Source organism: Sturnira hondurensis, unplaced genomic scaffold, assembly GCF_014824575.4.
Source record: "Sturnira hondurensis isolate 20B ecotype Veracruz unplaced genomic scaffold, ASM1482457v3 Scaffold0020119, whole genome shotgun sequence".
Classification (NCBI taxonomy): Eukaryota; Metazoa; Chordata; class Mammalia; order Chiroptera; family Phyllostomidae; genus Sturnira; species Sturnira hondurensis.
The window spans coordinates 3,686,007-3,740,125 of record NW_028092750.1 but is presented as its reverse complement, the minus strand read 5'-3'; the positions used below and the strand labels follow the sequence as shown (position 1 = coordinate 3,740,125).

The 54,119-nt window shown below is 43.9% G+C and overlaps 1 protein-coding gene across 1 annotated transcript; it reads left to right on the top strand.

The window, feature by feature from the left end:
• Positions 1-15,950: 15,950 nt before the first annotated feature.
• Positions 15,951-39,339, top strand: ATP6V1B2 (ATPase H+ transporting V1 subunit B2). Its single transcript, XM_037028680.1, has 14 exons — positions 15,951-16,126; positions 22,276-22,331; positions 26,845-26,943; positions 27,644-27,737; positions 27,864-27,941; positions 28,464-28,603; positions 28,937-29,038; positions 29,378-29,475; positions 30,107-30,230; positions 31,781-31,931; positions 33,885-33,967; positions 35,322-35,426; positions 36,251-36,380; positions 38,074-39,339. Exons 1-14 carry the CDS (start codon positions 15,991-15,993, stop codon positions 38,211-38,213), a joined length of 1,536 nt encoding a protein of 511 aa, XP_036884575.1. The 5' UTR covers positions 15,951-15,990; the 3' UTR covers positions 38,214-39,339.
• Positions 39,340-54,119: the final 14,780 nt, after the last annotated feature.

Here is a 54,119-nt window from a genome sequence, read left to right as displayed (position 1 = left end):
CGCTCGGTTCCCAGAGGGCCTGCCCGGGAGCAGCGGGCGCAGTTTCTCACACTGGAATTCTGCTTCGCAGGTCGTGCAGATTGTGGAGCCCACCGAGCTCCGTGTCTACCATGTCAGACACTTGCCTGTCACCTCAATGGTTACATCCCATCTGAGGACTACTTACGCTATTGTTTACTCAATTTTTTCCTCTAAATCCACTTAAAAAAAACTGAAATACTTGTTTTAAAAAAGAACGTCATGTGCCAGGCCAAAACCAAGTTATGGTCTATGCCTGTGTGTCACACAAACTATTCCAGGTGCCGCGAGTGTGACGTGTGCCATCCACGGAGAAGCCCCGCGTAGACCAGCCCCTTCATCTCAGACGGGAAATCTGAGGCAACCTCAGGGTGGCCTGAGGTCACACAACTGGCGCCCACCTGGATGAAATCCCAAGCTTCTTAACTTACAGGATGGTACCCTGCCATCTCCTCTGGCTCTGAGGTACTGGAAACACTCTTAGCCTTTTGTTTAAGCCATCACACCTGCTCAGAAAGGTGTGCTACTATGTGTAAATAAAACAATTCACTTTCACCATTAGTTTTCTATTTAGGATTTCAGGTCATTAGTCACCATTAGTCAGGGTATTTTGCTAAACTTCAGGTGATAATAGAGTCCGGGAAAGTAGGTACAGAGAACGTTTTGAGGGTTGCCAGGTGGGAGGGGGGCTGGGTGGGTGAAAAAATGACGGGGTTGGGAGTGCACATGGGTTGTCACAGAATCGTCACAGGGATGCCAAGCACAGCACAGGGGACATAGTCAGCAATACTCTAGTAGCTACGGATGGTGCTGGGTGGGCGTGAGTGCGTCGGGATAACCACGAAACGAGTTGTATGATGTCTGATCCCTGGAATGCACACCTGAAACTAATGAAATAATGTGCATCAACTATAATAGAAAAAATTGATTTAAAAACGAGAAAAATTTTCATTTTCTTTTACATGGCTTCTGTTCCGGTATCAACAATACCGAGTGTGTAAATTTTAAAGCAGATCACCGCCAGGAAATGCATCAGGCTCTAAAGGTCACAGACCCTCAGGCAGGGAAACTGCTCCTCAGGACGTCCCCGCAGGGAGCGGTCGGAAGTGCGGTCCTTGGTTCAGGGTTGAAATGACGAATTGCTGCATTATTTACGTAAGTGAAACACTAAACAGCTCTTAAAATCATGTCTTCAGACAATTTCAATGACTTAGAAAATACTTTTAACATGAAGTTAAGTTTAAAAAAGGACATTAAACTGTATTTACAGCTTGACCCCAATGACATAAAAATTTATTGGCACCTTTTAAAAAGGCTAGAAGGGTGCATACCCAAATGTCAGCTGTTACGATCAATACTTAAATTATCTTCTGTGTCCTTTTCTGTAATTTCTGAATGTCTTATTGTTAACAATTTTCATAATACAAGAAGTCAATAATGCCCCATGTGTATCACTGGGGTTCAGCAGTCAGCCTCCAGTACCGGGCTCCTCTGCTCTGTTCTACGACGGGGCTTCGAGGGGAGCCTCACCTCCTACACAACAGTTCTGAATGACTGAGAGGTCCCCTCCGAGCCAAATCCCCAGACAAATCTCCAGGCAAGTTTTAGCCAGAAAATGCGTGCGATCATTTAAGACCCTGTATAAATAATGAATTTCTAAATGCAAATTTAGTCAGAATACACAGAGAAGGTAATAAAGAGACTAAAAGGAAAGCAAAAGAAAACCAAAAGATGTAAAATGGCTTAAAAGAGGCACTCTAAGACTAGACCAAATAAATACAACGAACAAACCCAGCGAACAAACCCAGCAAACAAACCAGACCAAACCAGGAATTTGCTAACTAATCAGTAGTGAACTTTACTTTAGAATCAGTATTTTCTGCTGAGAGACAGAAATCACAAGGAAGACTGGGTTTGTCCAGAGAGAGGAACTTCTCACCTCAGAGCCCGTCCTGTGTGGGGTGCTCCGGGAGACGAGGCAGCTGCGCGCAGTTCAGCAGGGACCCTGGTCTCTGAGCGTGGACGTGCTGCTGGATTTATTGCTGCCTGTTATCTGAGGAGGCCGTGTGTTCCCTTTGTCCACAAAAAATTTAATTGGAACTTCCCACAGGTTCCATTCAGGCCCTGGGTCCCTGCGTCAGAGGCAGGAAAGCAGGACTGGAGACGATAGAGAGAGGAGAAATTTTCCTAAGCAAAGAAGCACTGGGCTGCACTGCTTCTCATCTGTGCTTATCTACCATCGAGCAATTTAACTCTTGCCTGGATCTGAATACAAGCTGGAGGGCAAAATGGAACCAGATTTCAGTTTCTGTCCGTCGCTACAATACTTAGTCCAAGAGGCTCCACATAGTCTGATTGCTTTTTGGAAAGAAACAAATCTTACAACGCCTATCAGACCAAATGTGTGTGTGTGTGTGTGTGTGTGTGTGTATAAAATCTATGCATGTTGTCTCAAGACATGAAAATCCAACATCTATGGCCTCTGTGAAGTCACTGATTATGCACTAGCTTCCCAATGCTAGCCTAGTGTCTGGCCCACAGTAGCATTTCTCGGAAGGATGACTAGATGGATGGCTACACGAGAGAGAATGATTCACTGTGGATCTCAGAAATGCACGATAGGTCTATATTTTCCTGATATTATGAGTCATTGGGGCATCCATGATTGGTGTGACTCAGTTGGTGGGACGTCGTCCCACAAATCGAAAAGTCACCGGTTTGATTCCCGGTCAGGACATCTGTCTCGGTTGCGGGTTCGGTCCCTGATGGAGGTGCATATGGGAAGCAACTGACGGGTGTTTCTCTCTCCCATTGATGTTTCTCTTCCTCTCTTGGTCCCTCCCTCTCTTCCCCTCTCTCTCAAAAAAGCAAAGTCAGTGGGGTAAAGACCATAGACAATTTGCCAAAGAGCAAATACCATTAAAGAGCAAGAGTAGCAACAGAGGTTTCCTGCTGTGGAGTTGGTGGGACCCTCTTAATTGTACGAATTAACTTGGAAACTTTCACTTCAGGGCTAACAAAGAAAGAAAGGCAGCCTGGCAAGAGAAGTATGGGGAGGAGGCAAGGACGTGAGGGGAGTGTATGAGTTTCTTATGGCTGTGACAACAATTACCACAAAATTAATGGCTTAAAAAACACACACAGACTTATTATCTCAGAGTTCCGCAGGTCAGAGGTCCAAAATAGGTTTTACTGGCCTAAACATCGAGGTGTCGGCAGAGCTGCAACCCCTCTGGAGACTTTAGGACAGACTCGGTTTCCTTGCCTTTTCCAGCTGCTGGAGGTGCCTGCGTGTCTTGGCTGGCAGCTCCTTTCCACCTTCAAAGTCATCAGTGTTGCATTAACTCTCTCCCATTAAATGCTTTCTCTCTCTAACCTGTTGTCTCTCTCCTTCACTGATATAATTACACTGGGCCCATTCAGATATTACAAGAAAATATTCCCATCTCAAGATCCTGAACTCAATCAGATCTGCAAGGAAGTTAACATATTCGGCTCCAAGATTAGAATGTGAGCATCTCTAGCAGGGGTGGGGGCGGCGGGTGTTGTTCTGTCTACTGTAGGGGGATGGAATACCAGCTCTTTCACATACCTGGTGGCCTGAGTCCCGTATGGGGGGGATTAGGGCCAAAAGATGGAGGGCTGTATTTAAAGAGTTACAAGACTCTGGGCATAAGGCAGTGGCCTGTTTGGAGTCCAGGGGACACTTCTGCCACCATGCACTCTGTCCTAAGTGCAGTTTTGTTACTCTGAGGGCTTAGGGCGGCCACCAGCAAAGCAAAACTATGTCTAATAGAGAACACCGGCAGCCGAGGGGTTGGGTAGGGCACCTCCACAGGGAAGAAAAAGCCCTTCTGAGATATTACCAAACCAGGGAGGCCCCAAATGATTGGGGGACCATGGTTTGGGGGAGCTGAGGGTCTGAGAGCTGGTACAGGATGAGAACCATCAGAGTTTGGGAATTAACAGAAACAACAGCAATAATAATAATGGCCATCATTTATTGAGCACCTACTACATGTCAGACATGTTTTTAATATACGAGGTCTGTCCAGACAGTATCCATCCATGCACAATGAAAAATAGAGACATTTATTGAAGAAGCTACAAGATATAAGAAACAATGTACATAGGACAGTGACACTTTAGTCCTTTCTAAGGAGGCACCTTGGGACCTCACACAGTTATGCCAATGCCATCAGCTGTCCCAAAGTATTTTCCTGAATCTCATCGATGGTCTGAAATCTCTTTCTTTTCAGAGGTGATTTTAATTTTGAGAAAAGTCAAAAGTCGCAGGGCACCAAATCTTGGCTGTAGGGGGGCTGAGTCACCTGGGTGATTTTTTTGTGTGTGTGAAAAAACTCTGCAGAGACGTGATGCATGAGCAGGAGTGTTGTTGTGGTGAAGCTGCCAGTCACCAGTTGCCCATAGCTGTGGGTTTCTGAATGGAAATTTGTATACACTATGAGTAGCTATGCAAGTAGATACACTTTTAGAAAGCAGTTTGGCTTTCTATCTTTTGCATTTTAAATCATAGAACATTTATACTTTTTACTCAGTGATTTCACTTCTTAGGTATCTATTCTTTTAAAAAAGCTAAAATATGTGCCCTGGCTGGTGTAGCTCAGTGGATTGAGCACGGGCCTGTGAACTAAAGGATCGTGGTTCGATTCCCAGTCCGGGCACATGCCTGGGTTGCGGGCCGGTTCCCAGCAGGGAAGGCACGAGAGGCAACCACACATTGATATTTCTCTCCCTCTCTCCTTCCCTTCCCCTGTAAAGACAAATAAATAAAATCTTTAAAAATAATAAAAAAATAAAAAAGCTAAAATATGGGAGGAATATCGGAAGCACAAAATTATTATCACAGTAATTAGGAAAAATTGGAAACATCTTAAATAGCCAATTGTAGAAAATATTTAATATATGGGCTTGAAGAACTGTCCCATAACTATTGAAACAAAGGAAAAAATATCATCATGAAGACTATACATCAACCTAGAAAAAATTGTGTATATATATATATATATATATATATATATATATATGTTACAACATCAAGTGAGAAGGTAGGATATAAAACTTTCTGTACATTTGTAGCAGCATTATGCACAATAGTCAAAGGCGGAAGCAGCTTCACCGATATGTTCATCACACAGATGGAGGGGTAAACAAGTGTGGTATATGCCAGTCGTAGAATTTACTCAGCTTTGACAAGGAAGGAAATTCCGACACACGCCGCCACATGGACACGGACAGTCTTGAGGACATGATGCTAAGTGAAATAAGCCAGCATTAAAAAGACGAATACAGCATGCTTTCACTTAAATGAGGTATCTAGAGTAATCGAATTCACAGAAACAGAAAGTAGAATGGCGGTCTCCAGGGCCCGGGGAGAGGAGGGAACGAAGAGTTGCTGTTTCATGGGTTTAGAGTTTCCGTTACACAAGCTGAAAACCTTCTGCATGTTGGCTGATTGCGCAACCATGTGAATATACTTAGTGCTACTGAACCTTACACTTAAAATGGTTACAATAATGGATTTCGTGTTACATATGTTTTACCACAATTAAAAATGTTTTGAAAACTTTATGTACATTATAATTATATACTCATAAAAACTCCGTGGACATTGAACAAATACACCTAAATTATACTAGTGGTTATGCTAAATGGCAACATTATGGGAGATTTTAGAGTTTATTATCCAAATTATAGTGAAAACTTTTTAAAATGTATTTATTTATTTATTTTTACAGAGAGGGGAAGGTGGGGAGAAACAGAGGGAGAGAGACATCGATGCCAGAGAGAGACACAAATTGGTTGCCTCTGGTGTGCCCCCTGGGGACCACACCTCGGCGTGCACCTCGATTGGAACTAGAACTGGTGACCCTTCGCTTTGTGAGACAACGCACAGCCCACTGAGTCACACTGGTTGGAGCAATAGTGGCAAAGACCTTTTAAATAAAAACTCACCAGTAAAGCTACTTATTCTGTGTGTGTATTAACTAGTCGACTCTTAGTGATTCCTAGCCAGAGCAGGAGGTTGAGAGCAGTCGGAACTGCAGTGGAAGTCTGAGGCTCTCCGACTGTGGCTGTTACTGCTCCAGTGGAAGAGGCTGGCACGCAGCACTATCAGACAGCTCTTTCTGCAGACCAGATAGCGTGTATAACCTAGTTACACTTACCTTTGGCTGTGGCTTGCCGGAATAGATGGCGCTGTGACTCTGACCTGGAGGGTGCTTTCACTTCTAATTGCTTCCTGTTCCTCTCATTGCTCAAATACTTAACCATCAGTTCAGACTTCCTCTTATATCGAGCATATGCCTGTGTTCCAGCCTCGGACTGGAGAGGTTTGTTGCTGTCACAGGCTTCTGAAAAGAAGGCCAGGAAGGTGTTACTCTGTGGCTACGATCCACATGGCATTGTGCACCATGGTGGGTGAAACTGTGTCCAAAAAGGTAGGGAATTGCTGGCTATGCTAAAGTGAGGGAAGAGTTTGTTTCAGATCGAGGGAAACAATGTGCTTTGAAAACCCAGCTCAAAATAAGCTGGAACCTTATTGAATGATTGCTTTGTAGGGACACAGAGAGCAAACTCAGCAATAAATCAGTAGGACTAGGGATTAGGAAAATTCAGCCCTCCTCTACCAACCAGCATCCCTTTACCCCCAATGTTCTTGAGGAGATAGCCCTGCCTATGGAGACAAAAGACTCAGAAATGTTTAAAGTCAAAGCAGATATTATAGAGTCTGCCCCTGTGGAACCGGGAGGCAGGTTCCTTCAAATTCGGTGTGGATTTCCTCCTGCTGGTGCTACCAGAGGGAACCTACAGCTGTTCCATTCTCATGCAGAACCTGGCAGTAGGTCGTCCTGGTAGGACTTGCCCTTAGGGGACTCTTCTGTCTGTCACTTCTCACCTGCTACTCAATTATTACCTTTGTGTCCTCAGCACCAACCTAAGTCCCTGTGCACACTCCTTGCTTGTCTTGTCCTTTCTCCCTGCTTTCGGCTTCCTTCATCTCTGCTGCCCTGGTGAGGTCCCGCCATTCTTGCTAGCTCTTTCCTGCTTCTTAGCATGCCTTTTCAAAAATCCTTTCCTACTGTCAAGTTCAGCCTGGTCACCGTCCTCTGATTACTAGGGTGGACCTTCTCTGCTTGGTGTGACTCGAGTCTGGTCCACTCAAGAAAGGCAGCCCCAGCTCCATCCACTAGTCAGTGCCCCCACCTCCTCCCCATCAGTACCACCTCAGAGCTTCCCAGGAGTTGGTCAAGAACAAGACTGACCGGTTCCACAGAGGCAGAGATGTAACTCTGTGGCTTTATGACACTGTGACGTTTCCCCTCGAATTACAGTTATCTGCCTCTAGACTGGAAGCTACCTTTAAAGGCAGGGTTTTACCTACTCATCTTTGTATTCCACGCAGCACCTGGCATCTTGCCCACACTCGGTAACTATTGGATGATGATGGTGATGAACATTCTTGCTTCTGAAGCATCACTGGCTATGGCATTAGAAGCCCTGAAGGAGACTTGTGCTCTCCTGAAGCCTCCTCGCTTAAGAATAGGGGTAAGTGAATTCCATCCTCCATTTGGAATTCAGATCCTTAATCCATTCATCTTTCAGTGTGTGAGCAGAATTCCACAAGCGGAGCTGAGGGTTTTGAAATCCACCGCTGACCCTCGGGATCTTAGGCTCAGCCATAGCTCTTTACTACGCTAAATTCATGGACCGGAGGTGGAAGAGCTGCCATCCCACCAACCGTTGCACTGAGTCAGTGCCGGGGGAGAGCGCCGTGGCTCCCAGTGCGGTGTGGAAGACCAGCGGTGCAGTCCCTGAGGACCAAAGGCCATGTTTGTTTGTTTGTTTTAATAAATATCTTTCTGTGAATACCAGGGGATGGAAAAGAAGCCCCTGAATTAGCAGGGTTTGGGTCCGGTTCCGCCTTTCACTGGTTGAGAGAATTTAGACAACTACTTGATTTCTTGTGAGAATTCAGTGAGTAAGCTAACAATGAGAACCTAGAAGAGGGCATATAGGAGGCGCATAATATTGGATTTCACGCATGTATTTATCAGAAAAAGAGTAAAACATGGACTTTGTCCTGACTGAACTCCTCCATTCACTGGGGGAATTTCCAGACACTGAGTTCCTTAAAATAAATGCTTCTCCTAAGCACAGCACCCCCCTCCCCCATGCACTGCTTCAGAGCTATTGCTTCTCACTGATGATGAGAATTGACCGCCTTGCTCAAGACTCATTTGGACGACCAACGTTGTTCCCCTGACCCACCTACCCCAAACTCTGTCTAACTAAACAGATCCACCTTCCCATGGGGGGAAGCTGACCCCAGCCAATCTTAACTGACCTTTCTCTTACCAGTTAGACAAGCCAGGATGTTAGTCTATGCTATTTTTCACATTCTCTCTGTCAAATTAATCTTGTCTCCACAATATAGCCTTTAGCTTCTTAGTAACGTCACCTTTGCTTTAAAGATGTGGCACAGGCTCAGAGAAACTGTCCGCCTGAGGGCACAGCTCAGTTCCATTCGCTTCTCCCGAGGGCAGAAGGAAAGACGTCTCAAGTTCTCCCAAGGCTTTTCAGTGCCAACCACCATGTTGAGTTCATCACCGGTGTTCACGCAACAGAAAATGCCATTCATGCTTTCACCGCACTCTCTAGTGAGGATAGGACAGGTCAGCCAGAAAACGAGGCCCTCTCTGGCAATGGTCAGCGTCAGACATCCAGACAGAGCAGGCTCATCGCTGTGACAACCAGTGGGAAAGTGCAGATGTCCAAATTAGAATATGCCCCTACAATTTTTCCTGAAAGTCTCAGTCAGATTTCTGGGTCCAGCTTGTGTTGCCTTCGACACCAGAGCAGGGACTTCAGGCAGACACCAGGTCAGAGCCCACACCCTGGGCTCTTGTTTCGGAGGCTCCAAAGCCCCTGCCTGCCTTAGCATTGCCGTGTTTTGTCACGTGCAAGGCGCTCCTGTGTATAGTGCGCACCCACGTTTTTGGCCCAAAATTTCAGGAAAAAAGTCTTTCATTTTAATTGTTTAATTCAATTATTTATTTATATTTAGAAACAAAACCAATGATTGTATTCCAGGGTATTATTTTGCATATGGATACCATGATTGCTCTCTAGAGTTACATTTTTATAGCATAAGCCTACATAGAATAATTTAAAAATATAGATATGGAATTAGTAGTACCCATGTATAATGCACATTCTTATTTTTCCCTCAAAAATTTGGGCAAAAAATTACGCAAAATGCACAGCAAAATATGGCAGTTTGTTCTTCCAAAGTTTCCCTGGATGGAAATAGACCAGGTGATCTATAGTCATGCTGCATCTGAAGAAACCTCCCCGACTTGTTTTGTACACAGGCCACGAGCCAGAACTGGCAGCTGCGGAGAAAACCACCGCCACAACGTGGTTTCAGGTCCAGATGGGTCAGGTCATCTTCCCAGCCCTGATACTATTTTGCTTCTGGGACCTGAGGGACTCACTTTACTTCTCTGAGCTTCAGTTTGTTCATCTGTGAATTGAGAGTTAGGTCTACTTGATCCCTAAGGTCTAGTCCAGGTCTAATAATCACAGACCAGTCCTAGAGGCAAAGCGATGAGTTCTCATCGAATGCTGGCCCTGTGTCATCCGTCATTACTCTCTCTGACCCAGACCCCTCCCAGGCCTCTGCAATACAGAACGTTTCATTTGCCTGATGACACGTCTATTTGACCACTAGTTTAACTCACTGCCTGTTAAAATAAAAACTACACCGTCTTAAATAGAAGCACCTTAATAGTCTTAATTTTATGTCTGATTAAAAATGTGATGGATGATCATGCAAAATAATTCTTGACAAATATAAAGAATACAAAACATCCTGTGAGTCAGAGGTAGTCACGGTTAACATCTGTCTATCGTTCTGTCCAATGTTTTCTCTGCGGGCACGTGTGCACACACCGACAGCAGAAATTCTACTGGGCATGCCATTCCACGCAGGAATTTTTACTTCATACTGCACGCATTGTGAAATTTTCCCCATGCTTAAAATATGGCTCTGTCTCAGTGTCTGAGTAACTTTCCACCAAACAGAGGCATTAACATTTACACAAATGATTCCATTTTGTTTGGGACCTTCGGAATGAGAAAGGGCCGTCTTGATCTGGCAACAAAAGGGAGTCGTTGACAAAGGGCCCCTGGAGTCTCCAGGCCCCTCTTTTCCATGTGGCACCGTGAGACATGGATGCAGCCGGCGCCTGCGATGGGAATGTCCAGCCATGAGCCTCTTCTTGAGTTCCCAGGTTTAAACGTTGTCAAGGCTTGCTCTTAAGTAGCCACTGTCCTGCTCATAGGGGGCCCTCTGCTGTTCCCTTTCTTTCCACAACCCATCAGTGACCCTAGTGACGAAGCAAGTAACATGGAATAGAACAAGAGACCTCAGCTTTCGGGAGGTCAAAGTACATTTTCCAGCCTGTGAAACTCACTCGGAATTAGAAAATAGCCAACACAACAACAAAAAGAGAAATTCATAGATATATATATCCTCTCCTATTTGATGCTGATATTTTATATTGATTATATCATACTGGTTTATGCCTTGTCATGTGGAAATGTAAAGGCCTATTTATTCAATCTGCCATGGTTTGTCTTCACTATGTTTTCCTTGATCAGGATGTTCCAGCAAATGAAGGGAAATGCACATTGCACGGGGAAAATTAGTTCACTGGCACGAGCTTTTCCTCCCCTTCCCTTCTCAATTTCCTTCCGCATTAATCATTTGTAATAAAAGAATGTGGTTGCATTTCTGTCTGAGATGTTGATTTCTGGAAGCCTTCTTTTAAATCCTTGAGAACTATGACCTAAAGTCTCCCCAGCTGACAAGTGAAGACTCAGAGACAGAAGGAAGTGAGGACTGGCCCAAGGTCACAGAGGCTGGTGACTCTGAGTCTCATGTTCTGACCACATTCCCTGCTGTCGGGGCCAGTCTTGCATTCCACGGGGGTAAAGTAAAGACAGGATTTTAACAAATAATAGGAGGACAATAACCAGAATACTATCTGAGTAGAGTGAGTTTTCCTCAGGAAAAAACCCTCTGTATAAATAAGATTGGTGGAGGACTGTTCACCCTTAAGAAAGGAGCAACACATTTTCATTCATCTAATAGGTATTTATCAAGTACTATGTGCAGACTACCTTGCTGGATATTATAGGCAGACATAAGAAAGTTATAAGGTATAGTCACTGCTTAATACAAACTAGTCAGGAAGATGTGTCATTTATAAAAGCTCTTAGAAAAGAGCCTGACACATAATAATTAACGTGTAAATGTTTGATCAAGCAATCAATCAGTCAAAATATATAATAATAATAATGATAGTTGAAATGTATTTAGCCCTCGATATGCCAAAAACCTTGCATTAATCTTTAAATACTTACAAGTTAATGGAGAAGGTACTACTACGATCCTTAGTTGGCAAATGAGACTTAAAGAGAATTTTTTTCTCTCTAACAGACATATTTTTGTTCAAGGGTAACTGAAAATATTGGGACTTAAATTAACTGTCTGGCTCCAGAGTCTCTTAACCATAGTATGATTACACCTGCTGTTCCCTAGTCAATGTTCTCTGTGTGAGTGAATGTGACTTTGGATAGTTAATGTTCACTTTAGAAGGAAAGAAGAGACCCCTCCAAAGAAAACTGCACTCTCAATTACTTATATCACAGCACAGTGTCTTTTGATTTTTATCAGTGTGTAAAAGTGCTTTATATGATTGCAATTGGTCTATGTAAGTTTAGCTCTTTCCACTCAGTATTATTATTTTGTATAAATAACTCCATATACTTAAATTCTACTAGCCATCTATCATGTGCATGCCAGCATCCATTAAATATAGAACCTTATCCAGTTTATTATTGTGAGATATTTCACTGTGATGAGCAATAATATTGCCACAACAAGCTATGATCATATTCCTTTGGCTAACAGTCCATCCCACTTTGAGATCACCAAGTCACACTGTTGGATCAGACGTGATGAACAATGTTGTGGTCCCTACGCCATGCCAGGTTGCTCTCTAGAAGTGGCCAGTTTACACAACCAGGAGGAATGTATGGGCACAGCTCGTGGTCCCTAACTCTGCCCGCACTTCAAAAAGAATCACTTGGTTAGTTTTGCCGACTCCACAGATACAGTAGAACCTCAAGGTTGTTTCCATTTGAATTTCTCTATTATTAGGAAGACTATCATTTTCTACAATTTCCTGCCTGCATTTTTGTGTGTAAAATATTTGTTTTATCCTGTCTTTCTTATATATTATGAAAATACCCTTTGAAAAACTCGAGGAAAAGTGTTTAACTATTAATGCTTTAAATATCTCTGAGAAACTTCCGCACTCAATTTTACTTGACTAATATTTTGTGCTAGCTGCACTCTACACAGATACCATTAGAAGACCCTCAGAAATTATAAAATAAAAACAATTGTATTCGACTAAGAAGTTGAAGATGGTGTCAAGTAATACAACTGTGAGTATCTGACACTACTAGATAGAAATATAATTAACACACATTTCTATAAACAAAGATACCATTTTTCCAATTACTGAATGCTGCTTAGCTATTTTGTTTTCTTTAAGAGTTTCAGGCTCTTTTGAGAATCTGATAGAAATCTATGGGTTATCTCCATGGAAAATGCCCATATGCATACATTTTTCATAAGGCTTTAGATTTCCATGTGTCCCCAGTGCAAGACCCTTGTTTTATAGCAAGCTTGGCTTTATTGCTATCATTTATTTTTTCAAAATACCTCTCCCAGTTGCACGCTTCTCTACATTCCTATGCCAATCCCTTGATTCTATACCAGGTTATAGATAGGGCAGTGGAGGAGAAAACCATGAAAGGACAGTTGCCAGCGCTGTCACGACAGTGATGAGCTCTGCCACAGAGGACAGAGGCGTGGCCAGCATGCTCTGCAGGTGGGCTATAGGAGCACCGTTGTTCCAGCTGGAGCCCTCCCTGCTCACTTACACAGTTCCTAATTGCTCTCTCAAAGTCTCTTTTGCCTTCCGCCCCAGTTCATGATTTGCCCAATAAACAAAATGTCTTTTTAAAGCCTAATCAGGTCACATTATCCTTTTATAAAACTCTCTGATCATACTAAGAATAAAATTCAAACCCCTATTCAGAGCTCCCAAGGCCCTACTGACTTGGACCAGCCCTCTCTTCTACTGTTCTCTACTTAGCTTAATCCTTTCTAGCCACTGCTTTCCTTCTGACTCAGGACTTTTCCACTTACTTTTCTACCTTGATCGCACATCTCCTGGAACTTCCCATGACTCTCTTTCTCTCTGCACTTTAGGTCTCAGATGGCTGAGAGGGGCATTCCCTGACCATACCATCTAAAATCTTCTATCCTGATCACTCTTAGCCTTCATCCTGTTTATGATTTTTTATTACACTTGTCTGTACCAGGCGTTTAATTAATGTTGTTTTCTGACTTTTCCCCTCTTTTAAGTGTTGTGAGGACAGGGACTTTGTATAGCTCCAGTACACGTAATTAGTTGTTCAAATATTTGTTCAATAAATGTTAGGGTTAATACTTTGCATATGCACTACAGACTAGAACTAATTACTTCTCACAGAGTAAAAAGTTAAAGAAAAAATTTTAAAAAGTAAACATCTTGAGCCCTGTCCAGGTAGCTCAGTTGGTTAGTGCCTCGTCCTGATAGGCCAAGGTTGCGGGTTTGATCCCTGGTCAGGGAACATACAAGAATCAGAGAGTGCATAATTAAGTGGAATAAAACGATGTTTCTTTCTCTCAAATCAATAAAGAAAAATTTAAAAAGTAAACTTTTTGAATTACTTCTAAAATTAAAAGATAAAAGGTATAATGAGAGCTAACAGTCTGATATTATCTGAAATTTACCTATCAGGGTGAAAAATTAGCAAGAGAAGAGCAGATTTACAATTTTTATACAAAAAATGTCATGCATTGTATTTGGAAAAAAATCAGTAAAAACATGTTAAAAGTTTAAAAAACAAACGTTATTAAATTCAAAGTAGAAATATTTGTCATATACACTCATATACCATATAGAATTTTTCTAAGGATAGGTTAACAATGAAATAGTTCAGTCTGATACCACCAAATTGCTCTTCTAGACAGCATACCAATTATACTTTTAGCAATAATATGTGAAAATTCTTGTTTCCTTAATCTCTTGCCAACTTTGGACATCGGTTAAAAATTGTAGTCAGTCTCATGGATCAAAACAAAATGGTTTTGACTTATCTTCCTTTTCTTTGATTATAAGATATACTAAATGATGCTCAATCTCACTCAAAATTGAGGAATACTTGCATCAGTGGTGTGGTTCAAGAGGATGAGCTGCACCTAAAGCAGACTTTATGCAACTGAGTAATTCTCACTTCATCTGTAACATATAGCCATGGCATACATTTCAAACCCTAATATTTTCACCCACGCAAAAATCTTATTGGTCTTCATTAAGCATCTATCTTCCCATTGAACATAATGGCCTTTTAATGGCCAAGCAAAATGGATACTTGGAGTGCTCCTGGTACTTGCCTTCCCTTTGGTTTTCATCATTATACAATAACCCCTCAATATTTTCTCTTCTTTTTGCTTCTAGGATGTGTGGTCTGGGTTCTTGATAACTCTAGTATCAGTCCAAGTTTGATTGCAGTATACTCTTCTTTTGTTCATATCCTAATCTTAGTCATTCCTCAAAAATTGATCTTTCACATTTTCCCACAACACACACACACTCTCTTTTTTAATCTCTTTTATTTCCATGTCACCAACATGACGACAAATTTTGATCTCAGTTCAGCCCAGATATCATCTCCTGAGATATTTACCTATAGAGTCCAGTATAAATCTCACTTTGAGTATTCCACAGGAAACTTAACAGACCCCCAAATAATTAGTTTTTCTCTTTTCCTCCTCCACCACCAGCAAAGTTCACAACTTCCTTCACCATAATCCCTTTAGTCACTCAGCCCCCAAGCCTGAGTTGTCACTGCACACAGCCAGATGTTTATTCTAGCTAGTTCTGTCTCTTAGTTTTCAAATACACTCCATTTTGTTCTTCACACTGCTACCACCACCCTAAAACAGTCCAATATATAGTTTTTGAATGACAGATGAGTGAATTAATTGAACAGGAAGATAATAAAAGAAATGATGGCACATAGCACCCTATTTTAATGATCACCAGAATAGGTTTTATTAAAACATTTTAAAAATATATATTTTATTGATTATGCTCTTACAGTTGTCCCAATTTTTGTGCCTTTGCACTCCCCTCCATCCAGCACGCCCCACTCTCTCAGGCAATCCTTATACCATTGTTCATGTCCATGGGTCATGTGTATAAGTTCTTTGGCTTCTCCAATTCCTATACTGTAATTTACATCCCCATGGCTATTCTGTAACTACCTATTTGTACTTCCTCATTGTTTTTGTTTTTCAAAGCGTGTTTTTAGACTTTGAGTTCATTCAGTGTCTTGAAGTGCCCTTATAAAGTGGACATCACTGACCTTTTCTTGTGCGCGCTCACCTCCCTCCTCCTCCGTCCCATTTCCCTCCCTCCCTTACGTACTTCCCTTTTTCCTCACTTCCTCTCTTTCTTCCTCAAATGTGTTGCTTTTCTCTCTGGATCCCTCTTTCTCCTCAGCTCCCCAGACCGCAGCCACGATCCCTCCCTCCCTGCCTCCCTCCCAGCACTCTGGTCAGCTCCTTGCAGCTGGTGCGCAGGCTCAGTCCCGCCCACGCGGACGCCGAGTCACGAGGAAGCCAGCGGGGAGCCGCGAAGGGGGCGGGGCGAGGTCTGGGCACCGCGGCGCGCAGGGGCGGAGCCGGGTGAGCGGGCTGCCCGAGCTATATCTACGCCTGCGCGGCGCTGTTGCGGGGCCAGTCGGGACCGAGGAGACAAGATGGCGCTGCGGGCGATGCGGGGGATCGTGAATGGGGCCGCACCCGAGCTACCCGTGCCCACCAGTGGGCCAGTGGTGGGATCTCGGGAGCAGGCGCTGGCAGTGAGCCGGAACTACCTCTCCCAGCCTCGCCTCAGTGAGTATCAGAGGGCGGGATGGATTCTGTCTTGGCTCTTTAGCCCAGCCCCTTGCTCCCACTCACCTGCTTAGCCAGCGGCCTGGGGGGTGGGGGATGAATTATTTATTTTTGCCTTTCGTGTCCTCCTGTACCCTCACCTGCAGGCCTCTCACTAGAAGGAGGTAAGAGCGTACCTTATATTTCCGTGAGGGAAAGAGCACCAGCGGCGACTTTGCCTGGGATTGGTGGGCTCCTTCCCTTTCCAACTTCCCTCGGCCTGAGCATTCTCAGGCACTAGCTTCCTGTCCCTTCCTCGGGAAGGCCGCTTCTTGTCATTCCAGTCTTCATCTTCGCCTGACCTCATTTGGATATTTAGTGGTGGTGGGAACGGCCCCTCCCTATCTGCTCTCACTAGCTTGGACCTCAGGGCAGCTCTTGCCGCGGGCGAAGGTGTAAGTGCCGTCGCTGACGTGGTGGGGCCTTTCGGGGATGGAGGTCGGCCCGTAGGCAGAGGGGGATGTGGGGCGGAGGGGCTGTTCGTTCCACCGCAGGACAACTAGATATCACGGAACGCTAGAGCTGAAAAGTACCCCACCGGTTATCTAGTCTAATCCTCTCATTTTACAGTGAGGAGCCTAAGGTTCCTGGAGGGACAGCACTTGCCAGGCTCTAGACACCTCCTTATTGGCAAGCAGGAACTAAAATTCCAGGTCTCTTAATTCTTGCCGGGCCTTTTTCTCCCATTGCCTGTTCATTTACTGACCAGTTAACATAGCATGGTTTATACAAAGCATATACATAGGCATATTTATTGTAATTATAAAAAGGCCTTAAAAAGCAGACTTAAGTGAACTGCTCAAGAAATGGCTCTTTATTACGAAACAGTACAGTTGTGTAGCATCAGACCTCTTCACAGCTTTCTTAGGAACTGGGGATGAGCCCTGGAAGTAGACTCAAAACTTGGGAAAGCACCAGATGTTTCTTTCCCCAGGTGGCAGGACTATATTTGCACTGGTTAATTGCCAGAATGCCTCGTTGTGGGTGGCTCATTGGTTAAAAAGAATTTCAGATGAAGGGTTTCTCTCCTGCCTGACTAATCCCATCCTGATCTGTTACTGGGTCATGTGACAGCACTGCAGGGTGAGGAGAGGAAAACACACTTGATTCTATGGTTTGTTGAGACGTGCTTTTTACACTGGGAACTACCCGAATTACAGAATGCCTATTGGGGGTTTTTGTAAGCTGATAGAAATGTTCCAGGAAATTGACAGATGTTGCATTTTATGTTGACTTTAACAATAAATTTATGCCTAACAAGTACAAATTCATCTTGTGAATTGCACTTGCGTGTTTTGCTTTGGGTAGAACAGATAGATCTTAGTGGTGTTTCTCAGAAAAGATTATAAGGGTGCAGTAGTTAGTTTTCAGTGATTATTCATTCATTGTCAATTCAGAGAGTATCAACTGAAATAACATTTTTTAGAGAATTCTCCAGGATTGAGGTTGTAAACCCTAAGGGAGGTGAGTATGGTATCTCTGTGTGCCTAGCCAGTGACTAAAGAACGTCCTTAGATGAGATTCCTTCTGACAGAATCGTTGCAATGTAATGCTTAAAACTGAACCTTTAGAGGTCAGGAGTCCTTTCTGTATGCTCAGCACCTCCCACATTGCTTGACACACAGAAGTACTGTGTCTTATAATTTGTTGTATAACTTGCATTTAAACCCGTTGTTCTAATAGTTTAGTGGATAGATTCTGAATGTGAATGGAATCAGAGTAGGGGGTTGGGATACTTGAGTCAGTTGAGTTCACCTTTGTTGAGTTACTCTGAAAGGCATAAGTGATGTCATACTTAGGCTAACAGCTAACTGCATTTGCGGAATATCATTTTCCCCCCTTCGTTGCCAAATTCTTGATTCTAGTTAACAGTATTAATTGCTTGTGAATAAATATTGGTTAACCTCTTAATTTTTCTAATTAAAGATTGATGATACCATCTTAGGCAGTAATGTTACAGTTATTTAATGTGTGCTGTTTGATGAAGGAACGGAGTAGTATCGGCAGTTCACTATACAGATTGGATCCTGTTTTAAAACAACTTCAGGATTATGGGGCTGTTAAGAACTGGAAAGTGGGATGTGTGGGCTTAATGTAATCTTGAGCACTTTAATTGAATTCCTAAAGTCACAAGGAAAGGAAACTTGATTTTTTTTTAAACTTTGAGCAAGGTTCAGTAATATACATAGAGCTTTGGACGCTATGCATTTTGAGTTAGATAATCTCCATTGTTCTTGAGACCCTAGGTTAAGTAACCTTATGTTTCTTTCTTACATCGTAAAGCAGAGCTAGCCCCAGAAAAGTCAGACGAAGGGGTCGTTGGTTGGCCTGCTTTTCCTAGAGCCTCTCCCTCCGTGTCCCCCCACTCAGGGTGTGGGTATCTACTCTTCTTGCACAACAGAAGATGATTGCTCTGGCTTTTTGTTTTGCTAATGAGGCGGAGGTTGAAGGATTAGATCTCTTGTGCAATGGCTGCCAAATTTTCTCTAAAAATTTCACAATCAAGTGGTGTTAGTAGTATTGAACAATCTTATATCCTGGAGGAGGAAGAGGATGTCATCTGACAAGATACAGGCTTCTTAAAAACTTTTGTAGATTTTGGTTTTAAATGTTACTCCATAAATATGTATTGTCTGCTTGGTAGTTCAGAATCAAAGATGTGCCTTGTTGGTTGTAGAATGTGTTTGGCATATAATGTAAATGCACGTTTGCTGTGTTGCCACAAGTTCTAATCATCCCCTGCAGATCCAAGTTCTCCTTCATTTGCAACCTTTCCAGAGAGGAATGGTCGTTATTTTTGTAAATAGAATTGTTCATATAATCTGTGAATGGTTTTTTAGTTAGGCAGCCTTACTCTCTAAACCTTTTTTATCTTTGCTTTGGGCTATTCGAGGTAATGGTGAGGAAGGCTGGCTAAATATCCTGAGAGATAAAAGGTGGTGTTTGATAACATTTCCTCTGTTAGTTTTTTCTTTGCAAGTAGTTTTATTATTATGGAAAGAGCTATAGTTTGTATGTATACTGTTGTTCGTATATATTCATAGTCGCAAGTGCTCGGAACTGTGTCATCCCTATATTTCTTTAATTATACTGGAAACTGGGTTCAGAAATATTATAGGGTCATAGGGTACCAACTTGAGAATTAGGGGAAAACAACCCAAAAAACAAAACCACTTCCCATACTGGCTTTCCTGCTTAGTAACTTTTCTCAGAGCCTTGGAGCCTTAGTTTAAGTGCAGAATGGGTATATCAGCCTTGCCTGCCTACCAGCATCACGGGGAACTGACATAAAATAACCTCTGTAAGGATGCTCTGCGGAAGTGTGGTACACTCACCAAATGTATGTTTGGTGACTTTTTAAATTCAGTTTGGGTTACAACACTTAATAGGTTAGTTTGTGTATGTCAGTTTAATTTAAACCAAGCATGTTGCTTAACCCTGATTTGTATCTAAAGCAGTCTCCTCCTGTTTTTCATGTTTTCCAATGAGGCAAAACTGCTGAAGCATCTCCATTAGCATCTTTCCTCTATTTAAAAACTCCAGTTGCTATACTCCATTGAAGAGAGGTAGTTTTGCAGTAATGACAAAATGTGGGCACAAAGGGAATCACTGTTCTGTGCATTAAATAGTCAAAATACCTTACTTTTTGTAGCTACACATGCAGACTCATGACATTATTTCGAGTGGCGTAGCTGTGGACAGACTCGAGTGTGCCAGACTGCAACGTGACCAGTGCAGTGCTAGTTTGAGCTGCGGTGCAGGTGTGGAGAACAAGCGGCCTTGGAGCCTGACTCTTGGCCAGAGCGGGTCCTCAGGCACAGTACTGAGTTTCTGAGAACCGGTTTTCTCTTCTAAAACTTGGGGTGATATTCGTTAACTCACAGACCTGTTACGGATATGAAATAAGGATTTCTGACAAGTGCTTAGGAAATGTGTGTTGATAGTGTTGATATTAATGAATTCAGACGGTTACTTATTGGCTTTTTCGAAGGCGACCTAGGATGTACCCTACAGCATAGGGAATAATCAGTAATATTGTGCCAGGTTGGTACTGGAGATGTGGGGGTCACTTGGCAAGGTACATGATTGTCTGTTGTCTAACCACTGTGCTGTACACCTGAGACTAACAAAAAATAATGTTGAATGTAAACTGTAATTGAAAAATAAAATTTACATTAGAATTTTTTTAAGGCTGCATATGTTATTGCAAACATAGAGACTGCTTTTGATGCAGTAGAACCTTGTCTTGTGTAGAAGTCAGCTGTATTCACTGTTTCCGGGAAAAGCAATGACTAGCGTTCCTTTTTCTTGGTCATGCTTTTGCTCGTGACTGGCAAAACTTTGTAATTTTGAATGTGTTGGATTTAAGCATGAGATTCTGAGACGTCTTTGTAGAGGTTAGACGTTTAGAGGAGGTGCAAATGTTTTCTAAAAAGTAAGGAGGCTTTCAGAACCTGAAGGATTGCGTTGCTGTTGCTTTGCCCATAATCCGTCCCTCCTTCCATTTCCAACTGTTGAGGTAAAAGTTTTGAAAAGGTTCTTGTTTCTGTATTTTTAAGCACAGGGTTCTAAGAAAACTTGTTTCTAATGTAGCTCATTTTGCATTTCCACATAGCAATTTTAGAAAGTCATTGTTAGAATGTTTGGACTTTTAAAATGAGAACAATGAATCATTTTTAGGGGTAGGAATTATTTTTAAGAATATTAGGTTATTTTCAAACAGTGGGGTGGATTTTCATAAAAGCTGCAGAAAATAGGACAATTGGGGTCTTTCTAATAATTTTCGAGGAGTGGCTCATTCTTTACTATCCATTCAAGTAACTTAACTTTTTAAATTTGTGACTTGCTCTTTGTTTGTAGTTATAAACAAAAGTCAGTGGGGGGCCTCTGGTGAGATAGTTAAAATTACAGAGGTCTTGCAGCGCACGTGTGGTGTCAGGATTTAAATGTGCGGAAGCCCTGTCAGTGCTTGCCCGCTCTGTCCCCGTGTTCCTACCAGGGCGTTGCTTTGGGGTTGGGGAAATTGTGTCTTTGGGTTCTGGAGCCCCTGGGGTGGAAGGGCCGGTCTCTAAATGGTTTCCTCATTCTTGGGACTCTGCGTCTGTGCCAGCAGTCTCTGCCCGAGACTCCGTGAGAAGTCAAGCAAGTGGGAAGTTGCCAGTGGTTGACAGCTTCTTAGAAATTATTTTAGGCCTGTAGTAAGCTTTCTTTATACACTCATTTTATTTTTTTAACTATTCTGATTATGAAGTTTAGTTAATTCCAATACCACAATTACTCTCTGGAGTGTTCTGTTTTATACCTAGTCACCATTGTACTTGACAGGTGGTGTGCCGTGTGACGTGGTGAAGGCTAGCCACCAAGGGGTGGGGGGGTGGTTAGCTGCCTTACTGACCAGCAGTCACTCCCAGGCCCTAATTTTCAGGGGGAAGTAGAAGTCTCTAAGCTCACAGTAACATTTGACTTTTTTTTTCCTCAAAGAATACTTACCTCATTTAACCCTCTGGCCTTTCATTTCTTTGCCTACTCCCTCCTTCATAAAGCAGTTTTCCCGGTTTTTAAGATGTCATGTAATGATAGCCTTTGCCTTCACAGACTACATTTTGTCAGATTTCCTTTGTGAGTGTTGTCAGTTCTGCTTAAGTTAAGTATTCCCTTCCCTTTCCTTACCTGCCTTGGTAAGTGCCACTTCCTCTAAAGCTTTCCTGTCCCCTTCAAGGTGAGGAGGACTGCTAGGTTGTACCTTGGCTCCCACGCCCTCCACCCATCTGGTAGAGCCCCAACCACCCCGTCTCCGAGTGAAACTGAGCTCTGAGGGAGATCTCTTCCTCTGCGCCTTCCTTATTTTGTCATCGTATCCTGGGTCCTTAAAACATCGTGACTTACTTAAAACATCATAGTATTCGGATGGTTTTGGCTGCGTGTGGGCAGATTATGAAAGGCTGTCCAGGCACAGCCATATTAGTACATTCAACAAAAAGTGTGGTAACTGTTCGAGTGCTCCGTATTGTAATAGGTGACGAAGTGGAGAGGGGTTTTGTGTGACCCCAGGGAGATGTTTGAGGCTCTTGTCCTGTTTGACTAAAGCTGACTCTTCTGTTTTTTTCCAGCGTACAAGACAGTATCTGGAGTCAATGGTCCACTCGTGATCTTAGATCATGTTAAGGTAATACACCACCATTGTTGTTTAGCTGTTTATGAAGTTAAAAACGGGGCATTGAGCCCTCTTTGCATATACTTGAAATTTTACGTCAGGACTTTTCAGCCGTCTCTTGGTCTGGATGTCAGTGCTCTGCAGGAGACAAGTGTTAGATCGAAAGTCATAAGACTGAATTCTGGTACTGGATCTGCTGTGGATTCTGTTAGTGACCTAGGGTCCCTTGTCTGCAGAATTAAAAAAAAATTGTCACTCCTACCTCACATGTCTGTTAGAGGAAAAAAACCATAATATTTATGAGTATATTTTATAACCTGTAGAATGTTGTATAGATATGTGGTATCGTGCATGTTATATGATACATGACTCTTACCGATACAGATATATGGCTCTTTTCACAGACTGCCATGCATTATAATTACTTGTTAAATTTTTTTGTCTTCTCAACTGAAATTTTAAGGTCTATAAATGAATAAACAATGCTACTTTTTATCTTTGAGGGCTTTACACTAGTATTCAAATATTGAATAAATTAAACACAGATCATCTCAGTAGAAACTAAACTTGTAAAGCAAAGTATAGTTTTTACCTTTTCAGTTTGTTTTACTTTACATGTTGTTGCTGTAGCCACATATGTATATGAAAATTATAAGCACATTAGTGTTACCTTAGAAAAAGAGGCATAGAATATAGTGTGTGATTGAGTACCCTGGGCACAGTCTGCTGGAGTTCTGTGATAAATATCTCTAGAGAAAACAATTTCTCTAATATGCTCTCCAGAACAGTAATTCTGCGTCGGTGGTTGTGGTGGATTAGGGCGAAAGGCACACAGTTACTTGTTTGTGAGGAAAGTAACGGTAGAAGAGTGTTGGCATGTGACCTCTCCGGACGCAGAAAATAAATGGAAAAACAACTCTTGAAAGAAAGGGCAAAGTACATGGTCTCTTCAGCCTTGTATTATCTCACTGAAGTAATGTTCTGTGCACAACAAGGTACCTGCACAGATGAATCTCGAGGTTCACAGCTGGTGTACCTCCCAGCCACAGTCTCGTGCTGGTCTGCAGTGTGAGTCACAGCGCGGTGTGGCATCCCAGTTGGGCAGGGCTCGGCAGATGCCCTGCAGTGCTTTGTGGAGGAGCCGTCACGCCTATTTTTTTGAGGACATATAGGAAGCTTTATTTGTGTCTTTCTCTTTCTCTTCTATATTCTTGAATAGATAAGATTTTGGGCTCATTTTTAAAATGCGAAACTTTTAGTAAATATATTGTTGAAAAGTTAAAAAGTATTCATTCATGCTTCCACTATGTCAAGTGCTGAACTCAGCCCAGAAAATATGACGTGAACAGTGGGCATGGCCTCCCCCCCGTGAGCACAGCGCAGTGGGGAAGCAGGTATAACACAGGCACAGAAATGTCTCGTTATTTAGTGCTGTCACAGGTAAGAGCAGGGTACTGTAAGAGCTGAGAGTGGGAAGGACTTAGGAAATGTCTTTGCGGAAGTAATTTTAAGAGAGCAGAGAAAGTCTCATTGAGTGTTCGGGGTATGTAGCTCCAGCTGAGGAAGAGCATACATTTTATGTAGTTTTGAAAATGGCTTTATGCCACCAGATTGAGAGTGATTGTTTTCTTTTCAGTTCTTGGCTTTTGTTTTTAACTTAAAGCATACACATAGGATGAAGGAAAACAGATACCTTTACACAAATTGCATCAGAATGGAGGAAAACGGAGACTGCCACCCAGCGCATCTCAGTGAAGTGAGCACGCCTTTGGTTCCCACACTAGACAAAGGGCAGTACAGGAAAAGAAAATGGTAGCTATTTCCACTTAGAAACAGAGGTTCCAAAATTCTTCTTTTTAAAAAAAATATTTTATTTATTTTTAGAGAGAGGGGATGGGAAGGAGAAAGAGTGGGAGAGAAACATCAGTGTGTGGTTGCCTCTCATGTATCCCCTACTGGAGACCTGGCCTGCGACCCAGGCATGTGCCCTGACTGGGAATTGAACCAGTGACCCTTTGCTTCGCAGGCCCGCTCTCAATCCACTGAGCCACACCAGCCAGGGCAGAAAATTCTTAATAAAATATACTCATGTATTGGTTATTAGCAAAAATAACTATGCAAAAAATAAACACAATTATGACAAATTAGAGTTTATCCCAGTAATACAAAGTATTTCTTAATACTTGATGTTAGAAAACATATCAGTGTAATTCAGCTCATTCATGGATTAAACTAGAAAAAGCTTATATGCTTTTCTCAATAAATACAGAAAAAGTAGCTGGTAAAATTACTTATTTAAAAAAATCGTGGAAATTAAAAAAAATTGGAAATAAGGACTTGATCAAATTTTTAACCTCTTAAGGGACATCTACCACAGCCTCCAGCAAACCGTGCACTTAAGGAGAGACTTGAAACATTTCCATTTACATCAGGAGCAAGGCAAGGAGTCCTGTTGTCCCCACCACTGTCTATCCTTGTGCTCAGAATCCAGCTGACCTGGGGGAAAAGAAATTAGGGAGTCAAGGGATCAGAAAGAAAGAGGCACAGCTAGTCATCATTTCTTGGTGATGTTAACCAAACAGAAAACCCACATCAGGCAGTGGACAAACTATTAGAAACAGGTGTAAAGCAGAGTTGCTGGATGCAAGATCAGTCTGCAGAAATCAGTAGTATTCTGGGTGCCAGCTAACTAATTAGAATAATTAGTACCTATTTATAGAAAACCATAAAACTTTGTTTAAAGACATAAAACTTAAAATAAGTATAGATTCTGTGTTCATGAACGACAGACTAGGAAGGTGTTGGTTCTCCCCAGGTAACAACCTCTGAGGTAGAGTGATGAGGAGTGAAGATTTGGGGAAGGGGTAATCAGGGGTGTCAGTGCTGAAAACGAAGAACGCCCCTCACACGTGGGAATTGGGTTTGGTGCCTGGTAAAGGCTGCCCTGCAAGTCTGTGGGGAGCGTTTTGTGCTACTCAGTAAATATTGGGCATTTGGCTTCCTGTATTAAAAAGAATTGGAATGAGAAAAGTGAAATTACTTACAAAAGTAAATCCAGATGGATTAAACACCTAAACATAAAAAACCTATTTTAGAAGATAGTACAAAATACCACTTTAATGACTTGAGTTTGGAAAGTTTTTCTCAACAGGACGCAAAAGGCACAAATCATAAAGGACAACAAGTTATTTTATTACATAAAAAGTTTCAAAACTTTAAGTGATAAGATCTCATAAACAAATTTTAAAGACAAGAAACAGACTGGAAGCAGATATTTGCAAAAAAATTAGTATCCAGAATCTACAAAACTCCTAAAAATAAAAAGCAGATTCCGTTGAAAAGTGAAGAGAAGCTATTAATGAGCCAGTCGTGGGAGATGAAGTCTGAGTTGCCAGTGAGCGTGAAAAGATGCCCAGTGTTAGTAGAATTGAAAGTACAAAGTGGAAAGATGCTATTTTTTACTTTATCAAATAGTAAAAATTAATGCTTAATAATAGTTATATAAGCTGGCAGAGATGTAGTAAAAAGGTCCTTTTGTATACTGCTTGGGAGCCTGTAAATTAATAGTTTGTTTGGAGAGGAGTTTGGCAGGAAATGGGCACAACCTGCGGGGGGCACATGTGGAAGCGTGGTTGCAGCAGGTTTGCTGCGGTGCAGATTTGGGACGGCCTTGAACTCCATATGTTTTCACTGTAGTCTGTTCCAACATTAATTTTAAGGTGCCCATATATTCACATGTTAGGATGTCCAAAATCAAGTTACAATCAGTAGTCTGTCATAGCTTAATTGGCAGGTGCTTGCCTTCACATCACACAAAATAGCGGTGCATCTTCTAATAGATTATGTTGATAAAATAAGGTAAATATTACATGACCAATCCAAAACATAAGGTTAAATTAAATAAAAAGTTGCAGAGTGCTATTTTTAGTGTGTTACCTTTATATAAGTAAAACCACACTATATTTTTGGAAATGTGCATTTGAAATGTTAAGAATGGATTAAAGAAGTACATATCTGGTTAGGAGATTTATTTAGACTGGGGGGGTGTTTGTTTATTGTAATAGTCATTTTATTATCTAGTTGCATTCTGTCTCTTGTCCCCAAAACAACACAGGCAATCACACACACAGCCCTGGTCGGTCACACACACAGCAGACTGTAGTTCTGAGTAGGGGGAATACGGTGGTTTCTGAATTCTGTACCTTTCTGTAGTCTCAAAACTTTATACACAGAAATAAAAATTTTAATTACTGCATCGTCATGGATTTAAGACCCTTCTCTCTGTGCCTTATGCTGGTTTGCCAGTGTATGTACCAGTGATGAGCATTCGAAGGACTTGAACTACTTCAGGGTGGCGTAGACTCTAAGGTGTCCCTTTGTGTGTGAGGAAAGCGGTGGGGTCACATACGGATGCACACTGTGATCGCGTTGGAGCGCGTGGAGTGTTTGGGGAAGTTTTTAACCCTAAATCCTGACTTTAACCTCTAACCCTATAGTTAGTTACTGATTTTTTATTTTTTCCTAGTTTCCCAGATATGCTGAGATTGTTCACTTGACATTACCAGATGGCACAAAGAGAAGTGGGCAGGTTCTAGAAGTTAGTGGTTCCAAAGCAGTGGTTCAGGTAAGTGTCATTTTCAAAACCTGGGCAGCTGTACTTTTTCCCAGCACAGAAATATAAGGAACATCGTGTGTTTCTTCTCATCATCATTGAATAAGTGTATCTTTAGAGATTGATTACTGGTTGTGGGGGGAGAATTATTTTTGCATCTTTTCATGCCGAATGGCAGCCACTTACCTGCTTTGTAGCCCAATAGCTCCACCGGTAAGGTGGCTTTATTTTTTTAAATGGTTAAAATGAAGCAGATAATCATGTAGAAGGAGAGATGAAAAGAAGAATTTACAGCTTAAGGGATGAAACCACAATGAGATCTGAGTCAGCTTCTCTAAATTATGTCCTGTAATGCCTAACTTTTAATGTTACCACTTGTGGGAAATGCCAATTTTCTCAAATAGTATGTTCCCCCCTAAAAAGTAATCTAGAGCAAGTGTCAGCAACATGTCTGTAAAGGGCTTTGTGGAGTCACCTAAGGTCTCTGATGCATATTTTTTTCTTTAAAAAAATTCTTTAAAAATATAAAAAACCTTTTAGCTTGCTTGTAGAATTTGATGTCCTACAGGCACGATCCTTGTCAAGAGGTGTGTCCGTGATATTAAAAATGGTGTACATTTATGTATAATACTTGACTTTATAAGGGTGACAAAATTGAAATGCTTATGATTTAAATTTCTTTACCCTTCCGATTACTTCTCTCTCTTGGTAGGTATTTGAAGGAACGTCAGGTATTGATGCCAAGAAAACATCCTGTGAGTTTACTGGGGATATTCTCCGAACACCAGTGTCCGAGGATATGCTTGGTAAATGAATGTGTTACTCATTCTGGGCAGAGATCTGTTTCCTTTCAACAGGTTTCCGTAAAGTCCTTTCAGAAATGATGAATATTGGTGCCCTGGTCCACTTGGTACTGCCTCACTGTTTTACAGGCCGGGTGTTCAATGGATCAGGGAAACCCATCGACAGAGGTCCGGCTGTCCTGGCTGAAGACTTCCTCGACATCATGGGTGAGGACCGTCAGTGGATCTTTGTTGGGGGAGGTGGCCTGCATCCGTCTAGCTCACATCTCTGCCACATACAGAGTGATTTTTGTGATACTTTAATTGTGGAACATGCGGCTATAACCAACATGTTCCATAATTAATTATTTATTATTTAATACCTTTATCTTTCCTAGAGATCATCTTAAAATTTTATATAAAATATTTTAAGATACTCTGGTTTCTCTTCAGATTGTATAAATCTTTCGCCTGTTGAAATATTTTAAGATACCACTAGGATATTCTTGAAATGTAGATAGTAAAGCCATGGCTTTGAAATGAGGACTGCTCTCTTTATTTACCACACCTTTATCCACTTCAGGAACTTGAGTTCCGCTACCATGTATGTCTTGGGTCTATGCAAGACTAGTGGAAAAATTATTTAACCACTTTCAGAAATAGCTATTTTAAGAGTAGACAGAAATGCTTTATATGGTTTAATCTTCATGTACAGACATGCGAAAATTTTCCCTTTGTGAACTGCATCAGGCCAGCCAATCAATCCTCAGTGTCGAATCTACCCGGAGGAGATGATTCAGACGGGCATTTCGGCCATCGATGGCATGAACAGCATTGCTCGGGGGCAGAAAATCCCCATCTTCTCTGCCGCTGGCCTGCCGCACAATGAGGTGAGAGCGGGCCTGTGTGGTGCACAGTTTAATGAGGAAGAATTTCTACATGCTTCCCATTAGTGGGAAACCAGAGAGTTTTCAGCGCCGATCCCCACTGGTACTGTTTGTACAGTCTGTTACGTCGAACCTTTATCCACGCACAATTGCCGTCTTCTTGGTTACTCTTAGGAATCTTTGCAAAAAGTAGAAAATAGTTTTGTTGGGTGAAGTCCTTTAAAACTTCCCAATTTCATCTGTAAGTATGATTTCAAAAAGTTCAGGATGAAAGTTATTTTGTTGTTAGATTTGTTATTTTAGATTTCAACCCGGTGCTTTTGTACTCCTCGTCAGATTGCAGCTCAGATCTGTCGCCAGGCTGGTTTGGTAAAGAAATCCAAAGATGTAGTGGACTACAGTGAGGAAAATTTTGCGATTGTATTTGCTGCTATGGGTGTAAGTAAAATTATTTTCTGGCTTAATATCAAATATAAAATTAATTGCTTATGTTATTAAAACAGTGTAGAAAATTACTTGTGTATCATTGAATTTATCTCTCCATAGAGAAGTTGCAACTTGGCATTTTGGATAAACTAAGGCACTTGACTATAAAATGTAAGAATAATTCTCTTTGTGCCCAAAGCAGGCTGTTTACACTCTTGGCTTCTGTGGAAATTTTTTGAGTACTTGAAACTTTAAACAAAAGAACAGTGGAGACCTGTAGCTTGGCCTTCATCAGAAACACATGTTGAGGATTTTTCTTCTGCTACTACTGATGAAGTCATTACTATTTAGGTAAACATGGAAACCGCCCGGTTCTTCAAATCTGACTTTGAAGAAAATGGCTCCATGGACAATGTCTGCCTCTTTCTGAACTTGGCTAATGACCCTACGTAAGTAAAGAGAGCTATTTCTTTCTGTTCACCCAGGCTTGAGGTCAAGAATGTGACTAGGAGTAGGGAGTAAAATGTTACAATAGTGACAGCAACATGGGTTTAAGAATGAGATAACTCTTTAAATTCCAGTTCTACTTCTTGGTAGTTATTTGGCTTTGAGCAGATCACTTAAGCTCTGAAGCTCAGTTTTCTCTTCCAGAAAAAGTGACAAATAGCACTTGATCACAGGCTTTTGTGCTTGTTAACTGAGATTCTGCATCTAAGTTACCGTCTGTGTGTACGCACCGTCTGTGCTGCATCGTGTGCACCATCTGTACTCAGTGGTCCTTGCCTCTTACCTGAGAAGTTGGGCCCTGTTCCTCTTTGTTTTTCTCTTCTCTGTTTCGAGAGCTGTGTAGTTCTGAGAGGTCCTTTATAAAATAATTTAACTTTGTAGAAGTAAGTTTTATTATGTAAGTACCTAAAATAACTCTGCCTATTTAAGAACTTTTAGAGTAATCATTGCTTTACCCTCCTCAGTTTACTTAAAGCTTTTAGAGGGAGACTGTACTATTATTTCCGGAATCTCATTTTCTTTTGTTTTTGGCTTGTTTGCTTGAGTAACTTAGGACTTGATGTTCCGTTTCAGTATTGAACGAATTATCACTCCTCGCTTGGCTCTCACCACAGCTGAATTTCTGGCCTATCAGTGTGAGAAGCATGTATTGGTTATCCTAACAGACATGAGTTCTTATGCTGAAGCGCTTCGAGAGGTAACTTTTCTCTTCATTGAAATGGCTTAATTTTCAGGGTAATCTTGTCTCTTTGTATGTTTTTACTTGCTTTAATCATATTTTTAGAACTTCATTGTTCATATATTAGTACAATACCTTCATTAATCAGAAAGGAAAATCCAGCTGGTTTTCTGTCACTTTAGTTGACATGATTAGAAGAGATTTAAGCTGTTGGCCTGTTCGTACTGTCTCCATGGAGTAAGACTTGACTAAAATAGAGTGAATGATAACTGTTGCAGGCTACTTACTCAGTTACTCTCACAGAAAGTTCTGTCTGTCCAGACTGTCAGTGTTTAACCCTTTACCGAATTTTGTTTTTAGTGATGTCAGTAAAAATAGAGGCCATATTCTGGCAGCGTCCTTCCCAGCACCTTTTCCTTCGGAAAATTCAGTGTTTACGTAGGAACAATACTAACATTGTAGAGTCATCACCCAGAAGTTTAGGGTGGTGATTTTTTCTAATGCAAGTTACTGAAATTTTGAGTAAGTTACTCTTTTAAGCATATAATAAGGAAAAAGACTTCTGAAGAGACAGGCTGTGCAGCTTCTTAAACCCCGCTGCCATGCTGGTCAGTGGAGGACACCCCTCTCCCTGCCCCGGTCTCAGTCCAGTACTTTTCTAAAATCAGCAAAAATGAGTTACTGGGAAAGTGAAATAAAAAATACGTAACCTACAAGCCTAGATTTTCTTTATTAGCCTGAACAGATGGGAAATTGTTAAGTTGCCATTAAAGTTTTCTAAGTGCAGCTCTCGTTTTCTGTATTTCCGCACTGCACGTTGATAAAGCTACTGTGCAGAACGTGCTTCGAGTGCCACCGCGGTCGCTCACTTGTGGGGAGGTGCCCAGGTAGCACGCACGCCTGGCCGTCATGCTTTGGGTTTTTAGTGGTTGTAGATTGATAGGTACGCCTGTGTTCTAGTCTGCATGTCTCCGAGAGAAAGACTGTTACTATTCATATTTTGTGCAACGAATAGACTCCTGGCTCTGTGATTTCGAGAAGTTACTTACTTGACCTTTGCTTATAATTAGGATATTGGCATCAACAACATTACCTTCCTCACAGGGTTGTTGTGAGGGTTAAGTAATGAATGTAAAATACGTCAGGTGCCTCCTGGTATGGATTTCCTTCCCTTTGACATTTTCAGGTTTAGCTTGCATAAACATGGCGAGATCCATGGCATGAAATAAATCTTGTGAACTAAGAAGTTCTCGTAGTTTTAAAATTAACTTCCTTTGATTTATAAAATTGGAAGCACATTTTCTTCTAGCGAGCTATTTGAAGATTTGCATTATGGCAACATGATTTTAGCAAAAGAGGGGGAAAAAACCAAACTTCCATTCCCCATTGTCAGCATTTTCGTTGCAGGGTAATTTGATTTTGTGTTGCTAGATTTTTGTAAATGAAGTCTTAAAGACAATATTTAAATGAAAAAGATAATATTCCAAGTTTGTAATTTGGCGTGTTCAAACAAAGCTTTCCTTTCCATGTTCTGGTGTGTGATCTTTCCCTCCTGGGCTTACTGTCAGGTTTCAGCTGCCAGGGAGGAGGTTCCTGGTCGACGAGGGTTCCCAGGTTACATGTACACAGATTTAGCCACAATATACGAACGCGCTGGTCGAGTGGAAGGTAGAAACGGCTCTATTACTCAAATCCCTATTCTCACCATGCCCAATGATGGTAAGTGTTTGTTTTTGGATGATGGCAGCCCTACTTCTTGTAGGGACTTTGATTCCAAGAGAGAAGACTGTCTACCTTTATGAGTTGAACTCTTATGAGAGTTTATCCTTCAAGAGTTCACATTAACTAGTGAAATGTACCCAAGTAAAAGTTTTCATTGAAAACTGCTCATAATTATCATTATCCTTTTGTGGAAGAAAAAAACCTAATTTTCTTTATAATTTACTTGTTACTGTTGAGTGCCTGTTGTTTGCAGGACGCTGGTCTAGATAATGAGAAATTAAAAAAAAAAGTATGGTTTCTACCTAACATAAGTTTTTCAGTCTAATTGGATATTTTTTATGTATGTGCACAAAAAATATAAAGTAGCATAACTGTTGAATGAAAATCACAAACATTAAGTGCCATAAGACAATAGAGATAGTCCTGGCTGGTGTGGCTCAGTGGATTGAGCGCTGGCCCACCAACCAAAGCGTCGCTGGTTCGATTCCAATTCCCAGTCAGGGCACATGCCTGGGTTGCTGCCAAAGTCCCCAGTAGGGGGCGCATGAGAGGCAACCACACATTGATGTTTCTCTTCCTCTCTTTCTCCCTCCCTTCCCCTCTGTCTAAAAATAAATCAAATCTTAGAAAAAATTAGGCTTTGGAGACAGATGATCACCAATGGCTGGTTAAAGATGGCTGTCTTTGACTATGTTCACAGAAGCCCACAGCACAATGCCTGTCTGCGTGTGTGCTGAGCATGGCTCCGGGAGCAAAGCCCTTGGCCTTATAGTCCTTATCTCGGATTTTATAAAGCACTTTTACGAGATATTTTCCAGAAACAGTAATAACTCACTCTATTTGAGGACTGTTCTGAGTGCTTTATAAATATTGACTCATTTGATTCCCGTAGTGACTTTGAGACAGTGTTGCTAACCTGAGGCACAGGGAGGTAAGTATCTATCTGTCAAGGTCAGGAAGTGAGAGCTTTAGAACACAGGCTGAGTTCATCATTCACACCACCTGGTACACTCACTGTACTGCCTCTGACGTGAGTCGTTTGTTTGAGAAAGTAGCTACAAAGTTACTTCATGTAATTTAGCAGACTAAGAAATGTGTCTGACACATTTGTGTGACCATTTTCGGTGCTGCCTGTACCATGGGGCTTCACTTGTCTAGAAGCTCTGTGTTTTCCACATTGAAATAGTTTATGAGCTAGGAATATTCTCTTATTGGAATAAGAGAATTCCTAGGAATATTCCTATATTCTCTAGGAATATTTCCGAATGGAATATACATCCATTGGCAAATCTCTGCAAGGGAACTTTGTGTTTAAGATGGAATTTTGAAAAATCTTTTTGAAAGAGGTCACGTAACTAGGAGAAATAGTACTTTTAAAAATATATATTTTATTTCTTTTTAGAGAGAGGGGAAGGGAGGGAGAGAGAGGGAAACATCAGAGTGTGCTTGCCTCTTGAGCACCCTCTACTGGGGACCTGGCCTGCAACCCAGGCAGGTGCCCTGACTGGGAATCAAACAGGAGACCCTTTGGTTTGTGGGCTGGCACTTAGTCCACTGAGCCACACCAGCCAGGGCAGATATAGTCCTTTTTATACTGCAGCTAATTTACCCTATGTACCAATATATGTCTATGCTGCAACCAAATAAAACTGTTTAATAACCTCTAGCCACATTTGGTAGTTTAAATTCTAAAGTTAATTAAAATTAGATATATTTGAAAAACCATAAAGTTTTTCAGTTATGTTAGCCACATTTTTATTGTGTTCAGTTAGCCACATTTGGCTAGTTACTACCGTATTGTGCAGCATAAATATAGTGCTTTTCCATTGTCAGAGAGTTATTTTATGTGCCATTTTCGGTAATGCTGTAGGTGATGCAGATGGACATCCTCTGGGTTTGTTTACATGAAATGGACAACTTTAACTCATGTCAGATGTCTTCTTCTGGTAGATATCACCCACCCCATCCCTGACTTGACCGGATATATCACGGAGGGGCAGATCTATGTGGACAGGCAGCTGCACAACAGACAGGTATTTGCCATGTGAGCAGTGCGAGAAAGCTCACAGGTCAGCTCTTCAGTGATCTGGACTTTGCTCTTAGGAATTTTTTTTTAAATATCAGCTTAAATTGATTTTGATGGGGCTGTAAACTTGTCGTTTCTATATACAGCAGATCCTTGAATAATGTTTAATTCAGTGTCGTTCTAAAGTTGATGAAATGCCATAGGAAGTTAACTTTTTTATATCAATTAGCCTGTGATAAAAATGGTTTGGTTATGTGCTGTCTCTACTCAAGTCGCAGAACCGATCAATGACAGTGATTGAGGACTTAACTACAAAATCCTGCTGTGAATAAGAGTGCTAGCGTAAAGAATTAAATTTCGACTTTTCTTCATTGTGCCTTAAAATGGAGTCACTTGTTTTAAAGAACTTTTCTGGATATTCTATTCCATTGTGGTGTAGTCTGCCAGTCTTGGTAGTAATACAAAAACAAATTTTTTCCTGTTTTATTTTTTTATTGAGGAATAACTGATCTGTTAGTTTCAAGTGTACAACATAATGATTCGCTATTTGTATATAGTGCAAAATGATGACCACATAAGTCCAGTTAACATCCATCACCATAGTTAAAATTTTTTCCCCTTGTGATGAGAAACGTGAAGGCCCCTCTGGCTGCTGTGTAATGTGCAGTGCAGTTCTGTTGACGTGGTCACGGTGCTGCATCCCGCATCCCCCTGACTTACTCGTTTTAGACCTGGGAATTTGCGCCTTCGACCCTCTTCACCCACGTAGCTCACCTACCCCACTCTGCGCCTCAGGCAGCCAGCCACCTGTCTAGTCCGTTCTGTATATTCGTGAGCTCAGGGGGATTTTTGTTTGTTTGTTTTTAGATTCCACATATAAGTGAGGTCATAAGGTATCTGTCTTTTTCTGTTTGACTATTTCACTTAGCATAATGCCCTCAAGGTCCACCCATGTTGTAGACAATGACACAGTTTCATTCTTTTTTATGGCTGAATTATCAAAGACAGACTTTTTTATGGTTCTGTAATAGATCACCCTTTAGGTGGAATTATTGTTAGTCTTTTTATTTTGTATGTGATTTTGAGTCATTTCAGAAGATCAGTTAGATTTGATACTGTAGGCAGATAGTGAGATTCAGTTTTTCAGTATAATCTCATACTGAGTATAGGTTTCACTTTTTGGATTTGATTCTTAAAAGAAATACTGTGCCATGAAGTCATGTTCAAACTAACGTAGGAAACAGTGCAGCAGTTTAATGTAATTTAAGGGATAGTAATGAGTTTCAAAATGCTTCTTTTCTCCCAATAAAGCTTGGATTTTGTGCTTAAATAGAATATTTTTCCCTCTCATTCTGCCCAAGATTTACCCACCTATTAATGTGCTGCCCTCATTGTCACGGTTAATGAAGTCTGCTATTGGGGAAGGTATGACCAGAAAGGATCACGCTGACGTCTCCAACCAGCTGGTACGTATATCTTCTGAAGGATGGTCTTTAGAGAATTCTGTCAGTTCCTTTGGTCCGTTCTTTCTGCTGTCTTACACCTCTTATCTTTCTCCCATATCACGTTTTTCCCTGTCCACATACAGTTTTAATATAGACTTCATGTGAAATATAAAAAGTCATTAGGCCCTGGCTGGTGTGGCTCAGTGGATTGAGCACGGGCCTGTGAACCAAGGGGTTGCCGGTTTGATTCCCAGTCAGGGCACATGCCTGGGTTACAGACCAGGTCCCCATAGGGGGCAGGTGAGAGCAACCACACATACCTTAATAACAATTATAGGACATTCCTGAAAGGGTGCTCTAACATTTCTTGCTTAAAATTGCTGGAACTCTAAGGGATACTGCTTTATGTATGCTATGGATTCCTTAGTTTCCACAGTCTCACGAGACTGTACGGCAGGCACAAATACAGAAAAATACTTTTAACTTTGAAGTAGAAATAGTACACCTGATATCTTGAATAGACCTTCCGGATGGAATGGAATACTCGGCGGTATGAGTTCTGATTTTCCAATGCTGTATAAAATGTAAGCTCATTGACGCAGTAGGAAGTGTATTTTTGTAGTAATGTTTACTGCGTAAGTAAGGACTCCTGTCTGAGTGAGACTGCTTCGTAATCAAGTCCTTCTGACATTTTCATGAGTTTTATTTATGTGAGTTGTGTCTATCAATAACATGACTCTCCTGTGGTCTCTGGTGAAGACAGCTAAAGCTACACATGTGTGGCCTTGGTCACAGTGAATATTGGTTAAAAGCTCCCTTCTGTCCTGTGAACCTTGTCCCTGCAGTACGCATGCTACGCTATCGGTAAGGACGTGCAGGCCATGAAAGCTGTGGTCGGAGAAGAAGCCCTCACCTCAGACGACCTTCTATACTTGGAATTTCTGCAGAAGTTTGAGAGGAACTTTATTGCTCAGGGTAAGATGCCTTTTTTCTTACAAACTTCAACAGCTTCATGTGTAGCTCTGAAGCCCTCTTTCCTAATTGAGAGATTTCACATTGGTCTCTGTGTAGTTTTTCTTCTCATCAGAGAAGAGGGTCTTCCAGCTGCCTCACGCCTTGGTACTTAGCACTCTGGCTCCTCCCCCTCTGCCTTCCACCCTGATACCCGGTGATGTAGCTCCCATTTAACTGTCTCCCTTCCTTACAGTTACTTCCCTTGCCAGGGCTTCCTCCTTCCAGCCTCCCTGCAACCATCTCCTCTGGCTTGGGGGGTTTGGGACATTCCTGACCCATCTGCCTTCATCTCCTGTTTCGATTTATCTTTCTGCTGCTTTATTGTTTGTGTTCCCAGAGGCTTAGTTGCCTGTTCTTTCTGTGCTTTCTTGTCCCCAAGCTTTGGCTTTCCCCCTGTGCTGTTGCCTGAATTGCCGTGTAGGATCCTTACCCTCTTTCCAAAGTCCTAATCCCACACCTTCACCTGGGCCCCCCTTGTTTGTGCCACCATCCCTGGCGTTCAGCATGGTCGGCACCCAAGGTGTTCCAGCTGACCACCTGCGTAGCAGTTCCCTTTCAGTTTCTGTCTACCTCTGGCATGACCATTGTCCTGGTTAGCTCCAGCTCAGTGACTGGGCATTGTTCTCAAGTTCCTGGTGATGCTGAAGCGTCTGATCTCTGGCCACTCTGAGTTGGACCACACTTTGAGTCTTAAGACCTACTCCACGCCTTTGGCCTCGTCCTCCCTGGCCATTAGGGCCAGCTTTTTCACCAGTCTCCCCCCTCCCTCTGTGCCATTGCCAGGGTAGCTTTTATGAATTGTCCCTTTACTAAAAAGTCCGTAACGGTTTCCGTTTCATCGTACCCACAGGGTTTCCGAGCTGTTTTGCTTGGTTTCTCCCCTGCCACTCCTGATGCTGGTAGCGCTCTCCTGAGCTTAGCATGCTGAGACCAGGTGTGTTTGTTTTGGAACAGTGCAGGAAGCTACACACTTAGGGTAGTGCACTTTTCTAGTTATGTGACACATTTTTTGTTAACATTAAAATTCTCCAATATACAAGGGTGTGTGTTTTATTTTTAAAGTAAAATTGAAGTTCTTCCAGTAGAGGAAAGAATCCAGAACTTCAGCTGCTCTGATTTCTTGGTTAAGAAATGAGATTTGTTTACATGAGAAGGATGGTTTATGCTATGTAAAAAAAGAATAACTTTGAAAACCACTGACCTGTGCATGTGCTCAGGTGGCCTTTCAGGCTTTCTAGGCATCTGCAGTGGCCTCTGCTGCTGGGAAACACTGTTTGTCACCACCCTGTGGACACAACACTGGGTTGGTTTCCACTGCCCAAGGTATTTAGGTGCTACCCTGTTGTCGGAAAAGCCCCCCTCCCCCCCCCACCCCCCCCCCCCCCCNTCAACATCAACCACCGCACACACTAGACGTCCTGCCTGCTGTCTCTAGCCATGGGCCTCTCCCTTTCCTCTGCTTCGGGATGGTGCTGATGGTCTGGGCCCTCATTTGCGTATTCAGTCCCAACCTGTCTGGGGAGGCCTCTGCTCCGCCCCTGTTCCTCATACTCCGTGCTCACTGGGCTGGTTGTGTAGCAGGGTGCACCCTGAATGACACTGGTGTGTTGGAAGTCGTTTGCCTGTATTCATTCAATCTCACTTTTCTTACAAGGTCCTTACGAAAACCGCACTGTCTTTGAGACTTTGGACATTGGCTGGCAGCTGCTCCGAATTTTCCCCAAAGAAATGCTGAAGAGAATCCCTCAGAGCACCCTGAGCGAATTCTACCCGCGGGACTCTGCAAAGCACTAGCCGCCACTCGTCGCTGGCTCAGTCCCCTTGTGACGCACTGGTTCTGCTGTCCGTGCCCTTTCGCGCCCCCACCGCCACCTTTGTGTTGGAGTTTACCACGTTACCCTGTAATTAAGAACAGAATAGGTGACATCCTGTGCCAGTGTTGCCGTGTCTTAAACTGCTAACAGACTTTAAAATATCCCTGTTCAGAAATCCTGGATTTCCCATGCTTTGTTTAAAGTAGCTGCAGGGATGGAGGTGAGGTCTCCTCACTGACGTGTGTATTTGTACATAGTGGGTAGCCAGTTGCCTGATGGCGTCCTCAGTATTTGGATGTTCAGACCTTCCCCTCCGCCCCTCTATGAGAATATCGCTGTTGGAAGCTATAATGCTCTCATCTTCAAATCAGGGGCAGGGGCAGGGCGGAAAGAAGCCTCCTCTCTGGAGAGCCCCGAGCCCTCTCTCCTGAGCGTCACGTTCGCGTTGTCCGTGTGCCGCTGCTCTAGCAGCCGGCCTGTGCTGTCCGCCTGCTCTTCCCTTTCACGAGTAGGAGTAGAAGAGGGGCCCGACGTCCTCTTCAGTGCGCACGGCTGGGCCCCCTCCCTCGGAGGACCGCGGCCACCGGCGTCTGCACAGCTGTCGTCGATCTGATAGTGGTGGGACGCCTTGTCTTGATCCCTACTGGGTTTTCGTGCAGAGGGATCCTAATGAAAATGACTCGTGTCATTGTTGCTTGGGAAGAGTTGGGGGTACATAAAGAAGAACCTATACCCGTTCTACACTTGGACACACTAACAGTGGTGTAACTTTCTGAAGTGTTCGCAGGGTGCTGAAGGCAAGGCGGCAGGAGAAAGCTCAGCTGTGTATGGATATTTTAAACTCTGTTAGGGAGCAGCCTTTGGGAAACCCCCGTATTTGGTCCTGCTTTCTGACCTATCTCTGCCTCTTCAGGGTCATCTTGTGGCACAAGTGATAGTGTTTAAAAGCTTTTGCCTTTTAATTCCTGCTCCTCCGGCCCCGAGCTGTCTTCTCTGCACTCCGCGTGTCTCCTGCGTGCTGCTCTCTGTGTTCTTTGTTACTTGGGCGCAATGGCGACTTCTCTGTGCATTCCATCCTTCAAGTTGTGTAAAGTTCCTCACATTTTTCTTAGAGTGTGTTGGGGGGATTGGGGGGAGTCAGCATGATTATATTTTAATGTAGAAAATGTGACATCTGGATATAAAGTGAAAATAAATATTAAATTAATGGACGTGATCGAAAGTGATTCTGTGTCTTCTAATCAGAAAAACGGCATCGACAAGCCAGTGTGTACAGTGACGCAGCCCTTAGATGCACGGTTTGGAGCATCATAACCAGTGTGGGGAGCCAGCCCTCTGGTTTACAAGGAGCACGGCCAGGTTCTGTGCCCTCTGGGCGTTGGGCTGCTGTTTGAAGCTCTTTGTGGCCCTCTTCCAACACACTGTAGTCTGATCCAGGGCTGAGAGTTGCTGTGGGGGTCTGTATCGTTCTTCGTTTCAGACGTTTTCAGGGCCTCTGGGCCCGTCTGCCACAATGAAAGTGGGCATAGATAGAAAATGAAATACAGATTGAAGTAAGCCAAAACTCACTTCAAATAAAATTTTAAATAGCCCTGGCTGGTGTGGGAGCGTCATCCCCGAAGTCAAAAGGTTGTGGGTTTGATTCCCAGTCAGGGCACATACCTAGGGTACGGGTGAGTTTGGTCCCTGGTCAGGGCGCATGTGAGAGGTAACCAGTTACTGTTTCTCACATTGATGTTTCTCTCCCTGCCTTCTTTTCCCTCTAAAATCAGTGAGCATGTCCTAGTGTGAGAATAAAAATGAACTTAAGTAGACGTCCAGCATGTCAGAAACACCCTGGTTAAAGCAGCAGGATGTGGTGGTGTTGGGGGCACCCTGTTTCCAACAGGGAGCGTGCAGAGGATGCGGAGCAGGGGTCCAGTCACGGCAGGAGCCGGGGAGGCCTGTGGTCTCGTCCCGCTGCTGCCACTAACTGTGCTGTGCTCATTTGTCTGTTTACGTTCCTTCTAGGGTGGAAATGGGGTACAGACCCCAAAGAGGGGTTGGTAACGGGGCCCAGAACTTTCAGTGACCAGGAAATAAAGAAACATAGGATATCCCACCCCTACAAGTTTGGATGGGCGGATGGGACACATGGAGCAGGGCCACTGAGTTACTTTGCATATCAGCAGCTGGACAGCTTCATACCTGATGTGCAAGAATGGTTATTTTGCATATCTCCCTAGTCTAGCTAGGGAGATAGGCATAACTGAAGACCTGTGATGTACCTGGGAGGCATTGCCCTCTGGTTACAGTGCCTGCGTGAGAGCTTGGACGTGGCTTGCTCCGCGCCAAGGGGCCATGCCTGCCCGGACTAAGTATGGCAGCCAAGGAAGGCAGAAAGCACTGGATGGCTGGCAGGTGTAGCCGATTGTGGGAGGAGTCGGAAATGGGGTTGCAGAGGAAGATTCACGGTGGGATTTAAATGCAGGTGCCCCAACCATGTGGGTTCTAATGCGGTTTTGGGGATTCGAACCACGTGGCTTAGGAAGTAGGAAAGCAAGGTGTAGCAGACATGCAGAGTTCTCAGTGGTTCGAGAGAATAAGAATACAGAGGAGACGATGCGGGAAGGAAAGGGGTGGAAGGACTCTTGCTGGGGGGCCTTGAGGAGGTGCCAGGTGGATTTGGATTAAGAACTGGGATCAAGAAAGTGACCCAGCTGATGTAGCTGGGAACTGCTGAGCCTGGATCACTGGGAGGAACTGTGAGCTGTGGACTTCTGTTGTTTCCTCCTGGAGAACAGTATTTCTGGCCGGCGTGCTCCGGGCCTGGCCTGACTGGGCAGAAGAGGGAGGGCAGGACTGTGTGTTTATGGGTGTATCTTCGTTTCTAAGGGAATGAAATTTAACAGCGGAATTCTGCCATTATTCTAAACTAGTATAACCTTTATTTAAATAGTTCCTTTCCTTTTTAACAAACTCCGGCATTGAGCGCCACAGTTCCTAAGGGTGGCAGGCAAAGAATCATAGTAAGAGAGAGAGAGACCCCCCGCCCCCTGCCCCCCTGCATGGGTCCATTCTGTAATGGTTATTCCAAGGACTAAAGGTTTTGTGTGTGAAATGTCAGAACAGTGTCTGGTCCGTGGTGGGCACTCAGAGCAGGCTACTCTTATCAACAAACCTTAATTAAGGCAGATTGGCTTAGTACTCATACAATACTTAGGGGTAGTTGGTTGAGAAGTGCTCTTGTTAATTTATTACTTGTTTTTTAGTGAAAATATTCTCTCAGTGTACCTTTTTGTATCAGTGATAAAAGCTAATTAAAAGGCCCATTAAAATTATGCTTTAATATGAACTTTCATTGTGATCAGGTTTTTAGAAAAAATATTCATTCAGTGGGCTTAAAGTATTTGGGAAGAGAAAAAGTGTCTTTATAGTTCAGGCTAACTAAACGCCCCACGAAACGTGCATCGCTGGCAGTTGACTCTCAGGTCAGTTTGTGAGATTCCTTGTTAATCAGAAACTGTTCTAAGACTAATGTAACAATACCACACTGAAGGATGTTTTCTTTTTAGCAAGTATAGATGATGCAAGGTATCTGAGGTCAACAAACATTGCCTGCTTTTGAACTTCTCCATTATACTGGTCAGGGAAAATTAGCTTATCCTTATTAGGGGGCAACAGAAGAGTCCCCCCCACTAAACTAAAAATACCATTTAGAGTCAGCAAAAACTTAACCTTCAAGAGTTAGCAAGCCAATTCTTGAAGGAAAATCATCTTTTGTGGGAAAACCTAATTACAAAAAAATGGTCTTAAAAAAGAGGAATATGATACTATATAGAGAGAACCCTAAAGATTCTACAAAAAACTATTACTAGAACTGATAAATGAATTCAGTGAAGTAGCTGGATACAAAATTTGTATTCAGAAATCAGTTCAATACTGAACTATCAGAAGTATGAATTAAGAAAACAATCCTATTTATAATTGCATCAAAAACAAAATATCAGAGATTAGCCAAAGAACATACATGCAGAGCCCATGGACACAGACAATAGTGTGGTGAGGGCTGGTGGAGGGGAGGGGTGGGGGCTGGGTGGAGATGGGCAAAGGGGGGAAATGGGGGACATATGTGACAGTGTCAATAATAAAACAAGAATACATTAACAAATTAAAAAGCAATCAAGTACCTAGGAATAAATTTACCTAAGGAGGTAAAAGACTTGTACTTGGAAAACTTATACTTGTAAGACGTTGAAGATACAAATGAATGGAAGCGTATTAACGTACTCAGGGACAGGAGTAATTACTATTGTTAAACATCCATACTACCCAAGTAATTTATAGGTTCAGTGCAATTCCTATCAAAATGCCAGTGGCATTTTTTCATAGAACTAGAACAAACAGTCCTAGAACTTATTTGGAACCACAAACCACTGAATAACTCCAGCAGACTTGAGAAGGAAGAACAAGTTGGAGGAATCACGCTACCTGGATATCACACACACTGCAGAGCCACAGCAGTCAAAATGGCATGGTGCTGGTGTAAAAACAGACACGCAGGTCAGAGGAACAGAAATAAACCCACACTTACTGGTCAATTAATCTATGAGAAAGGAGGCAATACACAAAGGGGTAAAGACAGTCTATTTAATGAATTGTGTTGGGAAAACTGGACAGATACATGCAGAAGAATTAAGCTGTACAACCTTAAACCATGTACAAGAATAAATTCAAAAAAGATTAAAGACTCAAACCATAACATTTCTAGGAGAAAAAATTGGCAATAAATTCTTGATGTTGCTCTTTGTAATATTTTTTTCTGATATATCTCCTCAGGGAAAGGAAGTGAAAGAAAAGCAAATGGGACTATGTCAGACTAAAGCTTTTGCACAGCAAAGGAAACCAACAAAACTAAAAGACAAACCAAATAATAACATCCATTAAGGGAGTAATATTCAAAATTTATAAAGAAGTCATGTAACTTAACACCAACACCACCCCCCACCACACACACACACCTCCAAAATGAGCAAGGACCCAAAGAGACATTTCTTCAAAGAGGACATGCAGATGGTCAATAGACACGAATGGATGCTCAGCACCACTAATCAGAGAAATATAAATTAAAACCACAATGACATATATCACCTGTCAGATGGCTATCAGTAAATCAACAAGTGTTAATGAGGATGTAGAGAAAAGGGAACCCCATGCACTGCCTGTGGGAATGCAGATTAATGCAGCCACTGTGGAAAACAGTACAGAAGGCCCTCAGAAATAAGACTAGAACTACCATATGGCTCGGGAACCCCACCTGTAGGTATTTACCCTAAGGAACCCAAACTACTAATTTGAAAAGATAACATGAGTCTCTGTGTTCATTGTACCATTGTTTAGTCACCAAGATATGGAAACAACTTAAGTGCCCATCAGTAGATGAGTGGAGAAAGAAGTGGTACATAGATACAAGGGAATATTAGCCACAAAAAGAATGAAATCTTACTCTTTGTGACAACACGGACGGACCTAAAGGTTATACGCTAAGTGAAATAAGTCTGACAAATGCCATACAATTTCACTTGTGTGTGGACTCTAAAGAATGATATAATTGAACAAACAACAGAAACAGACTCAGACACAGAGAACAAACTGATGGTTGCCAGGTGGGAAGTGGGTGGGGATCTGGATGAGAACAGTGAAGGGATGAAGTGCGAATCGGCAGCTACGGAACAGTCAGTGCGGAGGTAGAGTACAGCGCAGGGCACGTGGTCAGGAACACTGTATCAACTGCGTGTGGTGCGGGTGGGGGCCAGCCTTGTGGGGTGAGGCGGGGCACTTCGTCAATCATACAAATGTGTAACAACTATGCTGTACACTTCAAACTAATAAATAATACTGAATGTCAACTAATCAAAAAATGAAAAATGGAGTTCAATAGTTTTATGTCAAAAAGCTGGATAAAAATGTACAGTAATATAGTATCTTCTAAGGGCTTTATTATAGTATTGTTTGTAATACAGAAAATTGGAAACAACTCATGTCCATTAATAGGGGATTAAGGAGGTAAATGATAGTAAATTAATACAAAGGAATGTTATGGAGTCTTTCTAAAGAATGAAATAGATCATCTATATGTTGACATGGAGAGATGTCCTGTGTTAAGTTAAATATTGAAAGGATAATGCGAAATGCTGTGTGTAGTGTGGGACCGTGGAGTGCCTAGAAATGGGAGTCTAGCTGGGTCAGCCCTGAGCGTGCTGCATTTCTCACATGCTACGCTGGTGGTCCCTCTGCCTGCTCCTTAGGTTCCTTGAAATCATTGCATGACCTCAGCCACAGCCACGTGATTATAGGTCCATTCTTCCAGGCGAAGGTGTCGTTTGTGATGCTCTTCATAATGTTAAAGAGTTTCCACAATCATTGATTGCCTGTTAAATCTTTATTCTCTGTTTCTTTGACTCTTTTCATTAAAATGTCTTGACAGTTCATGACCCACACACAAAGTAAAAGGCATGGTCCTTACTGAGCTGCCAACTGCGGTTTTATTCCAAACCACTTTTATTCCAAGTTTGGCCTTGCTCAGCACCTGCTCAGCGCTCAAACCGCGTGGCGTCCTCGGCGGCGCCCTCCTCATGTGAAGCCCTGAGAAGTTTCTTCAGTGACCGGTCAGTCGCAGGGCTTTGTATCCTCAGCAAGAATGGCAAGACCTGCTTGGAGAACTTGGTAAATGTTTTCAGGCACCTGAGCAACCTTGCGCTTGTGGGCCCGTTTGAAGAGAAAAGAAAATCCTCTGCCTGTGGCTGTTGCCGATGGGGAAGGTGCTGGTGAACAAGGCCTGGGTTGGCCAGTGCCCTCCGGGTGTCCGCGGGCCCCTGGCTGGGACAGAACCACAGGCCTTGTGCTGTGAATAGCAGCTGTAAGCAGTGCTCCTAGGACAGACGCCTTCTCTCCGAAGGATCTCATCTCCGAACGCCAGAGCAGTTTATAGGTGTGATAAATGTGTGACTTGTTCAAAGTGACAGGAATGGCAGCACCTGAGCTACAACCTAGGCTTTCAGACCTGCGAGTGGCCTTCCCACAGCACCGTGCCAACGTCCACGTTCTCTCCATAACCCAAAATGGGCAGGCGCAAATTCCGACCACTCGGTGGAAGCCAGGACTTTATATTGCGTCTAAAAGTCTGGTATTTTATGGGACATAATGGTGTCATGACTGTAAACAAAAGGCCCTGATAGGCTAGGGCCAAGAACTCCTGGGTTCACACCGAAAGTGAAGACTTGGGGGGAGGAAAGACACAGGAGTGTGTCTGCAGACAGCGGCCTCCAATGTGTCTTGGTTACTTCCCAAGCAGGTGTACTCCTCACCTCCACAAGAGGGCAGCAGCCGGTGAGCAGCCGGCGCAGGCTGGACACAGCTCCAGGAATGGAGACGGGCGATTTTTCAGCCGCAGCAGCAGGGAGGTCGACGGTTCCCTGACTCAAATAATGGTTGCTTTGTATTAATTTTAATTTTTTAGCTATACATTAAATTGCAGTTACAAGGGAATGTGCTCTAATAAAAATAGACCAAGACAAGGCAAACCTGGCGCAGAGAGCCCTGTGGAATCAGGAGGTCGGGGTAGAAAGGTGGCACAGATTGTCTGGTGCCACTCTCCCCGATACCTGAGGGCCTTCTGCAGTCTGGGACGCCACGCCCAGCTTCCGGGGAAGGTGGGACTGTCCCAGGAGGCAGTCCCCGCGTGAATGGGCCTCCGGAGGTCGGAACGTTCCTCCAAAATCACGCTGAAACTTGCATCTGCAGCTTCCCACAGTGCTGTCTTTGGCTCGTCCCCAGGGCTCTTCCGTGTGAAGATAGCTGAAGATAGCTGCTGTTTTTTCTGAGTCTTCAGTCTAAATATTTCTAGTTCCCTCAACAATCCCTCAGTGATTAAATTATTCACCTGTTCAATAATTGAGTAGGATTAGGACCCAAATCCAACCTTCTAGAACAAGGGTCTTTATATGTCTGTTCTTAGAATCGAGTTCGCTTCCTAGAGACTGGCTGGAACCGAGGTCATGGAAACCCCAAACATGGTCTTCAGAACCAACTCTCCTGGGGGCCTGGACTCTGAGTCCTGCTTAGGTTAGTGGAAACCTCGGTGTGCTCTGAGTGGAGACAGTCTGCTCTCTGGTTCTATTGTACTTCCCCCCGGGGCCTACTAGTCAGTAGCACTCATGTGTTTACTTAATAGATACTCATTGTTCTGATAAGGCTCAGAAAGTACGGGTGAGTACCAAGAAATAAGAATCCTGCCACTCAGAGGAAACTTAATATCTTGCTATAGAGAACCCCTTAACAGTCACGGCTTTGCCCAGCCATCTTGTTAAGCCAGAGCCCACGGCAGGTGTGGCTTCCTTCTCTGCCCGCCCCCGCCCCCCCCCCTCCACATGCACAGCATAATGGGAGTCGAGTTGAGAAGAGAGATGGGGGGGGGTGCTGTAAACTCAGCAGGCGCCCAGAGAACCATGAGCCATGTGGTTCCATCTGAGTGGTGTCAGAACTAAAACAACACAGCTCAGTGATAAAGTAACTTCAAAATTAAGTTCTGTTTGGATTTCCCCAATGGCAACGGAGGCAGGATAGTGAGAAGCTGGGAAAACTTTGCAGCGAGTGGAATAGGGAAACTGAGACAGAGTTGAGCGCGATGGCTGAGCAGTTTACAGGCAGATACAGAAGGTCTCTGGGGCAGGGGGCAAGACTTGGAAAACAAGGACCTCACCCCTGGGGTGACCTCTCCTCCCCAGCTTTTCCTTCCTGGAGGCGACATCTGGGCCTCAGCTGTGCTTCGGCTCCAGGCCCAGAAAAGCAGCAGAGCCAGGTGGGCCACGTGGGGACCAGCTGCAGTGACTAAGACCGACCAATCAGTGGGAAACAGGTCCCTGAAAGAACACACCTGGAGAACTGATGGATATTCTGCTGAAACCTCCAAGGTTCGCACCTACAAGAGAGAGACAAAGGCCTCTAGACAAAGGACGGGGCAGGGAGCAGCTGGGCCATTCCCTCCCCCGCTGCTTCCCCCACTGCTTTCCCCACAGGTACCTGTCTCTGGCAGCTGGCAGCTGGTCCCAGGTTAATAACCTGAACCTGTCCCCAGGCCCCCTTTTCTCTGACTTCCCAGGGCGCTCCTGTTGCTTCGCCTATGCTGAGCCCTCCCTTGTCCCACTGTCCCCAACTTTATTAATAAACGCATCCTCACAGCCACCTGGACTCGTATTGTGAATCTTTCCCACGCGAAGAACCCACCCACTGCGGCTGGCCCTTGGCAGAACCGTTCAGGGCCAGGCCCCTGCTCGGTAACACACAAAAGGGACCACGGTTCCCTAGCAGAACTTCCTAAAAGCCCCTTCTCATTAGTCTACTCTCCCCTTCAGCTGCTTGGATCAGAGCCTCAGGAAGGATGGAGGAATCCATTCTCCCTCAAGCTTCTCTCTGTGCTTCCTCCCCTTCCCGTCATGAGACCTAGGTGTCGGAGTGGGGGCGCCGAGCCCTGAGGGACGGTGGGAAGGAGATCAAGCTGAAGTCTGAAGTGTGAGCCAAGCTGTAAGCTCCCACCCTCACCCCCGCTTGGAGGGAGGGCAGGGTAAAGGCTGAAATGTGTGCTCACTTCTGGGCCAGTCAGAGGGACTCAGCCCAGGAAGTATACCCCTAGGTGCTCGACACCCCGTGAAATAGTGGGCAGCTACCTGTGGGTTTGCCAAGGACTCTGAAAGATACAGGGAGTAAAAGATGTAGGAAGCCAGTGGGAAGCCAACTGGCCTGGGAAGTTTCATCGCGGGTTCAGTCCGCAGGCCATGACGCACAGGAGAATCTGCTGAACGTGCCCCAGGCTACAGCAGGCCACGCAGGAGTGTGGCTGCCGCTGTGTGGGGTTCCTTTTTCATTAGCAGCTCTGTCGAGATACAGTTCGGGTACCGCACAGGCCACCCCCTCAAAGCGTGCCAGCCAGTGTGCAGCCATCGCCACAGTCAGCTTCGCAGCACGTCGATGACCTCCCCCAAACCCTGTACTCGCTAGAAGTCACCCCCGGTCGGTCCTCGGAAACCACTCACCTACCTGTCCCTGTGCAGGGGCCCAGTCCTGGGACTGGGAGCAAGACGTGTGGCTGGTCCTTTGTGGCTGCTGCTTTCATTCAGCCTGAGGCCTTCCAGGCTCATCCATGTCACAGCAGGTATATGCTTCCTGCCTTTTTATTACCAAATACTATCCCCATTACATGGATATACTGCACGTAGTTTATCCTTTCATTTGGATGACGGACACTTGGGCAGTTTCCACTCTGAGGCTGTTGGGAATAATACCGCTATGAATATCCGTGTTTCTGCGTGGGCCTGCGTCTCGCCGCCTGAGCGCGTCCCAGCAGTGGGATGGCTGGGACCTGGGGCGACTGTGTTGAAGCTTCTGAGGAGCCCCAAGTCCCCCAAAGCCGCTGCGCCCCTTCCCTTCCCCACCAGCAGTGTGTGGGCGTGGGTGTCTCGATGCCAAAGGCTGGTTTGCTTGGGAAATGAGTAACGTCCAGAATTCTCATTTACTGTGCTTTAAAAGGCATACTTAATGCCTTCCCTTAAAACAAACTAGACCTTTATTTATTGTGAGGCTAAGTGCTTTAATACCATTGAAACTACAGATACATAAATCTTGCGTTCTGCCTTTTTACTTAATTACATGGGAAACTGTGCTTATTAAGCATTCAGACAATTTAATGACTGTATAGTACTTTATAAACACACATATTTCCTCTACTGTTTAACATTCAGGGTGTTTTCATCTTTTCACTTATGCTGTGAAGACATATATTATTGAGATATAAACATTTTTCTGTACTATGAGGTATTTACTTAAGAGACTTACAAAAGTATAGGACAGAGAATGCAAACACCACCAAAACTCTTGACTTACATTGGCAAACCGCTTTCAAAAAATGTGTGTTTATTTCATTGTGTCCTCATTAGCACTGGGTGTTCTTTCTTGTTAAAAAATAAAATAAAATCCAAAACATTAATTTTAGGAAAACTTCCATGACAGTAACATATATAGAAAGTTACACAAACATTGACGGATAGGCCGATGAACTTCCACCAAGTGAGTGCACCTGGGGAACCAGACCCAGCTCCCTGGGCAGGACGCTTGCAGCCCCTGGGAAGTTGCCACCGCGCCCTCTTCCAGCCCCCAGCTCCCTGCCCAGGGACACCACTGTCCTAACATCTAATACCAGAGGGGGAGGAGCCTTGCTAATTTAATGCATTGAAATGTACGTTGTGTCCATGTAAACTAAGTTGCCACAAAATTCCCAACCTTTTTAGCTATTTGTGTTTGTTTCGGAAACCCATGTTCCCTGCTGGGTGGGAAAAGAGGAAGCCCATGTAGGTTCCAAGTTGCAGGATCTCAGGTTTGGCCCCGGGCCCGCGTGCATGCCTGTGCTCAGCATCCCTCTTAGGGAAGACATCAGGTCTCAGTAGCGATGGGCTGTCTCCTGCCCCTCATAAATCATCACACTGAACTCCAGAGGATGCGACTGGGATTCTAGGAACTTTCGCAGTGAGTGAAGCGCTTTACCGCAGGCAAGACCGCTGCTAAATCGATGGCTCTACTCGGCTCCATTTTCCTATAGGGTGTGAGCGCCTGTTCTGGAACAGAACAGAGCAAGCACCTTAGGAAGCCACTGCTCCTTCCTCTCAGACTGGGACAGAAGCCTGGAATGGGCGACCCCACGTTCTGCCAGATCTGAGAACAACACAGAATTCTTTTCTTGGAAGAGCAGTCCTGACACCTCGTTCCAGCTTGCCTGGTCAGCCCTGCCCTCCGGTCTGCCCCTTCTTCCACTGAAACCTGAGACTTACTCGTAGGAAGTGATGTCCCCACAGGAGGTGCCCAGAGCACTTTGGGGAGCCTCTAGTCCTTGGCTGCTGCCCAGTGCAGAGAAGGACCACGGAGCAGGGTTTTCCTGGGTGTCTTGGACAATTCCAGCAGTACCACTGTTCTCAGCACTATCCCCAGCCCCAGCCCAACCCAGCATAGTATCTCCTTGTTCCTTCTGACCATCCCCAGACAGGGCAGAAAAACCTTGTTACCCTTCCCCCAAGAATTGGGGGGGCTCAAGGACTGGCCTGGGCTTGGTGTTAGGACTAGGATTGGAGCTCAGGGTCTTGAGGTCCCGTGTGTCATGCTGCTGCTCTGGGCCGAGAGAAGGCCTCAGACCGGCAGCCAAAGACGGACATTGTGGGCCATGGGGAACGGACTCAGGATGGAAGCCATGTCTCCCACGGAAGGACGAGGATTTGGGCAGGCTGCCTGCCACCTCTGACCCTGTGTACCATGTGAATGAGGAAAACGCCTTCTCTAAACTGTTGGGATTCAGAGAAAACACTACGAAATACCTGACAGAATATCTGGGTTTGAATTCTGGTTTTGCCTCTTTCTTACCGAGCACATGAAAAATTGCCATCTCTTGGCCTCCGTTTTTATGTGTGTAATACTATACATTTTATTTTAAAATAAGAAGGAACTCCTCCTCGTGTTCCTGATGATGGACTGAGTCACAGCTGTGGAGAAACCCAATGCCCGCCTCACTAAGGCACCGAGCCTCCTGTCCTCGTCTGCACAGAGTTGGAGCGGGGCTGTCCCCATATTGCTAGGTGGTGACAGAAATCGGAAGTGTTAATGAATGAAGACCAGAGGGGGAAGAACAAAAGAAAGTCAGTTTATAATATATGATTGCAAAACAAGGTGAAAATGTTAAGACTGTGTTTCTTAGAAGACTGTTTCTTAAGGTGTCTTAGAATACTCAAGATGCCGTAAGTATTGTATCCAGGGGAAGCTACATTTTATTGTTTCTCTTCTATGATGGGTGAGATGCTTTCCATGTTGCCGATGTGAGTCCTGAATCCAGGTGCTGAGTCACTTGCCCAAGGTCACGAGGAGAGCCTGTGACTGACCCGACTCTGACTCATTGCCTGTTCTTTTTTTAAAATATATTTTATTGATTATGCCATTACAGTTGTCCAATTTCCCTCCCTTCATTCCCCTCCACCCTGCACACCCCCTTCCCCACCCTTCCCCCCTTTCGTTCATGTCCACGTGTCTCAAGTTCTTTAGATTCTATATTTCCCCTACTATTCTTGCCCTCCCCCCGTCTATTTTCTGCCTACTGTCTATGCTATTTTCTGTGCCTTCTCCCCCTTCTCCTCCTCCCACTCCCCTGTTGCTAACCCTCCATGCATTCTTCATTTCTGTGGTTCCACTCCCGATCTAGCTGTCCTCTTAGATTGCTTTTGTTTTAGGTGTGGTTGTTAATAACTGTGAGTTTGCTGTCCTTTCACTGTTCATATTTTTATCTTCTTTTTTCTTAGATAAGTCCCTTTAACATTTCATATAATAAGGGCTTGGTGATGATGAACTCCTTGAATTTGACCTTATCTGAGAAGCACTTTATCTGCCCTTCCATTCTAAATGAAAGCTTTGCTGGATAGAGCCATCTTGGCTGTAGGTCTTTGGATTTCATGACTTGGAATACTTCTTTCTAGCCCCTTCTTGCCTGTAAGGTCTCTTTTGAGAAATCTGCTGACAGTCTGATGGGCACTCTTTTGTAGTGACTGCCCCCTTATCTCTTGCTGCTTCTAGAATTCTCTCCTTCATTTTAACCTTGGCTAATGTAATTATGATGGGCCTTGGTGTGTTCCTTCTTGGGTCCAACTTCTTTGGGACTCTCTGAGCTTCCTGGACTTCCTGGAAGTCTATTTCCTTTGCCAGACTGGGGAAGTTCTCCTTTATTATTTATTCAAATAAGTTTTCCACTCGTGGCTGTTCCTCTTCCCCTTCTGGTACCTGTATAATTTGGATGTTGGAGTGTTTAAAGATGTCCTGGAAGTTCCTAAGCTTCTCCTCATTTTTAAAATTCTTGTTTCTTTCCTTTTCTGTTTGGTTGTTTCTTTCTTCCTTCTGGTCCACTCCCTTGATTTGAGTCCCAGTTTCCTTTCCATCACTATTGGTTTCCTGTGCATTTCCCTTCATTTCAATTAGTTTAGCCTTCATATGTTCCTCTAATTTGTGGCTAAATCAACCAATTTTGTGAGCATCCTGATCATCAGTATTTTGAACTGTGCATCTGAAAGGCTGGCTATTTCTTGGTCACTTAGAGTTATTGGCTCTGGGGCTTTGAGCTGTTCTTGAGCCATAATGTTTTGGTCTGTTCGTGCCTGTTATGTATGAGGGGTGGAGCCTTAGGTGTTCACCAGGGTGGGGCAACTCAGTCACTGGGTTGTGATGCTGTATGTGGGGGCGGGGTCAGAGAGGGGCAATGGCAGTCCCCTCTGTTGCCTCCCGCTGCCGGGGCCTGCGTGGTCTGTCTCACTGCTCACTCCTTTGCCTGGTTTATCTGCGCATGAATGTGTGACTGCAGTCAGCCTGCCGCCTTACGCCCTCACTAGGTCCGCCCGTTGCTGCCCTACACCTAGGATCTGCCAACCACCGCCTGCATGCCTGGATCGGTCTGGCTGAGTTTTCTTGCGCAACCCTGCTCTGCCCCTCTTACTGGTCTGGCTAAATGGTTCGCTGTTGTTGGGCTTCCATATAGTTCAATTTTCTGTGTTTTGGTTGCATTTTGTTGCTAAAACTTTGTTGTCTTTAAACTTGGTTGTGTGAGGAGGCATAGTGTTTCCACCTATGCCTCCATATTGGCCGGAAGTCTCATTGCTTGTTCTTAAAGAAAATCCTACCTCCCACTTTCTTCTCCCCTCCCCTCCCCCCTCCCCTCCCCTTCCCCTCCCCCCTCCCCTTCNTCCCCTCCCCTCCCCTTCCCCTCCCCCCTCCCCTTCCCCTTCCCCTTCCTTTCTCTCTTTCTTCTTTCCTTCCTTCCTCCCTTCCTCCTGACCAGGACCTTAAGACTTCTTAGAGCCACGAGGCCTGTGGCCATTCAGGTGAGTCATGCTGACTCTTAGTGGAATGGCTAAACTTAGGGCTACAGGATTCTATGCTTAGACAAAACTGTCTGGGGCCAGAGGGGCTCAGGACTGGCATCTTTTCCAGGAGAGCAAAAGGACATGGCGCACCCAGGTGACCCTGTTCTGCCTTCTCTCCTCACCCACCACCACTGCTCCCAGCCGAGTCCGAAGGGGAGCCTCAACAGGCCTGTCCCAGGCTGCCTGACAGCAGCTGGGGCTGGGCCACTCCACCCACCAGGAGCAGCACTCCCGGCGACTCAGAAGCAGGGCCAGAGGACAGGGGAGGCAATGACCAGGGACCCTCACAGCCTCTGGGTGAGACAGGATCCCCTGGCTCCTGAGGACCCAGGAAGGCACAAGCGGGTATTAGCTCTAGCAAGGCTTCACCTCACAGGCTCGGAGTCTTGCTGGCACAGCCTGGACCCCTCCAAGAGAGGGCACCTACTTCCAAGGAGAGGCTCTGGGAAGGGAGAAGGCAGCCTGGGCCTCACTCCCAGGCCACAGCTGAGCAAGTCCAAGAGAGGGGCCTTAGGGCCCAAGCCCGGCCACCACTGCTGTGTGAGGAACCCGCCCTTTGAGAGCTGGATTGCTTCCAAACTCAGTACCTCGAGAAGAGGAGGGACAGGGCTTGGATCTTCCCCCAAGTTTTACTGAGATATAATTGATATCTAACATTGTATACATTTAAAGGGTACACATAATGATTTTATATATGTCTATATTATTAATACAAAATGATTGCCACAATAAGACTAGTTAACATTAATCACCTCACAGTTAATTTTTTTCTTGTGATGAGAACTTTTAAGGTCTACTCTCTCAGCACCTTTTGAATGTGCACCATGGGGCTGGTAGCTGTGGTTGCCGTGCCGTCTGTCACATCCCCAGGACCTGGTTACTGTGTATGTGGATGTCCATGCCTTTGGAAG

What these genes read in the sequence shown, in the direction of transcription:
- ATP6V1B2 (XM_037028680.1), top strand. Translation starts at nt 15,991, where the DNA reads ATGGCGCTGCGGGCGATGCGGGGGATCGTGAATGGGGCCGCACCCGAG. An exon ending in CCTCTCCCAGCCTCGCCTCA is followed by an intron (nt 16,127 to 22,275) that starts GTGAGTATCAGA and finishes GTTTTTTTCCAG; the next exon opens with CGTACAAGACAGTATCTGGA. An exon ending in AGACTTCCTCGACATCATGG is followed by an intron (nt 27,942 to 28,463) that starts GTGAGGACCGTC and finishes GAACTGCATCAG; the next exon opens with GCCAGCCAATCAATCCTCAG.